The following is a 72,089-nucleotide window of genomic DNA, read 5'->3' on the forward strand; positions in this document are numbered from 1 at the left end:
TTATTTCCATTTTTTATGCAAGCATATTTAAATTTTTTGATATTAATGACAAGAAGTTTTATTTCTACCTGAACCCTGTGTTTATGTTTATATTTGTGTACCATTGCATTCCTACATAAGTCTGGATCATTGTAACATTCACTAGGAGTAAAGGCACTCCTCGCTAGGAGAACTACAAGAAGATGTCATAGTCTAAGATGCTAGCTAGTTGTATTGAGGGATTCTTTCTTCGAGAGTGCAATACTTAGAGTTTGTTTTGAATTAGGACATGTTGAGGAGAATTAAATCTTGGATCCTCTTTTAGAGAGCACAAAACCATGTCATGAGGAGTACTTGAAATGTGGATACTTAGCTTTAAGACCATGCCACATTTGAGGTGGCTTCCAATCACCACATGTCACTTGTACATCTTCACTAAACTACCGTGATCTGGATATACCCTAATAACTTATATTAGGTTGTTGTGCACTTGATCCATTTTAAATTATTTTCCTAATTGACCTATCTTATAAAAGGGGGAGAGCATCCTCATTCTCATAACTTAGTCACTACATCATCCATATCTTCTTGATGTAATCATATTGTAGCCCCTTTTTTTGTAATTCAAGAGTTAAACCTTGGGTGAATTATTGGGAAGTAGGGATTGTGTGAGATAAAATTAAGAGAAGTATCTCAACACAAGCATTAACATGTTGCATGACCTACGACTTGTGAGATGAAACCTTAGAAAATAATTGGAGCACATAATGCTAATGGAGCTTGTGTCATGCAAGTTTAAATAAATCTTGTTGATGCCCTTTTTTATGAGAGAAAAGATTCCAACTGTGATATTTTTTGTTTGACTCTAGCATATAGTGGAACCTTTGATGCATATAGGAGAGCTTGGTGAGATTCCTTGGTAGCCTACAATATTGTTGGCCAAAAATTTTAGATTTTTAGGAAACCAGATCACAAAAAGATAGAAAGAAAGATGAACGCCTTAGAATTCATCCTCTTTGAGGGGGAAACTTCCTTTAGATAACACAAATGAACAATTCTTGGATGATACAAATGATTAAACCTCCCTTTTATAAATAGGAGTCTAAGGGGTCACAATATAATCAAGCCGACATAACAGTAATAGCATAAGGACACAAAAATAACAATAGTGGGTCTCTATGGGGCATACTAATAACAATATGGGGACAATAGGGGCACAATAATAACAATAAGATATACAATGAAAATAGTAATGGTGGATTCACTAGTATTATAGGGGCCTACCATGCCCCTCTCCTTCCAAAAAGTGTTGTCCTCAATGCTTGAGTAGTTCTAGATGCTTCTGTATAAAATTCTCATCCTCCCATGTGGAATATTCAGTGGATAAGTTCTTCCACTTGATGAGATACTCTGAAGTTGATCGATTTTGTAGCTATCAAAGTTATTATTTCTGTGACTGCTTCCGGTTACAATATGATTTCTCCTTCCTCTTCAAGTTCTGGCAATATTGTTTCAACTGGGAGCTTGTCACCTATAACCTTCTATAAACATGAAACATGGAAAACTGGGTGCACTTGGGAAGCTGTAAGAAGCTCCAATTTGTATGCCATATTACCAATATTTTGCAACACCTTGTACAGACCATAATACTTTGGTGATAATTTATTATTATTCTTAGCTTCCTTGAGGGACACTTGTTTACATGGTTGTAGCCGTAGGAATATCCAGTCCCCTACATCAAAATTTCTTTCGCTGCGATGTTGATCTGCATGTTGTTTCATTCTATCCTGCACCAACATGAGGTTATCCTTTAAGAGTTGGAGAACTTGTTGTTGATGCTCGATGTGATGTTCCACTACTTGAACCTTATAATTTTCTCTCAAATATGATGTGATGGATGGTGGATAGTATCCATAAACTGCCATAAATGGGGTCATTTTGCTGTAGTATGGAAGGAAGTGTTGTACCACCATTCAGCCACAAGCAACCATTTGACCCATTGCGTTTGTTTATCATATACAAAGCAATGAAGGTATCCTTCCAAAAATTTGTTTACTATCTCAATTTTCCCATCAGATTGAGGATGATAAGATGAATTATGAGCTAACTGAGTACCAAGACAAGAAAACCATTATGTCCAAAAATTTCCAATGAATATGGGATCTCTGTCACTTACAATAATCTTTGGGTTTCAATGTAGCTTTTGACTTGTTTCCATAAATGCAGTAGAAATTGTACTAGATTTAAATGGATGTGGTGATGCACAAAATTGTGCATACTTGGTAAGTTTGTCAACTACCACCATGATGATACTCTTTCCTTCACACTTGGGTAAACCTGTGATAAAATCCATTGAAAGCTCCTCCCAACATTGGCTTGGAATGGATAGAGGTTGTAATAGACTTTTTTTTTTCCTACATAAGACTAAATATATTAACAAGGTAAAGGTACAATTATAGCATGACCAGAGTCATGAACTCTGCACTGAGAAGAGGAAGAACTATCAAAAAAACAGATGAAAAAACTGTCTGTTTTTAGGACCCACGCAGGGGACCGCACTGAGATTCACATGACAATACAAAATTAACCAAAAAACTAAGAAACACCAGAGAACCCCTAAGTTGTTTGCCTTACAATCATGCCCAATGGTGAAGGGCGCACTACAAGAAGAAGAGGCTTGGGCGAACGAGCTAGTCATCAGGAGGCTCTTCTATGATACGACACCATCCAAAATCTGGCAAATCCCCTGCTTGAGCCTCGTTCTGAACAGAGGGACCAGGGTCATCCATCATCACATCCTAAGCTCTGCAAATCTGATCATTCGCTTCCTACCAAGGAGCATTTCTGACATTCAACTGGAGGGAAGAAGGAGCCGAGATTGCCCCCGAGCCCCCAAGATGGGTACCGGTATCTTCTATTTGGTTGTCTTTATGGAAAACCACCGTGAAATGAGTAGTTATCCTGGGTCTATTCAGAGTGCTATTAAAGGTAAAGATGGTAGAACCAGAAGTGGATGCAGGCCCGTGGCGGGAACTGGTGGCTCAGAAACGCCCTCTCCCACTTCGGTTAAAGGGGTGGTGTCCTACTGATAGTTCACTAGAAAGGGAGGGCGAGTCAGAGGACGAACTAGTGGGAACTAGCCTCGGTTGGCCTCTACAGCAACCCATTCTTTGTCGTAAACGAGGCATCTGGGGTATAGCAACCGTGGAGGTCCAGGAATACGGCACAGTAGCATGAACCGCGGGGTGGCAGCAGCTTTGCCTGCAGAGCAAATAGCCTTTACGAAGCTGAAATCTTTTCTCGAGGAGAGCCAAGCTTATCTCAGAGAAATCCCTGCCTGTACCAGAAATGAGCAACCAGAAAAGGAGATGAATCACTAAGAAGATAAGGACATGAAAGCAACAGCATAAAATACCGGAAAGAAACGCGAAGAGGAATAGAGTTTGCTCCACCAAGAGGGCCGAGCCAAGCGACAAAGGAACCTGAATCCCCTCAGGAGACTAGAAGTCTGAAGTGAGACTAGAGGCAAGAGAGAAAAGCAAATAAAACAGCAATGTCGCGTTCACCGCCTCCCCAGGACCTCCCCTGGCGTTATCCTCCTTTGGCATGCCTCGGGAGGCACCTTCCATTACATTTGAATTGATGGACCTCGTCTTCTGATGTAGGCTGGAGCGTGCGGAGGGAGAAACCATAACGTTGAACCTGATGTGAGAGTTGGAACCTCTAGATTGAAATCTGATAGTCTGAACTCTGCGCTCATACCATGCACTAATGCCAATCCACTCTTTAACACCTTGTACTGAGCGAGCAGGTGGCGATCTACCTCACCCCAACCCTATCCTATGGAATTAATTGCCATGTCAAGCACCGGCATCCAGGAGAGGTTGTAATAGACTTGGGGTCTTAATTGTTTCAACTTTATTTTGTTGGCAATCTAAACATTCTCCCACAAACTTTTGAATATCTCATTTAAGGCCATCCCAAAAAAAATTCCTTTTTAACCCTGTGGTAAGTTTTTAAAAATCTTGAGTGCCCTCCTAAGGGAGAAGTGTGCAATTCCATGAGAATATTTTGTTTGAGTTGGGAATTCTTACATAGGTATAAGCGATCTTTGTACCATAACGAATCATTTATTCAACTAAATGTATCATATGTTCTAGGATTTTGTTGTATCTTTCGAATGAGTGCCCACACTTCTTCGCCATTCTTACATTCCTCCCTTTTATCATTTATCCAATCTGGTTGGATAATAGAAATGGTGCACAACAATGCTTCCACATCCTCATCCTTTCTTGAGAGTACATATGCCACAACATTTTTCTTCCCTTTTTTATAGATGATTTCAAAGTGATAACCCAACATCTTTGTGACCCATTTTTGTTGCTCTTTAGAGGATAATATTTGTTCTAAAAAGTATTTAAGACTATCATGATCCGCTTTTACCTTGAAGTGTCTTCCCATTAGGTAGGGTCGCCTTTTCTTAAGTGCATGTAGTATTTCCAACATTTCATTCTCATAAATAGCTTTGTGTAAATACTTTCCCTTGATTGGATGACTTTCGAAAGAAATGGTTCTTTGATATTTCATTAAAACAACACCAATTCCATTTCCTCAAGCATCACATTCCACAATAAAGGTTTTTGTGATGTCCGGTGTAGTTAAGACTAATGCTTGGCACATTGCCTCTTTAAGATGTTCGAAGGCCTTTGATGCTTCTGGAGTCCATGAAAATGCATCTTTTTTCAATAATGTTGTTAGAGGTGTTGTTGTTATCCCATAATTCTTAACAAACTTACAATAATACCCTATCAACCTCAGAAATACTTGCAGATGCTTTATGTATGTGGGGATTTTCCATTCCTTAATGGCTTTAATTTTTCTAGGGTCTACCTTAACACTTTCATGAGACACAATATTACCTAGATATTCTACCTCTTCTAGTCCAAAGAAACATTTGGAGTTTTTTGCAAATAATTGTTTCTCCTCCAATAGTTTGAGCACCCTGTCAACATGTTCAACATGATCCTTCCAAATCTTGTTGTAGATTAGTATATCATGGAAAAATACTAGCACAAATTTTATAAGGAAGGGTTTGAAAACGGAATTCATCAACCTTGAGATATAGAAGGTGCATTGGTAAGGCCAAAAGGCATGACCAAAAATTCATAATGACCCTCACGAGTTCTAAATGATTTCGGAATGTCTTCAGTCTTCATTATGAATTGATGATATCTTGAATGAAAATCCAACTTGGTGAAGTAAATTGATCCATGAAATTCATCCAATAACTCATCAATGACATGGATGGGAAATTTATCTTTAATAGTGAGATTTTTGAGCTCCCTATAATCCAGACACATGTGCCATGATCCATTCTTCTTGTGCGCCAATACTACTGGAGCAGAGAAAGAATTTTGACTATGTTGAATTACACCAGCCTTTAGCATTTCTGCAACCATACATTTAGTTTCACTCTTTTGGACATAGGGATATTGGTACGACCTGATGCTTGGAAGAACACTTAAAGGAATCAAATGAATAGCATGATCATGATCAAAAATAGGTGGGAGACCTTTGGGAGTCTCAAATACCTTGGAATGATTGTCCAAGGCTTTTTTGAGATCTAGAGAAATCAATGATTTCAATGTGGGAACCTCTAGGGAACATAATTGTGCAATTACACCTCGTTGTTCCTTTTTAGAAGCTTTGTCATACCATTAGAGCTGATCATCTTTCCTAGTTCCCTTGCAATACCCCTTAATTCAACTTCCTTTCCTTCCGCACAAAATTTCATGAAAAGTTCTTGAAAATTAAAAGTTATTTTACCCATGGATTGTAGCCATTGGACTCCTAGTACAACATCAGCACCACCCATTGGAATGGAAAACATTGAGCTATTCAATACATATTCTCCCATGGTTAATTATATATTATGACACTTTCGAGAGAAATTTATGGTTCCTCCACCTGAAACCATCACTTGACAGTCTGGTGGTGGATATAGGAAGAAATTCAATTCTTTTGCTATCTTACAATGAATAAAATTATGGGTACTTCCCGAATCAATCAACACTATTACCTTTCTCTTCTTGATATGTCCTTTTATATTGATAGTTTTAGGAGTGGTAATTCCAACCAATGCATTACAAGATATGGTCAGATTCATTTCTTCTTTATCTAGAGTTTTTCCCTGGAGTATATCCTCTTCTTTTGACATATCTTATTCCTTTTCTTCCTCCTCTTCACAATCTATGTAGAATAATTTCTTCTCAGCACACTTATGACCTTTAGTGTATTTTATATCAAAACTATAACAAAGCCCTTTTGTTCTTTCATCCAATTGTTGTGGTGTCAACCTTGTAGGTTGTGGAAGGCTAGGGGCAACAACAATTCCATCTTTATAGTTGTGAGTGGTAGGCTTCCTAGTTGCCATAATTCTGCTTTCCATTTTTCTTGCTAACATGAATGTTTTCTCCAATGAATTAGGTTCCCAAAGGTGAACCTCGTGTTGGATATTACCTTATAAATTCCCTATGAACACATCAATCCTATGATCCTCTAGAATATATTTTACCCTTCTGTTCAATTTTTGGAAGTCCTTAATGTGTTCCATCATTGAAACCTTTTGTTTAAAAATTATTAATGGCTAAAAAACACATTGGTTTTTGTATCCTCATAATGTGCTATCATTTCTTCCGTAAAAATTGCCCAAGTGACAATTTGTTTATGAGAGCAAAGCCATTGATACCATACAAACTTATTTGGTTCCAAATATAAAGTTGCAATACGTGCATTTTGTGTGTTTCACTCATTATGGAGATCGAAAAATTACTCCATCTGTAGTATGCATGCTCTGGGATCCTTTCCATCAAACTTCCTCATATCGATTTTTGGAACATGGTGCGTCATCAATACAATATTAGATTCTGTGAAATCATGATTAACATTTCTTTTGTTTTGATCATGAGTTTCCTTTACTACCCTTTCACCATTAGCGACCATTTCTTGTAGCAACTTCTTCAAATTTATCTTAGCTTCCATGCCATTCATCTTAGCTTCTACACCATCCATCTTAACTTTCATTCCATCCATATTAGCTTCTACACCATTCATCTTGGCTTCATTTACTTTTAGTGAGAGTGAAATTTGTTGTACATGGTCTTGTAATTTTGATATATCATGTTAGCCTAGCCTAGCCTTGTCTAACCTATCCTACCCTAACCTATCTTAGCTTAGCCTAGCCTAGTCTAACCTAGCCTATCAGATCATAACCTACCTAAGCCTAGCCTGGTCTGGCCTATCCTACCCCACCCATGCTTAGCCTAGCTGGCCCACCCTACGCTATGCTACCTTACACTACCATATCCTGGCCTGGCCTACCGTAGCCTAGCCTAGCCTAACCCACCCTAACATACACTAGCCTACCCTACCCTACCGTAGCATACCTGGCTTATACTAGCCTAGATTACCTATCTTACCTAGCCTACCCTAGCCTACCCTAGCATAACGTTGCCTACTCTAGTCTAATCTATGATACCTTATCCTAAGCCTAACCTAGCATACCTAAGCCAAGCCTATCCCATCCTAGCTTAGCCTAACCTACCTTAGTCTAGCCTAGCCTACCCTAGCCTATGTTAGCTTATCCTACCCTAGCCTAGCCTACCCTGCCCTATCCTAGACTATTCTACCCTAACCTAACCTAGCCTAACCTAGCCTAACCTATCCTAGTCTAATGTATCCTAACCAAACTAAGCCTAGTGTAGCCTTTCCTATCCTAACCTACCCAAGGTTTTCCTAACTAGCATACCCTAGCCTATCCTAGCCTACCCTAGCCTAGGGAACCCTGGCCTACCCTACCCTATCCTATCCTATGTAGCCTACAATAGCCTAGCCTACCCTAGCCCAACCTAGCCTAGCCTACCCTAGCATAGCCTACCCTAGCCTAACCTAACCTACGTTATCCTACCATAGCTTACCTAGCCTAGCCTAGCCTACCCCTACCGTACCTTACCCAACCTAGCCTAAGCTAGCTTAGCCTAACCTACCTAGCCTAGCCTACCATACCCTACACTAACCAAGCCCACCTAACCTAGCCTACTCTAGCCTACCCTAGTCTAGCTTAGCCTAGCGTACCTAGCCTACCCTAGCCTATCCTAAGCTAGCCTACCCTAGCCTAAGCTACCTAGCCTAGCTAAGCCCACCTAGCCTAGCCAAGCCTACCTAGCCTACTCTAGCCTACGCTACCCTACCCTACCCTACCCTACCCTACCTAGCCTAACTTAGCCTACCCTATGCTACCCTAGCCTAAGGTACCTAGCATATCCTAGCCTAGCCTACCCTTGCCTAGCTTAGCCTACCTAGCCTAACCTAACCTACCCTACCTAGCCTAGCATAACCTAGCCTACCCTAGCCTACCCTAGCCTACCCGAGCATACCCTATCCTAATCCTAGCCTTGCCTACCTAAGCCAAGCCTATCCCATCCTATCCTAGCATCGCCTACCTTAGCCTAGCCTATCCTAGCCTAACCTACCCTAGCCTGGCCTAGCCTAGCCTAGCCTATGCTAGCCTACCCTATCCTAGCATACCCTAGCCTACCCTATCCTAGCCTACGTTAGCCTATCTTACCCTACACTACCCTACCCTACCCTACCCTAGCCTATTCTACCTTAACCTGTCCTAGCCTAACCTAGTCTAACCTATCCTAGCCTAGTGTATGCAAACCTACCTAATTGTAGCATAGTCTTGCCTATCCTACCCTGCCCAAGTTTATCCTAACTAGCGTACCCTAGCCTTTCCTACCATAGCATAGCCTACCCTCCCATAGCCTACCCTGGCCTACCCTACCCTACCCTACGTGTCCTACACTGGCCTAGCCTACCCTAGCCTACCCTAACCTATGCAAGCCTACCCTAGCTTACCTAGCCCAACCTAGCATAGCCTAGTGTAGCCTACCCTAGCTTACCTTATGCTACCCTCCCCTACCCTACACTACCCTATCATAACCTACCCTATCCTACCCTACCCTACCCAACCTAGCCTAAGCTAGCCTAACCTAACCTACCTAGCCTACCCTAGCCTAGCCTAACCTACCATACCCTAGCCTAGCCAAGCCCACCTAGCCTAGCCTAGCCTACCTAGCCTAGCCTAGCCTAACATAGCCTAGCCTAGCTAGCCTAGTTAGCCTAGCCTATCCTAGCCTAGACTAGCCTAGCCTAGCCTACCTAGGCTAGCCCACCTATCCTAGTCAAGCATACCTAGCCTACACTAGTCTAGCTTAGCCTACCCTACCCTACCCTAGCCCAAGCTACCTAGCCTGGCTAGCCTACCTTAGCCTACCTTACCCTAGCCTAGCCTAGCCTACCTAGCCTAGACTATCATAGCCTAGCCTATCCTAACCTACCTAAGCTAGGCCTACCCTAGCCTACCTAGCCTATTCTAGCCTACCCTACACTAGCCTACCTACCCTAACCTACGCTAGCCTACCTAGCCTACCCTAGCCTAAGCTACCTAACCTAGCCAAGCCCACCTAACCTACTCTAGCCTACCCTAAGCTACCTAGCCTAGCTAGCCTACCTTACGCTACCCTATCCTAGCCTAGCCTAGCCTACCCTACCTAGCCTAGCATAGCCTAGCCTAAGCCTAGCCTAGCCTAACCTAGCCTAGCCTACCTAAGCTAAGCCTATCCTAGCCTACCCTAGCCTACCTTAGCCTAGCTTGCCCTTGCCTAACCTTTAGTAGCTTATACTAAACTAGCATAGCATAACCTATCCTAAACTAGATTATCCAACCTAGCCTAACACATGCCTAATCTAGGCTAAAGTAGTTGAGTGTGACCTAAGTAGCCTAGCTTCACCTAACCTATCTTATCTTAGCCCAGCCTAGCCTAGTCTAACTTAAACCAGCGTAGCCTAGTGTGACCTAAACGAGCTCAGCCTATCCTAAACTAGCTTGGCCTAACCTAGCCTAGCCTAGCTTAACCTAGCCTAGCCTATCCTAGTCTTGCCTATCCTACCCCACTCTAACCTAACCTAGATTAAGCTAGCCAAACCTATACCCTAAATCTCAATATATATTATAAATATACATCCCACATGAAAGTAAAAGAACTTCACATAAATAGTGAACATAAGTAATGGATTCTATATGAAAGTAACAAAACACAGATTGATGTTTATTGAAAAAATATTTTACATATAAATATTTGAATGAAAACATAATATAAATTATATAATAAAATAAATTTTCAATATGCAATAATAAACACAAACACACACACACACATGTATATATATAGATGTTCAATTAGGTAATTAAATAATAAATTTATAAAAATAAATAAACACTTTAAAAGATAAAATCAATAATATAAAATTTAGATATTATATCATTAAAATATATGAAAACTAAGAAGAATCATATAAAATATATGATTGCTTAAGAAATTATAAGAAGACAATTTACTTTATTGAAAGCACCCAATTTTTTTTTTCGTTTTCTAAAAGGGATAATTTTCCACTTAAAAACAAATTAATATAAAAAATAACTTTATATATCAATTAAGAAAAAAAAATCCTATTTCTTATTTCAGTAAATAAAACCATATAAATAAATTAAAAATACTTATAATAAAAAATAAGAAATATAAATTATTAAAATATAAATTTTATAAGATATTCAAAATATTTTCATTATGGAAATACAATAAATCACCTGTAACAAATTCAGACTCACCTAAATTATTGAAAAAGACATAGGATGAAATAAATTAAAACACTGTGTGTATATAAATATATATGACTATGAAAGCAATGGAATTAGAGGTGAAAAAAAACTTATCCACTTTTACTTTTAAAAAAACAATCTATGTATAATTCAAGCCAATAAAAAACTTATTGCAATGCCAGCAAAAAAGAGATTAATATACACTCACATTTAAATTCTGTCATCACACTATTAGTATTGAGAATTGCAATGGATTACATTTCTGAAATTACAGTATAATTAATTTTAAAAAGATAATGATAATAAAAATCAAGAATATATTATTTTTATGTTCTATTTTAAAAATCACTTAAAAAAACTAAATAAAATGAAATTGATAATTGATTTAAAAACTCTAAAATGTTCATAGATCTGAAAAAATCCGAACACTCGCTATAGTGATGACTCGCTGTTAATTAAACTCACATCGTGATAGTGATTCATTCGAAATTCAAGGGAGTGCTGAGCTTGGCTTGCGCCAGCAATGCCATCCTCGGCTTCTTGAAGCCAATTTCACCTAATTTCTTGGCTTATTTGATACTCTGTCTATTCTCTGACGGCATATTCGAAACAAGGGCGATGCCCATCTTCTCGGTTTGAATCCAATGGAAAACCGAGGAGCCGGGAAGTTGTGAGTAGCGTGAAGCTAGCGTGTTGCCTGGTGGGAATATTTGGTGCGGCGGGGATGTATAACTTGGTATAAGTTTACACCCAGGAATTAGGTGACATTTCCGTGGCGGAGAGATTGGACTCTTCTGGAGGGACCCATAGAAAAAGGACGATAAACATATCCCACATGTTATGCCCATCAATAGATAGAGTTTCAAATAAACTCAGAAATTTTCCATCAAGAAGCCGAGGATGGCGTTGCCGGCGCAAGCCAAGTTCAGCAAATAATTATAGTGATTCATTCAAATATTGTACGAAGAGAGTCAGTTAAATTACAAGCATATGCAGATTAGTAGCTCGATAATACAGGTGGGTTTAGATCGAATGGAGATCCATAAATTTCGTAAGGCCAGATGGATTCATTGAAATTAGCTAGAGGCACATTAAACCTCCGCAAATTAAAGAAATATTAATTAAATAACGAAATAATAAGCCTAGGTTAATTCGTAAAAATAGCCAAATGGGTTAATCTAACAATAAAACTAACACAGAATAGATGAATTAAATGATCCAAAAATGAATTAATTCAAACGAGCAAATACATGGAGCCGTGGCAAAACGAGCAAATACATGGAGCCGTGGCAAAACTATTGACGTCAAGGAAAGAGAAGCTACATCCAGAAATGATCCAAAAATGAATTAATTCAAACGAGCAAATACATGGAGCCGTGGCAAAACTATTGACATCAAGGAAAGAGAAGCTACATCCACACATACCTGTAACTCGATTTCATTTTCTAAAATAGCCATCGGCATTTCCTTATTTTCCATTCAGTTCTCCCAACATATGATTGTCTGCATCTAAAACATTTGTAATCAAAAGGTTATACACTAAATTTTAGATAAGCATGAAGAGATTAAAATTGCTGAACCATTTCCAAAAAAATCAAGGAACAAAAACAAGTGACCATCAACCATTGAACTTCTCCACCCAGCAATCTGGTTGATCATTAACCATCGAAAGTCCAGGGCTCTGTGTGTGATCGAAATCGTTTGGCAGTGTTTATGAAATAGTAGATTTATTGAAGGACCTTGAGCAACAACCACCTATTGTATAACTTGGCCAAATAAATACAAAGTACGAGTTGTCAATGCCATTACATCTAAAGACGTAGATTCATCAACATCTAAAGTCACAGATGCTATTAGAGTCACCTGTTTTCAGAATCCTTCCTCTCAAAACAATCCTTCCTCTCTTTGCTTTTCTCTTAGGGGTGCGCTTTCTTTAGTTTAAAATCATAGCTTTGTTATAACCGCAAAGCTTATTAGCTTTTGCTCTTTCTTGTGTATAAAATCTTTGCTTTCTCTTACCTTTTTTAATGAAATTCAAAATGAAAAAAATATTAAAACTTGGCTACCGTATTACATTCTAATTAGCTTGACTTTCTATTTAAATGGTGCCAAACTTGGCTTCATTCTAAACCATAAAAATGATGAAACATGGATGCATTCTTTTGAACCATATAGTAGTGGCTTACATTATATTTTTTGAAATGTGTTTACCTTTCAATTTAAATGGTGTCAAAGGTGGTGTTGGGCCTCCAAATTAAACTTAATTTTCACTCCATTTTCACCTTTTATCCTCATTTTGTCATCTCATTTCACCATATTATCATTACATAACCCTATATTTCCATTACCATATGAGTTTATATTCTCATTTTCCAAAGTTATTAATTTCATGTATTTAAAGTGAATTTATGATTAAAAGTTAGAAAAATAACATGTATTTGCTTATACCTAAAAGTGGCTTGAGTTTGATGACAAGTGTAGATCATTTGGAAGCTTCCAAGGCACCCTTATGTGGCCTCCCAAGATCAAATTCGAATTTCAACTCAAGAGGTGGACCATATTCCAAGGAGAAAGATCATGGAGATTTTGATGTGTCATGGGATTTGTTTCTAGTATTTAGGGATAAGTTGAGACAAGTGTGGGTCTAGTAGATATTTAAGGGATCTACATTTATTGAGTAGATATCCCTAATTCATGTATAAATAAGAGGAGAATCCTCCAAATCATGTAATGAAGGAGAGGAGGGAGAGAAGACAATTACCAGTTATCCATTAGCACCAAATTTATGATTGTTCATTCAACATGAATAATACCATTTTCTCCAAATCATGAGTTATGAGTGTTGTTTGATTCTTGAGGTGTGATAGTTTTTCATGTGTGCTCATTGAGGAATGGAAGGATCCCCATACTGAGATAAGTGCACTTTGTTGTAAAGTAATGTTGTGAATATACTAATCTTAATTATGATGTTCATCTTATTTCTTTCTTGTAAATACTTGTAGATAATTTTAGTATGAATTCATGTTGTGGCCATGTTTTGTTGTGTAAAGGTTGATCTCCTTTCAATAGCTAGTTTGATGTGAGAAGGAAAACCAGAAACTCCTAAGTTAGGAGTCCCTTCTTCATGAGCTAGATTAAATTGAAATAAGATTTACTTTCTCATATGCTTTTCCTAGATTACATTTATGTGAATACTGATTCCCTTTCAGTATCTAGAGATCAAGTCCTCCTAAGTTAGGAGACTCTTCTCCATAAGCTAAGAATTGAATTGGAAACAATATTTACTTGCTTGCATTTACATGCTTTCTTTCCTGCTTTCTTAGGTGTTTGGCAATGTTATTATAGAAAGATGGTAGAAGGACAACCAGGACTCTTGAACAAGAGACTCTTCTCTATCTTCTAAAGTAAAATAATTCCATTGATCAAACATTATTTTTATGCTTTCATAGAATAGATCTGATAGTTTAGATTTGTAATATGCATTTCCATTCTAAACAAACTTCTTACACCTGTTTCATCTAAGGTCCCATATATATTGGTTTGCTTCTAAGTTTACGATTCCCCAGATTGATAAATTAAATGACAGGGATTTAGCAGACAACTAAATCACCCAACATTTTGGCGCTGTTGCCGGGGAAGCAAACTTAGATGTAAGCTAGTTAGGAAGATTGTTTAGGAAGAATTTGTATTTAGGATCATTTAGGGTTAGTTGCATTTAGGAATTTTCATTTAAGTTTATTCTCATATAGAAAACATAGAAATAGAACGCAAATCAAAAACCCCCCATTAAAAAAAAAACAAAAACACAATAAAGATCCATATGTATATATGGAAAAACGATGAGTATAAGTTTGGAACAACTCGCTCAGATCCTAGCAAATGTTAGGATCTCCTCTTCTTGCAAAGAAGAGATCTTGACAGCAGCCAAAAGCTTAACTACTCCTCTAGAAGAAAACAATGAATTAACATTTGAAGAATCATCCTGTATATCTGACGATGAACCATTGTTTGAACAGGAGAATGAGGAGGACGAAGAGAAGTTGCAGCATGATCTGAATGAGAATGGAAATCACGCCTATGAAAGCCTTATCGACAAGTGGTTTCGATGGTTTCAAACAAGTACAAGGTTAGATCGATTTTGTTTTTATTTCATTAGATCATACTCACAAAAACTAGATTCGATCATCCTTGTATATTTTCATTTTAAAATTGCAAAATTGAAAATGAATATATTTTTACTACTATTGCATGAATGGTTACATTGGAAATTTAATTACACGTAATAGTTTGTAATTTTCAATTAGCATAGAATTGGTAGGATCATATTTTTTGTTTCAAATAAGTATGCTCTCCTCCTGGGTTTTCACATGATCTCGAGGATCATAAAGTAGAATGTTTATAAATGTTTTCAGGGTAGCAATATACTTGTCTCCATTTGCTTAAAAAAATCATCCTAAATTAATAAAAAAAATCCTAAGTTTTTTTTAGAGTTAGAATAAAATTTTAATTTAAAAAAAAATTTGATTTAAAAAAAAATCATTTCTTTTATTTAAAAAAGAATTGATTTTAATAAAAAAAAGAATAAAAATAGAATAGAATAAAATTCTTTAGAAATAAATTTAATTTTTTTTATAAAAATAAATTTAGAAAAATTTTTAGTTTTCATTTTTAATTTAAAAAAAAAAACAAAACAAAAATCAATTAAAAAATAAAAAAATAAAAAATAAAAAAAATTCACATAAAATTTCTTAGGAATAAATTTAATTTCTTTTTAATTTTTTATTTTGATAGTACCGAGGAATAGAATTGTTTTTTTTTTTGGTTTAAAAAAAAAACAACAATTTGATTTACTAACTAAAAAAAAAATCAACTTTTCGGATCTCATCCATCATCCCTGATCCATCTTTTTAGGCTCTAAAAAGTATTTTTAATATTATTAATTCAGATTTTATTTTGGTTGCAGGTGCGAAAATCTTGGCTAGGTGATATTGCGGGATCAAGATGCTTATGGAATGTCGATATTAGGGTCGATTGTCTGGGCTATAATTATTATTGATCATTCTCATTTCTTTCATTTCTCTAGCAATGGCTCTTCCTGGCCAGCAGGCAGATTGCCCGAGCTTCAAGCTTGTCATTGTTGGCGATGGAGGCACTGGGAAGACGACATTTGTGAAACGCCATCTTACAGGAGAATATTGATATGGCTGCACAACTGCAGTATGAGCCAGATCTTGCAGCTGCTGCAGCACTTCCTCTCCTGGACAACACTCTCTCCCGAAGGAGACTGGAACTTCAGCTCCTGCACAGACATCAATTAGCATATTATCATCATCGTCATATAAGCCATGGCCATCAACCTGACAGGAAATCACTTGCAAAATATAATTAGCTTTATGCTATTAGAGAGAGCTTGCTTTCAGTCAATAGTGAAAATGGTTCTACAAAAAGAACAGAAGTAAATCTGGGACAACCTCTTCGAATTGTTTATGAAAAGGAAATTTACTTGAAGGGAAGCAGTGGGTCATCACTTTCCTCATTGAGCTGGATGGAGAAAGCTGCTTCAGAAGCTGCCTGGTTGTTTGTGCTCTTCAGGGAGGTTTGATTTTCATGTTCAAGTTCCAGCTCGTGCAGCTATATTAAATCATGAAATATTAAAGCGTGGCCTGAAGTGTTCTGATCATGTTACTTCTGAAGCTGCATCAAAGTGTGTTCTGATCATGTTACTTCTGAAGCTGCATCAAAGTGTGATGGTTATGATACATCTGATCTGGAGCGCTCTGTTTGTAGAATGGTGAATGGACAGATTGCAATTGGTGCACTGGATCTAGATGGGTGTCTTCGGCAATACAAGGATACTGGAGAAAAATCTTGCCATCAACGGAAAATTTCTCTCTGCTTCAGAATCTACTCTGAAGGCTTTGGATGCAATTGAACTAGAAATTGCTGGTTTGGTTTCAATTAGTTTAAATTTACTTTTTCTTAGATTTAGAATTTTTACTAATGATTTTTGAATTTATAATTTTCATTTATTCCAATATGGATTTAGTTTTAGTTTATTGTTAATATTAATTTAATTTAGTTGGATCATTATAGATTTTCATTTTTTAGATTTAATTAATAAATAATTATTTTAGTAGAAAAAAAAACAAAAAATAAATTAATAAATAAAAATTCCAATAAAAAAAATTTAAAAAAAAATAATAATAAAAACAATAAAAAAAAAACAATACATCAACAAAAATTCAAAAAAAAAAAAAAAAAAAATTATGCAAAACATTTTTTTTGTTTTTTATTTTTATTAACAATCCAAAACAAATTAAAAAAAAATCAAAATAATAAAAAAAAATCAAAGCACTTAAAAATAAAAATTCAAACAATTCACCAAAAAAATAAAAAATAAAAAAAACATTTGTTTTTTTTTTACAATCCTACGTAATTTTTAATTAAAAAAAAATAAAAAAAAATCAAAGCCATTAAAAAATATTAGAACAATTCAAAAAAAAAAAAAATTAAAAAAAATTGCAAATGCAAATTTCTTAACAGCTGGAAACATTTTACGCTACTTGTCTTGTTGGAGTTAGGAACTAGCGCGCAAAGGCAACAGGTAAAAAAATCATTTCATTTTATTTTGTTGCTAGCATTTATACTTGTATTTTATGTTTTTCAAAAAGCTCTAACAATTTTTATGCAAGATTTGAACTGAGCTTTGACAGTTGCGCGATGATCCAAGTCCATGAAGATGTGATTTCGAGAAATCACATTCATTATTGAAGCTTGAAGGAGTTAATTACAAATGTCGTGACATTTGTGGCTACAGAGAATTTGTTTGCGTCATGATATGTTACCCACACTTCTCCTGCAAAGTCTCATCAGTCATCCATGTTAAAGTCCATTGATTCATTGACTTATCCATTATGACTTCATACATGTCTACTTTTCTGAGTCGCATACATTTTTACCTCCATTCAGTTCATCTTTTTCCCTCATGAATAAACCATCCATATCTCTACATTGCCTTGATTTCCTTGCCATAAAAATTGTTTGACCATAACATCTTGTATCTATAGTCCTACCAATCATTTGTACGAACTCGCGTTGACTGATGTGGGATTCCTTAAGGCCCACCTTTCAACAAGTCTTGACCCATCGACCTCAGCACCTTATCTGGGATAAAGACTAGAGTCATTATTAGTACCTTGAGGCTTGCATGCCCTAATGGCAAGTCTTCTCGCCAACGAACAATGGGAATACATTAATGTCCCTTGTTTGTTGGATCTTGCAAGTGGCTCGACATCAGCTCATTCATTCGCACTTCGCAAGATGTACTTGGGTACCTTGGCACTCATTGACATTAATGGTGAGTTTGCCTCGCATTGGTTAACGACATTCATCAATGGTCGGTAATCCAATGACTTCTTTCCATGTTCGACATCGAGACATTCATTCACATGGAAAGAATTGTGCCACGATATGGGACGAGATGAAGACTATATGACTCAAGAGCAGATTACTTTGGAACAGTTTCAGTAGCAGTAATAAAGGATCTACATTCTCGACTTCATCCATCATATATGCAACCAAGACACAGATCACATTCTTGTATTCTTCATTCCATGATTCAACAACAGGAGCTACACATTTCTACATATACACAGTTTGTCCACTCAGGTAAGTAAAGGTATGTTCTTTCCTAGTTTTTTATCATACAATTCCTTTAATACTAAAATTATAATTTTTGGAAAATGTTTCACCATGTTCATATTCACATCCATATTCCATTATCACCCTCCATATGTCATATATATCCATTCTACACATATCATTCTAACCAACATACTTTTTCCAACCAACTACTATTACATTATGATTCAAATGTTACATGTTTTGCAAATAATGATCAAAGAAAAAAAGGTTGATTAAATGTTTTCAAAGTCTTTTGATGCAAGACAAAAACTATGAAAGTATTGTTACACAAGAACCAATACTAAGCAAATTTTGGTTGTTATACAAGAACCGACCAAAATAATATGTTGCAATCGATTAAAAGTTTTCAAAGTCTTTTGATGCAACACAAAACAATGAAAGTATTGTTACACAAGAACCAATACTAAACAAATTTTGGTTGTCACACAAGAACCAACCAAAATAATATGTTGCAAGCAAATGTTTTTAAGAGAGAAGACTTTGCAAAAAGGAACAAAGTTGTTAAAAAGAAAATTACGTGAAGTTAAAAAAATCGACATCAGCCAGAGTTCATGTAAAAGCAAGACAATTCAAAAGATCAAATCACGGTCAATGCAATAGATTGCATGAGGACATGCAATAACTTAAGTTGGGGAGTATGTTGGGCCTCCAAATTAACCTTAATTTTCACTCCATTTTCACCTTTTATCCTCATTTTGTCATCTCATTTCACCATATTATCATTACATAACCCTATATTTCCATTACCATATGAGTTTATATTCTCATTTTCCAAAGTTATTAATTTCATGTATTTAGAGTGAATTTATGATTAAAAGTTAGAAAAATAACATGTATTTTCTTATACCTAAAAGTGGCTTGAGTTTGATGACAAGTGTAGATCATTTGGAAGCTTCCAAGGCACCCTTATGTGGCCTCCCAAGATCAAATTCGAATTTCAAGTCAAGAGGTGGACCATATTCCAAGGAGAAAGATCATGGAGATTTTGATGTGTCATGGGATTTGTTTCTAGTATTTAGGGATAAGTTGAGACAAGTGTGGGTCTAGTAGATATTTAAGGGATCTACATTTATTGAGTAGATATCCCTAATTCATGTATAAATAAGAGGAGCATCCTCCAAATCATGTAATGAAGGAGAGGAGGGAGAGAAGACAATTACCAGTTATTCATTAGCACCAAATTTATGATTGTTCATTCAACATGAATAATACCATTTTCTCCAAATCATGAGTTATGAGTGTTGTTTGATTCTTGAGGTGTGATAGTTTTTCATGTGTGCTCATTGAGGAATGGAAGGATCCCCATACTGAGATAAGTGCACTTTGTTGTAAAGTAATGTTGTGAATATACTAATCTTAATTATGATGTTCATCTTATTTCTTTCTTGTAAATACTTGTAGATAATTTTAGTATGAATTCATGTTGTGGCCATGTTTTGTTGTGTGAAGGTTGATCTCCATTCAATAGCTAGTTTGATGTGAGAAGGAAAACCAGAAACTCCTAAGTTAGGAGTCCCTTCTTCATGAGCTAGATTAAATTGAAATAAGATTTACTTTCTCATATGCTTTTCCTAAATTACATTTATGTGAATATTGATTCCCTTTCAGTATCTAGAGATCAAGTCCTCCTAAGTTAGGAGACTCTTCTCCATAAGCTAAGAATTGAATTGGAAACAATATTTACTTGCTTGCATTTACATGCTTTCTTTCCTGCTTTCTTAGGTGTTTGGCAATGTTATTATAGAAAGATGGTAGAAGGACAACCAGGACTCTTGAACAAGAGACTCTTCTCTATCTTCTAAAGTAAAATAATTCCATTGATCAAACATTATTTTTATGCTTTCATAGAATAGATCTAATAGTTTAGATTTGTAATATGCATTTCCATTCTAAACAAACTTCTTAAACCTGTTTCATCTAAGGTCCCATATATATTGGTTTGCTTCTAAGTTTACGATTCCCCGGATTGATAAATTAAATGACAGGGATTTAGCAGACAACTAAATCACCCAACAGGTGGTTGCATTTATTTTCAACCATATAGTAGTGGGTTAAATGTGTTTTTCGAACTTACAAATGAAATGGTGTGAAATGTGGCTTCATTCTCAACCAAAAAAATATTAAAAAAATGAAAATAAAAGCTATAGTAGTGGGATATATTACATTTTGAAACACGTTTGTTTAAAAAATTTGATTTTTTTTGTAAACACTAGGGGAAGTGACAAGAGTTTCTCATTGTTGTTATATTCATTGAACTCTTCTTTAGTCTTGGCTTCTTTATCCTTTTTACATCAACACTTTTTATTTTCTTTTCAATTCTGAAATGAGTGTTTTCCTTATGTAATTTTCATTTATCTTCCCGAATTTTTATTATGATAAAGGGTTTTTCTAGGTTTGGATCAAAGATTTTTATTTTCTTAAATGAGAGTTTTCCTTTTGTAATTGTCGTTTATATTTTCATTTTCTTATTATGATAAAGGGTTTTTGTACGTTCTACTAGTTTTGTCTCATTGTTGTTGCTTGCTTTATTATGGCGTGAATAGGAGTGTTATTTATTTTTTGTGAGGGTTTTAATGTTAACTTTCTATGTTTTAATGGCTCCTCGAAGGTTTTGGCTTTATAGATTAGGAATCCATAACATGTATTATAGCTTTACGAGTGTTATGAATCCATAAAATTTTGTGCATGGTTTTGTTTTGCATATTGAAGGTTGTTTATTGCAACTTAGGGATGTTTTACATAGTGAGGGATTCTCATGTGTCTTTGTAATTGTGGAGAGGGTCAATGGTCAGTCTTGGTCTTCGTAATTGTGCACTATGTGTTATCATCAATGATAAATATGATAAATATCAATGTATTTTGAGTTTTACTAGAATTTTTGCAAATATTGTTATACATTTCCAATTGTTGGTCTTAGTAATTGTGCATGATGTGTTATCATCAACAATAAATATGATAAATATAAATGTATTTTGTGATTTACTAGAATTTTGTAAATATTGGTATAAGTTACAGTTTTACCAGATGAACAGCTCGAAGTTGTTCTATGCAATTGCATTAAATCATTTATAGGTTAACATATATTTTTCAGTTTTTGTATTAAATACAATGTAGAACATATATATTGAATTGTGAGATAATTTTTTTTTCTTATCACATAAATTTTATTTTACAACTATACTTGTAGGTCATGGTGATGGATGCCCGTATTCCCAGGAGAATCAATAAAGGTAATGTAAGAATTTACATTGAATTAATTATTATCTTGTCCATTTTCTAAATTATGAGGGTGGGACATGGACATATGGATGACTAGATCCATGTGCATTTTCGATAGGAGCTGCTATTCTCTCTTTGTGTTTCATTAATTTTTTACATGATTGCCCATTATCTTCATTAGCTCGTGAGATTAACACTATAACTTGGTTAGATATAAAATTTTATGAAAGTGAAAGTTTATATATGTTAAGTTAATTAGATTGGCTTTTAATATTTTAAGATAATTTGGTTAATATATATTTTGAATGATTTGTTTTAACAATATTTTTTCGCCTCTATCTTTAATTTTTTCTGTAAGCTGAGGGAGAAATTCTATTACTTGAACATAGTAAAACATACAAACAAGCTATATACAAAGAGAGACAAGTCATTGCCCGCCCTTAAGGGAAACCGGGAACCTTCGATAGTTTTTAACCGCCATCCACAAAAAATACATATCCAGACTATCTATCCATACAAAATTTCCTACTCTATGTTTCACAAGCGAACTGTATCTTGTTTGAGACATTTCCATTGAGGATTACAAAAATTGACAAACTAAAAGAGTTCCAGGAAACCTGTTGACAGCATTGTCCATTCCTTAGTGAGTTGGGGTATCCAGCTTTGGTCCACCTTCTGTCTTGATCTCGAAACCATTTTCCTTGAACAGCTGTAGCATTTTGTCCAGCTTATGGTCCTGCATGTTCAGAGTCATCTGTATGTTCCTTAATTCCCTTTTAAAAGTAGGGAATCCCTGGGCTAATTCCACCATTTCAACTGCAACTTGCTCCATGGCCTTAGCCAGGAGTCGTTTCATGCCCCAGTAAGCATGCAGAGATTGTTTGTATAAAGACAACCTTCCTCTAGTGTGTCCAGGATCTGGTATGAAATTCTCCCAGTCCTCCATTTCCGGGTCTGAAGCTGCCTGCATAGCTTCCTCTTCCAAATGGTCAATAATTTTCCGAATATGTGGGCTAGTTCCCTGGTTATAAGCTTCCTCTACTTCAGTGAGTTTCCTCCTCATGTCCCGCTTGCCCCTGCCTTTAACCCTGTGCTCGGGCTGCCTACTCCCTCTACCGCCTTCTCCACTGCTCGTTCCCCGACCCAGTTGAGTCTCCCGAACCTTCGGTGGCCTTCCTCTTCCACGTCGGCCACCCCTAGCCTCCTCGGAGTCTTCCTGCTCCTCCCTCTAGTCTTCTGAGTCCTCGAGGTCCTCACTCCGACGTCTCCACTTCCCAACCTTCCCTCCTATCGCCCTTCGCTGTTCCTCATCAACCAAATACTCGTGTATATCAAAATCCTTATCAGATTCGTCAGTGATATCAAAATAGACACGAGGCAAGAAATCCGCTGAAACACCTTTGCTCGTTTGGTGATCACCATCGCCGCCCCTATGGTTATTGCTATCCATGCGCTGCATAAACCCCTGTCGATCATTAACTACCATGTCAGGTCGCCTCCCTTTCTGAATAGGGAAACAATTAATGATTTTCTTGTAATGCCATGGCCGCATCATAATCCATTTGTAATATATTGCGTAGTGCGCTCCATCGTGGATCCTCACGGTATGCATCCCAGCTCTCATCCATTATTCTTCCCGACGCCTCGCTACTCCAATTGGCTAAGAAATCTGCAGCTTGATTACCATTTCGTAGGACGTGAGTAACCATCATATACTCAATCCGATTGAGCAATTCTGCAATATCTTGTATGATCGCAGCTGTTCGCCAGCTCGTCGCCACTTGGTCCCACCGTTTGCCATTCCGCAATTTGCTTAGCATGTCAACTGTAATTTTGGAATCCCCTTCCACCTCAAGATTCCGGTAACCATTTCGAACTGCAATTCGAAGTCCGTTATAGAGGCCCCATAGTTCTGCTTCATTGTTGGTCATATCTCCACCCCATTCCGCATACACCCACCGTGTTCGCCCTGAATTATCTCTAAATAGGCCACCCCAGCCTGCGCTTCCCGGATTACCCTTTGACGCCCCATCAAATGTCAGTTTGATTCGCCTATCCCCTGGCAATCTGAAGTGATTTGGACTGTGTAGCTGATATCTATTTCCCCGGTCCAGGTTAGGGAAAATCATTGTATAATCTAGATTCAGCCTTACTAGAATTCGTTGCTCCTCTTGGGGCATTTTCCAATCATTCTCATCCCATGCTTCAGATAAAACTGTCTCCTTGATGGATCTACAGATTGTTTCCCAAACTCTTGCTTGTGGAGAAGCTTGTCCTCTAAAAATTCGCCGATTGCGCTCCTTCCAGACTTCCCATATTGCAAAGACAATCACCAGAGTCCACAATCTCCGAACAACTTTACTCTGAAAATTCCCTTTACCCCAATGAAATAAGGTAGCCCTGAGACTAGTTGGGTCCCTGTTTGTTTGACCAAATAGTACTCTGATTTCCTCCCATATACTCTGAGCATAGAGGCATCGATTTAGTAAATGCTCCAGATTTTCTACCTCTTGACAACACAAATAACATCGGGAGGGTCCATGCATACCACGTTTTTGAATATTCTCCCATGTTAAGATCCGGCCATTGCAAACCAGCCACACGAAAAACGTTATTTTAGGCCACCATTTGGCCGCCCAGATCTTGTTCCATTCCAGTTGATCGCCAGCCCTTTCCTCCCTCGACTTCCAGTGATATGCTTCTTTGACAGTGAACATGCCTTTCATTGTTTTACCCCACCTTAGGATGTCTTTACCACCTCTAATCTTAATTTTCCGTGAATCCATTTCCTGGGTATACCGATGTTCTGTCTCCATACTGATACCATCTGCCCATTCCCTAGGCTGCTTCCATAGTCGCCAAATACCATGTACGTCTCCTCGATGCCAATAATCTTTGACATGTATCATTCCTGCCCTTTGTCCTAGCACTTGAACATCATGAAGAGTTTGGATTCCATTTAACTTATGCCGCTACTACCACCCTCCATCCCAAAAACTTGCTGTACCACCCTCACAGATTTCCCAGAAAGCTAAATCCCTGACAATATCTTTATTGTTGCTTGCAAAGTTCCATATTTGTGACCCTCGGGGAGTTTCTACTAAACGTAAACGATCTTCAACTGTGCCTGGCATATTATATTTTAAATTCCAAATTCTTTTCCATAGATCAGTACCCCCCTGTACCCATCTCCACCACAACTTTGCTCCTAACACCTGGTTAATAATTTCAGGATCGCGAATTCCTAAACCGCCCTCTGCTTTGCTTTGGATAACCTTCTTCCATGAAACTAGGACCCATTTTCTCTGCTGTTGCGTACCACTCCACAAAAATTTTCCAAATATTTCCCTCAGTTTAGATAGAACACCTTTGGGCGCTGCCATGATAGATAATGAATATATGGGAATAGACAATAAAACAGATTTTAAAAGAACAATGCGACTAGCCAAATTCAATGTCCGAAATGACCAATTAGCCAGGCGTTTTCTAACCCTTTCCAACAAATTCTGCCAATTTTTTAAGCGGTGGGAGTTTATATCCAGTTGGACACCCAGATATTTAGTTGGTAATTCACCCATTCTGAAACCTAATACTCTAGTTAAATGCGCTTTGACAATTGCAGGAGTATTAAAAATAAAGGTGCAAGACTTGTCATTATTAATCGTCATACCTGAAGCCATCATAAAAACTGCTAGAACGGATTTGAAATTTCTAACCTCTCTGAGCGACGCTTCTCCGAATAGCATCAAGTCGTCAACAAATTGTTGGTGTGTGATAACTAAGTTAGGCCCCCACAATCTGAGACCTTTGATTCTACGTTCACTTACCTCCCTCTTGATCTCTCGACTTAACCCTTCCATAGCTAATATGAATAAAAAAGGGGAGATCGGATCCCCCTGCCGAATACCCCTGGTTACATTAAAGGAGGCTGATGGGATACCATTGACCAATATTGAAAAATTAGGAGTAGAAATCATACTGGTAATCCAATGTATCCATCTTTTGTCAAACCCAAAAGCTCCCAATACTTCTTGGAGATACTGCCAATTTAATCGGTCATAAGCCTTAGATAAATCTAGCTTCATAAGCATTCCTTGCTTTTTCCGCACCTTTAAAGAGTGTATCACCTCCTGAGATACCACTATACCATCTAATATTTGGCGTCCTTCCACAAAACCAGTTTGCTCCGGCGATATTAAATTGGGTAAAATATGCTTCAATCTTTTGACAATCACTGTAGAGATAATCTTGTAGATGACATTGCATAACGCAATGGGTCTAAATCCCTGAGGTTCATCCGAGGTGTTACTTTTAGGAATGAGAGTCAAAAAGGTTGAATTAATACCTGGCCATATATACTGTCTCATTCGTGATTCTTCCACCGCCTCCAATACTTCGTTTCCTATAAAGTGCCAGCTAGCCTGAAAAAATTCCGCCGTATACCCATCCGGACCTGGGGCCTTATTCTTACTCATATTCATAACCACTTCTTCTAATTCTTCCATAGTTACTATCCGCATGAGTGCCTTATTTTGATCCTGGGTAACTAATCTCGGTATCTCCCGACAGATTTGATGAATAGCCTGCCTTCGATCCTGTTGATCTTCCGTTAAAATTCCTTTAAAATAATCAAGTAAGAGCTTTTCAATATCTTTCTGTTCTAACACTCTTTCTCCTTCCTCATTCTTAAGTGAGAAAATCCAATTCCTCTGCCGATGTTGGATCGTGACTTGATGAAAGAATTTTGTATTGCGCTCCCCTTCCCTTAGCCAACGGACTCTTGATTTCTATTTCCACAAAATCTCCTCTTGTTTTCTTCGTTCCTCTAGCAAACTAAGAATTTGGCCTTCCTCCCGACTCTTTTCTTCATCTCGACCCTCCAAGATTATCCTCTGTTGGATGTTCTCCATTTCACCTTCTAGTTTATGCTTTGCCTCAAAAATGTTACCAAATTCTTTTCGATTCCAGTCCTTAATTTGCTGTTTGATTGCCTTGAGCTTCAGCTGAATAGTATGCATCTTACCTCTGCCAATAATGTTACTTTGTTTCCACCACTCTTCCAAATTTCTGACAAATTTCGGATCCCGCAACCAGAAAGATTCAAAACGGAAAGGTCTTCTCCCTTTGACCTGTTTCATGTCAATCTCTAACCGTATGGGCCAGTGATCGGACCCCAAGGTAGGTAGAATCTGCGCTTCAATAAACACATCACTGTTGAGAATTTGCTCTGATAGCAGAAATCGATCTAATCTGGATGCAATTTGGTTCTGACCCCCCCGTCGATTATTCCAGGTATATGTCCCATTAATTGTGGGAATATCGACTAACCGTAGATCTCTGATCATATCATTAAATTCCTCCATTGACCCATCCTCTCTCCGTAGCCCCCCTCTCTTTTCGTCTAAATTCCTTATCATATTAAAATCCCCACCTATTATCCACGGGGAGTTGGGAATGAAACTTCTCATCCTATGGAGGTTCCTAAGAAAATCTTTTCGATCCCTACAGGTATTAGGCCCATACACTCCAGTAAACAGAATCCGTTCCCTCATCCCTACCATTCGAAACAAACCGGAGAGTATCCTAGGCAGAGTATACCAGTGTTCAAAAATTACCTGCTCAGGGTTCCACAAAATGGCCAGACCTCCAGCTGTTGCAGTAGCATCTAAGGCCATAACCTCATAACCTATTTTCATTTTCCGAATAATGTCTATCAACATCTGACTATCCATTTTCGTTTCCTGTATTACCATAATACTCGGCTTACCTGTCTGGATTCGTTCCTTCAAATATCTCTGTTTACCACGACTATTTAACCCCCTTATATTCCAGGTAAGCACAATCATTTATAATTTTTGGAGGTTGGTAAAAAAACCTCTGATAGAGGTATCACCCGTCCTGAATTAACAAGAGTCTCTCCAACAGCTTGAATTGATTCATTCAAAGTTCTTCTACCTTTTTTCCTACCACTCTTACCTGGGCTTTCTCCTTCCAGATTCGGTAAATCCGGATTATCGACAGCAGCTACCCTCTTCTCTTTATAGCGCTGAAAAGTCTCCTTGTATAATTGCTTCTCTTGTTCTGGGATAAACCGTTCATCTAGTTTTTTCCAATCGGCAAGTAATTTCTTCAATATATGTTCTTCCTCGGTTCCTACTTCCTTTACAACCTCCTTTCCTTTTTTAGATTGATCAATAGCAACGTCATTTCTTACTTCTACCTCCCCGTCTGGTTCGCGGCTTGGACTTCTGCTTTTCCTCTTACCATCCTTTATAATCTCCATCGGAGCAACCACATTAACAGAGTCTTCCGGTTGTATTGGGTTGGATGCATTACCTTCCGTATCCTGGTTGTCCTGGTGTTCCTCTGCTGTCTGCTCCTTAGACTCATGGAGGATATTGAAGCGATTCATACTCTCAATTGGTGAATTCGCAACCTTAGTATTCTTGGCTGGAGCCCCCGGGTTTTGTTTCCGTTTCCTCTGAACCTCTTGGAATTCTTGTTCGACTCCTTCCTTACCTTCACGTGTTTGACTAACCTCCTTCAATTCCGGTTCAACTGTATCCGCATTTACTTGTGGACAATCTCTTACAAGATGACCGTACACATGACAACGCCTACAACGAAATGGTATATGCTCGTAATCAATGGGCTGTTGCCAGACTTCATCCTGATATTCAAGCTCGATAGACTCTGGAAGGGGGGCCGAAATGTTCATATATACACAAATTCGGGCATAAGAATTATATTTGCCCCGTTTCGTAGATTCCGCAACCTTCACAAAAGTGCCTATAGAATTTCCAATTCCTTCCAGTATTTCAGGGTTCCAGAATTCATCTGGTAGCCCAAATAGCCGCACCCATAGCGGGGCTGCCGTGATTTTTTCCTCATTAGGGTTATAGCGATCCTCCCAGTATCGTATAAACAAACCTGCATTGTTCATAAAGTAGGGGCCATCTTCAAAGACCCGTTCTTTATCCTGTAAGTTTGTGAAGATGACAGTAAAAAATCCCTTAGCTCCCAATTTCAGATCAATGTGCCCCATTGGCTTCCACCTCTGATGAATCCATCTCGTTAGGTCCCTTTCAGAGGGCCAGTAACCGATAAATTTACATATTAACGCGTGATCCCTCATATAACACCGATAATCTTCTAGCGTGTTATTTGGGATGACATACCTGGGTTTTTTCTGAGCTCGGGGGAGGCACTTGTTCACCAGCCTAGCCTGCCATTGAGATCCCATAACCGGAATACCCTGTGGCCGCTCCGTCGCTCCCCCAGATCCACTACTGGTTCCAGACGTTCCAGCTGTAATATTACTGAAGGAGGGGATCTCTCCCCTCCCCTGCCGCGCTGCCATTAGGTAGTCCCGATCCACCAAAAACTAACTGCAATACTACCTTGAAGCTGTTATCCAAAACCCCCGTGTTGATTATCACCAAAACCCTCGTGTGTATATTCGAACGTGTGTTTATTAGAATATATGCTCTTCCCGTTAATCATAAAGTGGTTCAAGAAAATTCACGAACTCACGCCTCTATCTTATATTAAATTAAATTTTATATTTAATTTAATTAATCGCCTCTATCTTTAATTAAATTAAATATAAAATTTAATAAAAACTAAAGTTTAGACAAATTAAATTAATTAATTTAAACTATAAAAAAATAAACCATACAAATCAAATCAAAATTTTAACCATTCATCAATATTTACAAAAGTGATTATAGTTTTCCCAAATTGCTGAACATTTTTATTACATTATATGGTTTGAACTTGTGAATGATTAAAGTTATATTATGTTTTAATTTAGTTATCACACAACATTCACAATTAACCTGGGTTCATATTTTTTTTTGAATATATAAATATGAATGTTGTATTTCTCAATCTTTATACAAATGTTATAAATTTTAGTTTAATATTAAAAATATATATTTTATACTATTATTAATATTAATGTATTTTTAATTACACAAATACAAATATTAAAACTACAAGAAAGTTTAAGTAAAGTTTATAAAACTATTATTTCTATTATTAATAAAATAAATTTCACATGGCGACTTACGCGGTTATATGCAAATTAATTGGAATATGGGCAACGAAGAAGGCTTTGTACACATGGATAAGAAATCACTGGAAACCAAAGGGAGAAGTAAATGTTCATCTTGGGTCCAAGGGTTTCATCATAGTGGTTTTCACAAACCTAGAGGATAAATATTGAGTGTTCGAACGAGGACCATATTTCTATACTGCTGCAGGGCTCTACATGTGACCATGGGTGATGAATTTTGTCCCAGAGTGAGAAACATTCACTTCGGTACTAGTATGGATTAGAATATACTCCCTACCTTTAGATTATTGGTAACATGAATCATTAAAATCCATAGGCAATAAATTAGGTCATTTTTTAAAAATATCAAAGGTGACTCTGCAAGGCAAATATACCTCCTTCACCTGCATATGTGTATAAATGGACCTATTAGGAGCACTTCTGGATGAAATTATTATAGAAGTATATGGTGAAGAATGGGTGCAGGTGGTGGACTATGAACATGTCCCATTTAGATGTTGTAAATGTCATGAACATGGGCACCTTTTCAAAAACTACCCACTGAACAATCTGGAGGATAATATCAAAACCAACATAGACAAAGATCTTGAAGGCTTTACCAGGGTGAGAGGCAAAGGGAAAGGAGGGGGGAAAAGCACCAAAGGAAACCTAGCGAGGTTAAGCAACCAAGTCATAATTGTTTCAGGATTTTAGAAGAAGAAGGTGGGAACAATGGAACAGACTAGGCACCAGAGGATAATCCTGTAGAGAAGGAAAAAGATGATAGCATGGAGGTTGTACATGAGAAAAAAAAACTAAAGGAGGACCTACAAAGCACTATGGAACTTGGCAAGGACCATGAGATGACCGCAAGTGAAGTTGGTACGGAGGACCAGGAACTTGTGGAGATTCTTGAGAGGGAGAATCTTGATCTATAAAAGTTCCTGGAGCAGGGAACCAACAAAGGTGTTGATTCTCTATCACAAGAGGAGTTTGACAGAGTACAACAACTCTTCCTCTGGAGATCTCAAGAAAAGGTTGCTGGAGTCAAAAGGAACCATGATAGCCAGGAAAATAGAGGGGTAAACCCAATGGAGGTAACATCACAACACTCTACCAAGAACCCAGCTAGGAAAGGAGGAAGGAAGAGATAGAATGACCTACTAACAGAGTGTGGGAAACTCATGATTAACTCAGGCAAGATGAAAGATATTACTAGTTACTTATTTACAAACCTTTCATAATGAAGCTCACAACCTAGAATATTAGGGGTATAGGAAGTAAAAGAAAACAAAGAAATCTTAGCAATAGAATAAAAGAAGAAAACCCAGATATGGTGTTCATATAGGAAACAAAATGTTCAATAGACAAAATCAGAGAGATACATAGAAAATGTCTTATTAAGTATGAGTATCTAGAAGTCAAAGAAAACAACACAGAAGGAGGAATTCTCACTCTTTGGAATCCCAAAAAAATTGAAATCCTGGATGCTGAAGCATCCAGGAACTACCTTTCAATGCTTATCCAACCTTTGGGTGACAAGGAACTCTATAGATTCACAAATGTCTATGGTCGTCAAAAACTTGAAGACAAACTCAAGCTTCTCACCTCAATAGAGGAGCTAAGAGTGAGACATCCTATTATGCCCTGGATTCTGGGAGGGGACTTCAACATGATCAAATCTCTTAAAGAGAAAAAAGGCAAGACCAGAATACTAGGCAGAGACTCCATTGCCTTCTAGAACTTCCTAAACAATATGAGGCTGGTGGATACGGAGACAATAAATGGCACCTTCACCTGGAACAATAAGAGGGTAGGGGCTTCTCAAGTTTCCTCTAAACTAGATGGATTCATAATCTCAGAGGATGTATTTCTCACTGGCCTTGACTTGACTATTTTAATTCTTCCTTTTGGAGGCTCGGGCCACTAGCCTATCCAGCTTGAAGCTGTTTTTATAGGCACTCTGAAGAATAGACCTTTCAGGTTTGAAAATGTCTGGTTCACTCACCCTGACTTCATCACCAATATTAGAAAATGGTGGGTGGAAGACATGCTCATTCAAGGCACGAAGATGTTCCTACTACAATAGAGACTGAAACAGATCAAAATTAGGCTTAAAGAATGGAACAAAAATGAGTTTGGCAATATTTTCAAAGCCAAAATAGAAGTTGAACAGAAACTTTAGGGAATTAACCAAATCCTAATCATTGATGGCTTTACTGAGGAAAGGAAAATGAAAGCTGACTCTCTTCAACAGGAATGGGAAAACAAATGCCAACAAGAGGAGACCTTCTAGGGACAAATCAAGAGTGAAATGGGTTAAAGAAGGGGAAAAAATACAAGGTTTTTTCACAAGTCAACCATGGATCATAGGGCACATAATAGGATTGTAAAACTCAAAGATCCTCAAGGGAAAGAGCTAACCACCCACAAAGAAATGAAATTTGTTCTGGTACAACATTTTCAAAATGTAGCCAAGGAGCCTCCCTCAGACAGATCACAATTTATTAATAGCTCCACACAGTACATTCCAAAACTAGTAACTAGGGAAGACAATTACAATCTCTACAGTCCAGTGACTTAAGAGGAGGTCAATGAAGTCATCAAAGAGATGCAAAATGGGAAATCTCCAGGATGGGATGGGTTCAATGTAGACTTCTTCAAAACATTCTGGGAAATATTCAAACAAGATATCCTTCATGTTGTGGAGGACACTAGAAAATCAAAAATAGTGCTAAGGGCGCTTAATGCATCTTTCATAGCCTTAATCCCAAAGCAGGAAAAAGCTATGACACCAGATAGATACAGACCCATAACTTTATGCAATTTGGTGTAAAAAATTATTTCTAAAGTAGTTGCAAACAGACTCAAGCTCCTTCTTCCAACTGTTGTGTCTGAGGAGCAAACTCGATATGTGGAAGGAAGGAAAATTCTCAATATCATCATTCAAGCTCACGAGGTGGTTCATTCTCTCAAGAGCAATAAGCAAGCAGGTATGATCATACAACTTGACCTAGGGAAATATTATGATAAGCTAAGCTGGTCGTAAATTAGGGAGGTACTAAAAGAATATGGCTTTGACCACAACTGGATAAGATGGGTAATGGCCCTTGTTACCATAACTAGTTTTTCAATCCTACTTAATGGCTCTCCATCCATAACATTCAGGCCTTCAGGAGGCCTCATACAAGGAGATCCGCTCTCCCCCTTCCTCTTTATTCTCATGATGGAAGGATTAGGCAATGCGATCAAGCCAACCAAGGTGGAAGGAAGAATCCAGGGTCTCAAACTAACCCTTAATGGGGACACATTGACTCATCAACAATTTGTGGATGACACCATGTTGCAGGGTACACCCACGATCAAGAAAGTGAAAGATTTCAAAGAAATCCTGAAGTAAGCCTCACAAAATAAAAAAAATTCTTTTTCAATATTGACATTGCCATTCAGAGAAAACTCTCTAGAATTCTCAGCTTTCAAAGAGATCAACTACCCTCCAAATATCTGGGAATACATCTTACCAACAAATCTCTGAGTAAGGATATTTGGTAGCCAATGACTAATAAACTACAGGACAAAATCAGAAAATTGACAAGCAGATTTTTAAACTTAGTAGGAAGGCTAGTGCTGACAAAGGGTGTCTTGCAAACCATACCCATCTACATATTTTCTTCTCTTCCTACCCCAAAAGGAGTTTTACAACACATCAGGAACATCCAAAGTGATTTTCTTTGGGGAAATGGGGAAGAGAAAAAGAAATGGGCACTGGCAGCTTGGGAAAAGCTTTGCAAACCCTAAACAAATTCTTGGTGGAAAAAATTTGGTGGAGATGGCTAAAGGAAATGAGAACCCCTTGGGCTAAGCTCTGGAAACAGAAGTATGCAAATTACTGGCAAGAAAGGGACAATATTCAAATGACAGGGTTCATCAAGGGCTCCCATATTCAGAACAATGATTGGGAGAATAGAGCTATTGTTCAGAAGCATAGTTTCTAGGAGATTAGAGATGGAAACCTAACCTAGTTTTGGGAGGATAACTGACAGCAGGAACCTAACCTATGCACAGAAGGGCTATACATTCTCAAAAATGACATTGACAATAAAGGGTTGCTCAGTGTTAGTGAGTTTTGGGATCAGACAAGGGACAATGGAAAATGGAGAACTTGGAGGTACCTAATATACAGTGAAGAAATCCCTTTGAAAGCCCAGGCTGAAGCTCTTGTGGTGATCCTGGAACAAAGAAATATTTTGACTTCAACATCGTCTGACCAACTAAGATGGGGAAGAAACATTGAAGGCAACTTCAACCTCAAAGAAGCCAAAAGAATTTCCACTGGACTTGACTTGATAAGATATGGAAGGACCTATGGCACAAAATGTATTGTATAATAATCAAACTATTCATATGGTCGGTACATAAAAAAAGGTTCTGACTTGGGAAAATCCAAGAAAAAGAGGTTTAGTTTGTCCATCTAGATGCTAGTTATGTGGCCTGCAAGGAGAAATGATGGATCACCTACCTAACCTCTGCACATTCACCTCTAGCTTATGGAATTGGGTAGCATCAATCTTTAGGCAAACTAGTAGGGATGAAAGCAGCATCACTAGCACTTTGAAGAATTGGAGGAAAGAGTTCTCAGAAAATGAAACAATCAACAAAGTTTGGACTCTGATTCTAGGTTTTTTGATCTAGGATGTATGGAAAGAACGCAACACCAGGATTTTCAAGAACAGTACTAGCTCAACCGAGAGCATCATAGCTCAAATTTTAAGAGAGCTCAAAGAAACTTCAAGCACCCTTACAAAGCAACCCCCAAGAATCCTCCTCGAAACCAGGATGCTCATATTCTTTTGCATTTACCTCTCTAGTCACCTCTCCCCCAGGGCATAAGCAAGGTAGTAGAAGATACAACAGTGGGGAAGGACTTCTCGCAACTGCCCGACCATGTATTTTTGAAATTTAATATAGATGGAGCCTCTAAGGGAAACCCTGGGGTTGCTGGTTATGGAGGTCTCATAAGAGATGAACAGGGAATCATAAAAGTCATCTTTCATAGTGATTTGGGGAATGCCACAAATAATATGGTGGAACTCATGGCCTTAGAGCAATGCCTAGAAATCTTAATTGAATACAATTTACACAATACCATCATAGAGGCTGACTCTGAATTGAAAATTAATTTGGTCAAAAATATAAGCAATGACACAACACTAGAAAAAGTATCAAACCACTCGCAGTTATTGCGGGTCTATCAACATATTCAATTCCACATGAGAGCCTTAAGAACACTCAGATTTGTTCATGTGCGCAGAACTGCTAATAGATTAGAAGATCATTTGTCAAATGAGGGTGAGCTCTATACAAGAGATAACAGGAGCTATGCGTGGGAGATGACACCCTCAGGGAAACTGCACGAGGACTGTCACAGGCAGGAGACCACAGATAGGGAGTATTTTCAATGCATGAAAGACAAGCAGTAAATTGACTAATTGAGATAGTAGAAGTTGTACCAATGATAGGGAAGAAGAAAGGGGTAAACAATGAGTAGGTTTAGAAGCAGCTGACCTGCGATGGTAGTGCGTGCCAGCATCTGACAGATTTCAGGCGGATAGTTGCATGGAAGATAGGCCATAAAACAAACACGAAAAACTATATAGCCGTAGATTAGGCCACCCATCAGGTTCGATTGGAATGTTAAAGGGTGTGCTTGTTGCAGGCCCAAAATCGAATCAGAAATGTCGGATCGGTGATGACTGGATCACACAGGAGTCGGGTTATATAACTAATCGAGGGTTAATTCAGAAAACGAACCAGAAATTTCTTAGAAAGAGGTGTTGATTTCTCATCGGGTCCGAATGGTAATTAAGAAGTGGGCTTGTTGGTTCATCCGAAATTGATCTTGGCCGTCGGATCTTCGAGTGCTGGATCGCTCGTTCTTCATGCTAACAAGTCACTCTCTGCTGATCTGTGGGCCATTGGTTTTTGTGGGCCGTAGGTTTTTGTGGGCCCTCCTCACTAACGAGTGATGGGATCTTTATTTTGCGGGACTTCTGAAGTTTACCAGACCCGATAGTGCATTAGCACTTTTCTTTTTATCTTTAAGGTTAAGAAGGAAATAAGGTTTTCTAATGGGAAGCTTGAAGTTTGAGCAGTACATTTGTGGTGTATGCACTAGTTTTGTAGTTCTCTTTGAATCAGGTGTTGCTATTCTTGGCACCGTCTTGCAAAGTGTACATTATGTAATTATTTTTGTGGATTAATGAAAGGCCCACTCTTACTGGATCAAAAAAAAAAGAGGACATGTAACAATAGTCTAATTTTTTATGAGAATTTAGCTAATATACACTACAACTCTTTTTCTAAAATTATAAAGCAATAGAATTGCAATGTAGTACACTTGTTAAAGAATAACTCACATAGTGGAGGAATGAGTTTGAAATCTAGGTTTTGAATTTTAGATTGACATGAAGTTTCCTATGAGATTTTTTCAAATGTATGCTATAATTCTTCTTGCAAAATTGTAATGTAATAGAATTGCAATGCAATACACTTATTAAAGAATGACTAACATAGTGCACCAATAATTGAGGTTTTGAGTTTTAAATTAAGGTTTAATTAAAAATAACAAAATTAGTTTCAAATTTAGGTTTTGAGTTTTAGTTTAAAGTTTAATTAAACATAACCAGCGTACGTACTTATATTATAAGACTGGAATTAAACATGTAACTATTAGTATTACAATAATAATACATTAATAATAAAATTAATAAATTTTATATTAAAATTACAAATATTAAAAGAATAATTAATTAAAATAATAAGGATTAAGAATCAATATTTTTAAATAAAAATTAACATATTAAAACATAACTCAACCATACAATATTAACTAATATATTAAATCATAATCAATAAATATATTACAGTAAAATTAATAAATATACTCTATAAAATTAATTTTGTTATTAATATATTATTATCTATAAATTCAAATATTACACATATATTAATATATGAAATTATACATAATTACAAATTCTTCTAATATTAATAACAATTAAGCTATAGTATTAACATTCATAAAATTTATGTATTATCATTAATATTCATAAATAATGTTCATAATAGTTACATTTTAGACATTAAAAATAATAATAATAAAATATAATTTTGACAATACAAATATTAACATTAATGTATTAATAATAAAGTTAATATATTGTTAATAATTTCATACAATAATTATTTATGTAATAATATTATTTAATGTAATAATTTAATATATTTTGTTAACTAGCTCAAATTGTTAATGTGACTAACATAATCATTAATGGTTATCTTTAATTAATTATAATTTCTCATTTTCAATCTTATTAAAGACTAAAAATTATAGAAGGTTGTAATTAATCATTTATTAATGTATTAACTCACATAAAGTATTAATAGTTTGATTATTATCTAATATATAAAACCATAATTTATGAATATCAATACTATTGATTACTTATTAATATTATTGTGTTAAAGTCTTAATATAAGTATTATAAATAACATCTATATTTTTATGTTAATCAATATAATATATATTTATATTATTGTTAATATATTAATATTAGTATTATCATTAATGTTAATATTACTATTAACATTGATATTAATGTGTGCCTCTTATTGTAAAATATGTGTTACAATTTAAACATCCATGCCCATTAAAACATGTCTCACAATTTACACTATGCCCATGAACTTTAGCGGTTGAACTTTTGAAGCCATAGCTATACCACACCCTAAAAATCATTTAGGTTTACATTTTAGTCTTAATATAATATGACATAGTTTTGATGTTTATGTCATCTAATGAAACCTCGTGTGTGTGTGTGTATAAATATATATGCAATGAAATTTTGGAAGCATAGTTATAGAATGATTGTTGGAGCTTTGGAGGCATAACTGTAACACTTAACTTTTTAGTTGATGACATGTTTCAAATGACAAGTTTCAAATTTTAAATATAAAATTACATGTTTTAATATAATATAATATGACACATCGTGTATATATAGTATGAAAAGCATTATATATTATAGATACGAAATGATTTTAGAATAATATGACAATGAAGGTTTTATTTTTTTAGTGTAATATGAGATTACCAAATAATGCAAATCGTGGTAAACTATAATGGTTTTGTATTTAGTAAAAGGCCTACTACATTAGACTATTTTAATTCCATGATATTTTTTATGTTTTCAAAGTTTTGATATGTAAGTGGGTAGGTTTTATAAAAAAATAGGTTTGGTTTTAATATACTATAATATAATATAATATGTTTCAATATTAATATTCATAGTCAGTCATGATCAAACCATGTTCAACCATTGTCAAACTATGTCTGAATATGTTTGACAATAAACACTCTTCAACTTTGGTAAAATATAACTGCATACTATTATTAGTTAGTATTAATAGTTCAACACAGTCAACTACATTAGATAAATGTAGTCAAAACTTGATAAACAATTTTTAAATAATTGACCATGATCAAATTGGTCAACCCTATGTTGACCATATTTAGCAATATTCAACTTGATGACATACTCAAACATAGTCAACCTTTCAAAGGTCAACATAAAATTATTTAGGCTTAAATTTTAGCGTTAATATAATATGACATAGTTTTGATGTTTATGTCATCTAATAAGGCCTTATGTGTGTGTGTGGGTGTGTGTGTAACTTTTGCAACTATAGTTGTAACCCATCCTAAAATGGTTACCATGTATATATATTGTAGAACGATTGTTGGAGATTTGGAGGTATAACTATAACACTTAACTTTTCATTTGATGACATGGTTTAAATAACAAGTTTTAACCTTTAAATATAAAATCACATGTTTTCATACAATATAATATGGCACATCGTATATATATATTATAAAGATCCTTATATATCATACATAAGAAATGATTTTAAAATAATATGACAATGAAGGTCTTAATTTTTTAGTGTAATGTGAGATTATCAAATAATGTAAATTATGGTAAACCATACTCGTTTTGAATTTATTAAAGTTCCTACTATATTAGATTGTTTTAATTTCATGATATTTTTATGTTTTCAAAGTTTTAGTATATAAGTGGGTAGGTTTTATAAAAAAAATAGGTTTGGTTTTAATATAATATAATAAAATATGTTTTAATATTAATGTTAATAGTCAATCATTGTGAAACCATGTTCAACAATTGCCAAACTATGTCTAAATATGTTTGAGAATCAACACTCTTCAACTTTGGTAAAATATAATTACATACTATTATTGATTAATATTAATAGTTCAACACAGTCAACCAAATTAGATAAATGTAGTCAAAACTTCATAGACAATGTTTAAATAATTCACCATGATCAAACTTGGTTAGCCCTATGTTGACCATATTTATCAATATTCAACTTGATGACATAGTCAAACATAGTCAACCTTTCAAAGGTCAACATAAACAACCATAGTCAACCATGTTCAACTGGAGTCAAGCAATCATTAACCATAGTAAAAAAATAGTTGGCGATGTTTAACAATAATCACACATTGTCAACAATAGTCTAACCATGCGGATCACTATGGTTTACTATGATTGACCATAGTTATCTAAAGTTACCATGGTCAACCATTGTCAACCATAGTTTACTATATTTAGCATGGTTGATGACCAAGGTGGACATTAGTGGCCACCTACCTATTCCACTTGGATGCCAACACTATCTCTTTCAGTTTTTTACTTTCCTTAATTGTAGTACAATTTACTATTTTTGGCAGTTTTTTAGGTCCCAAACTTGTGGAGCCATTTTGAGGCACTAAACGACGTTTTTGGGGAAAATACAAAGGCCATTTTGCTCCCAACTGGCCCTACTATTTTGTGTTTGGCCTCATCTTAAAGATCTTCTAAATGAGGTATTATGTTGGCCAAACAAAGATCATATAACAAAGTTATGACCCCGGGAAGTTCATGTACCAATTTACCCTAATAGGCCCAATAGTCTTGGCGCTTCATCTCCTCGAGTTAGGTTTTTGGATGTTTAGGGTTTTCCATTGTTTCTCAATAATAAATAGGTCTTCGAGCCTCATTTTAACATAGTTCAGAGGCATGTAGCCACCACATCTCTTCTTAGAGATAAACTCCCATTGCTCGAGCTAGTTTATTTCGATTTTGTATGCAATCATATTTCAATTATTTGATATTTATGACAAGAAGTTTTGTTTCTACCTCAACCTTCTGTTTATGTTTAGATTTCTATTATTTTGTGTTCCTGCATAAGTCCAGATCATCATACATGCACTAGGAGTAAAGGCACTCCTACTAGGACCACTACAAAAGATGTCATAGTCTAATATGTTGGCTAGTTGTATTGAGGGATTCTTGCTTCAAGAGTGCAATACTTGGAGTTTGTTTTGAATTAGTATATGTTGAGGAGAATTAAATCTTGGATCCTATTTTAGAGAGACAAAACCATGTCATGAGGAGTGCTTGGAATGTGGATCCAAAGCTTAAAGACTAGGCCACGTTGGAGGTGGCTTCCAATCACCACATGACACTTGTACATATTCACTAAACTACCCTCATGTGGATATAACCTAATAACTTATATTAGGTTGTACACTTGAGCCATTTTCTATTATTTTCCTAACTGACCTATCTTATAAAAGGGGGAGAGTGTCCTCATTCCCACAACTCAGTCACTAGATCACCCATATCTTCTTGATGTAATCGTATTGTAGCCCTTTTTTGTAATGCAAGGGTTAAAGCTTGGGTGAATTATTGGGAACTAGGGTTTGTGTGGGATAAAATTAAGAGAAGTATCTCAATACGAACATTAACATGTTGCATGACCTAAGGCTTATGAGATGAAACCTCACAAAATAAATGGATCACTTAACACTAATGGAGCTTGTGTCATGCAAGTTTAAATAAATCTCATTGAGGACTTTTTTTATGAGAGAGAGGATTCTAATTGTGATATTGTTGGTTTTATTCTAGCTTGTAGTGGAACCTTTGATGCATATAGGAGAGCTTAGTGAGATGCCTTGATAGCCTACAATATTGTTGGCCAAAAATTGTAGATGGTAAATGCTCTAGCTAGGGTTTAGAAAGAGCTATATTATTTTTGCTAGGACGCACTAGAAAAAATGATGTATAACATAGAATGTTTAAGGAATTGTATTTTATCCTCATTTATGTTGTAATATGAACTATACCCTTGTTTTCTAAAATTGTGTGGCATATTTCTAAGGATTTCATTTACATTTTCATTTATAATAGACAAATTAGGTATTTGGGAATTGAGAGTGATGTGAGTTGGGGGAGAGTTGGTTGAAGTCAACATATGAGCCTCCACAATCACATGGAATCTCAATATTCCTTGTATTAACCATGGAAAATGCATTAGCATGTTCAACAACAATTCTCCCAAGATCACATTCATTCATTTGTAGCTTCTACCATTTGACATCCAACAAAATTATTTTGAAGGATTTAAAGTCACATTCAATTATATCTCCCAAATATCGGTATTGATTTTTACAGACTTTTGGATGTCTATCACTTCAAGAGGAAATATTAATGACTCGAAATAATTCAGAAATACTACTATTAGAAGTTTTCATCTTTTCATCCATCTTTTTGATGTGAAAAATTCATTCTCAATTGATAATAATATTTATATCTACAAATTATTCAGATTAAGAAAAAGACGCGACATATAAATGAATATATTATAAAAACAAAAAAAAAGTATTGCGGAATATACTTACTTGTTTACCTTCTAAACCATCTTCTAAATAATTTTTCCTCTTTGTATTATTGGTATCTCTCTTATGTTCAACTGTATTATTACATTTTGTGAATTACATTTTGAAACTTGTTTGTTTAAAATATTTGAATTCCTTTGGCAAACAATAGGGGAAGTGACAAGAGTTTCTCATTGTTGTTAAATTCATTGAACCCTTATTTAGTCTAGGCTTATGTTTATCCTTTTTGCATCAACGCTCTTATGTTTATCCTTTGTGCATCATCGCTTTTTATTTTCTTTTCAATTTTAAAATAAGAATTTTCCTTTCGTAATTTTCATTTATCTTTTCCAATTCTTATTATGATAAAGGGTTTTTCTAGGTTCTATTAGTTTTGTCTGGTCATTATTTCTTGGTTTATTATGGTATCAAGAGGGGTGGTATTTATTTGTTGTGAGGGTTTTAATGTTAGTTTTCTAGGTTTTAATGGCTCTTTGAAGGTTTTGGCTTTATAGATTAGGAATCCATAACATGTATCATAGCTTTAAGAGTGTTATGAATCCATAAGATTTTGTGCATGTGTTTATTTTTCATATTGAATATTGTTCATTGCAACTTAGGTATTTTTGACATAGTGAGGGATTCTCATGTGTCTTTGTAATTGTGTAGATTGCCAATGGTTCACATTCATAATTGTGCACGATGTGTTATCATCAATGATAAATATGATAAATTCTGTATTATTTGGTACTCTACTGGATTTTTGCAAATATTGGGTATAGATTACAGTTTTACAAGATGAACAACTTGTTCTATAAAACTGCATTAAACCATTTATAGGTTAATATAGATTTTTCAGATTTTGTATTAAATATAACACAAAATATATATATTGAATTTTGAGACAATATTTTTTTCTTATCACATAGATTGTATTTTGTGACTATACTTGCAGGTAGATGGCGATGGATGCCCATATTCCCAGGAGAATTGATAAAGGTAATGTAATTATTTGTATTGAACTAATTATTATCTTGGCCATTTTCTGAATTATGAGGGTGGGGCATGGACATATGAATGACTGGATCCATGTGCATTTTCAATAGGAGCTGATATTCTCTCTTTGTGTTTCATTAATTTTTTACATGATTACAAATTCTCTTCATTGAGATTAACACTTTAATTTGGTTAAATATAAATTTTAATAAAATTTGAAGTTTAGATAAGTTAAGATAGTTAGATTGGCTTTTAAGCTTTTAAGAGAATTTGGTTAATATATATTTTGAATCATTTTTTTTACAACTCTTTTTCTACTCTATCTTTAATTAAATTAAATATAATATTTAATAAAAATTAAAGTTTACATGAATCAAATTAATTAATTTAAACTATCACAAAAAATAAACCATATAAATCAAATCAAATTTTTAACCATTCATCAATATTTACAAAGGTGCTTATAGTTTGCCCAAAATGATGAACATTTGCTATTATATTATATGGCTTGAACTTATGAATAATTAAAGTTCTATTATGTTTTAATTTAATTATCACACAAAATTCACAATTAACCTTGGTTCATCCTTTTTTTTTTAATATATAAATAAGTATCAACGAATGTTGTATTTCTCAAACTTTTTTTATAAAATTTAGTTTAATATTAAAAATATATATTTATACTATTGTTAATATTAATGTATTTCTACACAAGTACAAATATGAAAACTACAATAAGCTTTACATAAACTTTATAAAACTATTATTTCTATTATTAATAAAATAAATTTTAAATAATCTTAATAAAAGAAAGTTTAATATGATTATGACGACATGTAACAATGGTCTATTTTGTTATGAGAATTTAGCTAATGTACATGACAACTCTTTTTGAAAAAATGTAATGAAATAGAATTGCAATGCACTACAATTGTTAAAGAATACCTGGCACAGTGCAGGAACTAGTTTCAAATCTAGGTTTTGAGTTCTAGATTGAGGTGAAGTTTCCTGTGAGAATTTAGCCAATGTACACTACAACTCTTCTTCCGAAATTGTAATGTAATAGAATTGAAATGCAATACAATTGTTAAAGAATAATTGACATAGTGCACGAATCAGTTTCAAAATGAGGTTTTGAGTTTTAAATTGAAGTTTAATTAAAAATAACCAGGGTACATACTTATATTATAAAGATAGAAGTAAACAACTCTTTGTTCTGATTGATTGAATATTTTTTATAAAGAAATGCTCATTTCTTTGAATATTACAATAAAAATACATTAATAATAAAATTAGTAAATTTTATATTAAGAATACAAATATTAAAAAAAGAGTTAATTAAAATAATAAGGATTAAGATTCTATATTTTTAAATAAAAATTAACATATTAAAGCATAACTCAACCATATAATATTAACTAATATATTAAATCACAACTAATAAACATAGTACAATAAACTTAATAAAATAAGCTTAATAAATATACTCTATAAAATTAGGTTTATTATTAATATATTATTATCTATAAATACAATTATTAGACATATATTATTAACCTAAAAATTAAAAGTAATACACCCTATCCTATTCTCCTTATAGAAGGAGGTATTTCCCCTATTGAGAGCCTAGCTATGATTAGGTTTCTGCTCTACAAGCACAAACTCAATAACATAGCCAATCATAGACTTCCTAAGCTAGCTTTAAATTCCAGCCAAAACCACCTAAGGCTCAATCAGGGGTGGTGTAAAGGCACAAGGGCCTGGTTAAACTATTGGGAGATCAACGAGAACGATGCATTGCAAAACATTAATAATATTAAATATATTGTTAATTCTAAGTTCAAAGAAAAATGGGGTGTGAGAAAGATTTAGCCACTAAAAGAAAATTAAGTTATTATAAGAAGGTCATAAAGCCCACCTTAGAAGAACAAATTATCTCTCTATTTTAACTAGCTCAAAGAAGAAAATTAATATAGCAAAGATTAGAACGAATTCTCATGAGCTCCATAGTGAAACAGGTTGTTGGGCTATTCCTAAAACACCATGGATGGAAAGGATCTACCATATATGTGGGAATAGGAACATCAAGAATGAAAACCACTTCCTCTTAAAGTGCACCACGTACAACCACATTAGATCTCAGTTTCACAACCTTTGTTACAATACTGACCTTCCTAGTGTTTTACAATGTCAAAATTATAGTGAGCTCGGGAGGCTCCTCTCCAAGCTTTTTGAGCATTGGAATAAAATCTTAAGTCAAAATAAATAATTTGTTTCTTTAGGTGTGATAGACCAATGGTCTTAGTAGACGTTAACCACCATCATCATCATAAAAAATTATACATAATTGGAAATGCTTCTAATATTAATAACAATTAAGCTATAATATTAACACTAATAAAATTGATGTATTATCATTAATATTCATAAATAATGTTCATAATAGTTACATCTTAAACATTAACAATAACAATATGAAATATAGTATTCACAATACAAATATTAACATTAATGTTATTAATAATAAGGTTCATATATTGTTAATAATTTCATATAATAATTATTTATGTAATAATGTTATTAAATGTAATAATTTAATATATCTTGTTAACTAGCTCAAATTGTTAATGTTACTAACATAATCATTAATGGTTAACTTTAATTAATTATAATTGATCATTTTCAATCTTATTAAAAACTAGCAATTATAATAGGTAGTAATTAATCATTTATTAATTGTTATAATCCATGTGAACTATTAATAGTTTGATTATTAAATAATACATAAAACCATAATTTATGAATATTAATACTATTGTTATTTATTAATATTATTGCGCTAAAGCATTAATATAAGTAATATAAATAACATATATATTTTTATATTAATCAATATAATATATATTAATATTAATGTTAATATATTAATACTAGTATAATATATGTTAATATTATTGTTAATATATTAATATTAGTATTATTAATAATGTTAATATTCCCATTAACATTGTTACTCATGTGTGCCCTTTACTCTAAAATATGTATTACAATTTAAGTAGACATGCCCTGTAAAACAAGTGTCTTACAATTTAGACTAGGCCCATGATCTTTGGTGGTTGAACTTTTGAACCCATAGCTATACCGCACCATAAAAATTATTTAGGTTTAAATTTTAATGTTAAAATAATATGACATAGTTTTGATGATTATGTCATCTAATAAAACCTTGTGTCTATATATATATTGAAATTTTGCAACCATAGTTGTAACCCACTCTAATATGGTTACTATATACATATATCGTAGATATATTTGAGAACGGTTGTTTGAATTTTAGATGCATAACTGTAGCACTTAACTTTTCATTTGATGACATGTCTTAGTTGACAAGTTCTAACTTTTAAACACAAAATTATAGGTTTTAATATATTACACATATATATTTATTTTATCATAATCATTATATATTATAGCTATGAAATAATTTTATAAGAATATGACAATGAACGTTTTAGTTTTAGAGTGCAATATGAGATTATAAAATCATGTAAATCATGTTAAACCATAATGGTTTTGCATTTAGTAAATGGTCTACTATATTATATTGTTTGAATTTCATGCTATTTTTTACATTTTCAAAGTTTTAATATGTAAGCGGGTAGGTTTTACAAAAAAAATAGGTTTGGTTTTAATATAATATAATATGTTTTGTTATTAAATTTATATTTAATTTTGTCATTAAGTTTAAGTTTTTAGGTTATTATTATTACTAGGTTTAGGTTTAATATGTTTGACAATCAAGACTCTTCAACTTTGGTAAAATATAATTGCATATTATTATTGCTTAATATTAATAGTTGAACATAGTCAACCACATTAGATAAATGTAGTCAAACAATGTTTAAATAATTGACCATGATCAAACTTGGTCAACCCTATGTTGACCATATCTAGCAATATTCAACTTGATGACAGTCAAACATAGTCAACATTTCAAAGGTCCACATAAACAACCATAGTCAACCATGTTCAACTGCAGTCAAACAATCATTAACCATAGTAAAAAAATAGTTGGTGATGTTTAACAATAGTCACACATTGTCAGTTGTAGTCTAACCATGGTGATCACTGTGGTTTACTATGATTGACCATAGTTATCTAAGTTTACCATGGTCAATCATTGTCAACCATAGTCTACTGTATTTAGCATGGTTGATGGTCCAAGTGGATATTAGTGGCCACCTTCCTATTCCACTTCGACCCCAACACTATCTCGTTCAGTTTTTTGGTTTCCTTAAGTGTCAAAAAATTTACTATTTTCCTCATTTTTTCAGGTCCTAAACTTAAGGAGTAGGTTTCAGGCCCTAAATGACATTTTTTTGGAAAACAAAGAGGCCAATATTACCCCAAAACAACTTGCTGATTTGTTTTTGGTCTCATCTTAAAGATCTTTGAAAATGAGGTAGTATGATAGCCAAATAGAGATCGTATGACAAAATTATGACCCCGGGAAGTTGATGTACCAATTTACCCCAATGGGGCACAGAGTTTTGGCACTTCATCTCTTGGGGTTAGGTTTTTGGATGTTTAGGGTTGTTTATTGTCTCTCAATAATAAATAAGTCTTCGAGGCTCATTGTAACATGGTTCAGAGGAATGTAGCCACCACATCTCTTCATATAGATAAGCTATCATTACCCGAGCTAGTCTATTTCCATTTTGTATGCAAGCATATTTCAATTCTTTGATATTAATGACATGAAGTTTTATTCCTGCTTGAAATCTATGTTTATGTTTAGATTTCTATTTTGTTGCATTCATGCATAATTCCAGATATTGTAACATGCACTAGGAGTAAAGGCACTCCTCCCTAAGACCACTACAAGAAGATGTCATAGTCTAAGATGCTGACTAGTTGTATTGAGAGATTCTTTCTTTGAGAGTGAAATACGTGGAGTTTTTTTCGAATTAGGACATGGTGAGGAGAATTAAAGCTTGGATACACTTTTAGAGAGCACAAAACCATGCCACGAGGAGTGCTTGAAATGTGGATCCTTATCTTAAAGACCATGCCACTTTGGAGGTGGCTTCCAATCACCACATGACACTTGAACATCTTCACTAAAGTACCCTAATGTGGATATACCCTAATAAATTTTATTAGGTTGTTGTGCACTTGATCCATTTTCTATTATTTGTCTAACTAACCTATCTTAAAAAATGGCAAGAGTTTCCTCATTCTCACAACTTAGTCACTAGATCATCCATATCTTCTTGATGTAATCATATTGCAACCCTTCTTTTTATAATGCAAAGGTTAAGCATTAGGTAGATTATTGGGAACTAGGGCTTGTGTGAGATAAAATTAAGAGAAGTATTTGAGCATAAGAATTAACATGTTGCATGAGGTAAGGCTTGTGAGATGAAACGTTAGAAAATAACTGGAGCACTTAATCCTAATGGAGTTTGTGTCAAGCAAGTTTAGATAAATCTCATTGAGGACTTTTTTGTTGAGAGAAAAGATTCCAATTGTGATATTCTTGGTTTGGTTCTAGCTTGTAGTGGAATCTTTGATGCATCTAGGAGGGATTAGTGAGATGCCTAGATAGACTAAAATATTGTTGCCCAAAAATTGTAGATGCTAAATGCTCTAGCTAAGATTTAGAAGGAGGTATATTCTCTTTGCTAGGGCACACTAGAAAGAAATGTTGTATAACATAGAATGTCTAAGGCATTGTATTTTATCTTCATTTATGTTGTAACATGAACCATACCCTTGGTTTCTAAAATTGTGTGATGTATTTCTAAGGATTCCACCTACATTTTGATTTATAATAGACAAATTAGGTATTTGGGAATTGAGAGTGATGCGAGCCGGGGGAGAGTTGGTTGAAGCCACCATATGAGCCTCCATAATCACATGGAATCTCAATATTACTTGTATTAACCACGTAAATGCATTAGCATGTTCAACAACAGTTCTCCCAAGATCACATTCATTCATTTGTAGCTTTTACCATTCGACATCCAACAAAATTGTTTTGAAGGATTTAAAGTCACACTCAATTATATCTTCCAAATACCTGTATCTATTTTTAGGGATTTTTGGGTGTCTCACACTTCTAGAGGAAACATTAATGACTTGAAATAGTTCGAAAATCCTACTATTATAAGTTTTCATCTTTTAATCCATCTTTTTTATGTGAAATTTGTTGCCATTACACCACATAGCCTCGTAGTGTTTCAATTGTGTAATATCACACACATAAAAAATGCATTCTCAATTGATAATAATAGTTATACATAGAAATTATTGAAATTAAGAAAAAGATATGGCATATAAATCAATATATTATTAAAAATAAATAAATATTATTAGGGGATATGCTTAGCTGTTTATCTTTTAAACCATTTCCTAAATTAATTTTCCTCTTTGTATTATTGGTATCTCTCTCACATTCAACTTCATTGACCAATGTAACCACACCATGCCATGATAAGTTACCACCAATTGATTTTTTCCATCGTTCAATCTATAAAATCATCCAACCAATGTTGTTTGCAATGTATAAATGTAATGCATCCCAATCTCTTCCAAATATATTAAAAGAAAAATATTCACATATGATCAGTTACCAAAGTATACCTTCATAATAAAGGATTATGTTGGAAGCTTGAAAATTCAATAAGTACGATGTAGATAAAAATATGTGAAATGTGTTAAATCTCTACCATCTTCTTACATGCCACATTCCTCATTCTAACTTTCCCCAATACGGGCTCTCCTTAACATGGTGTAAATTTAAATCAATAATTAAGATACAAATAGACATTCATGTAATAAGCATTTATAACCTACAATTGGGGCTGAAAAAACTTCATGAAGTGAAACTCTGGGAGGTTCCTTGCCCCCATTTGACCTTAATTATAGTTAACGTTGGCTGGAATGGCACACTCCAACCATGAAAGCACATAGAAATTTATTCTTATTAATGAGAGGAATTTTTATTACTTGCAATAGGATGATGGGGATGGTAGTAGCAATGTTTGTTCAAGCATGGTGCCTATCGCTTTACATGCTTGAACTAGGTATCAGCTAAGCATTAATATGGGAAATATTACCTACTGTAACAACTTCAAGGAGGTTTTACAATGGTAAAGTTTCCATGGTACAAGGTGAGTCTAGGATAATTCTAAGATTTTCCAGTAAAAGTACCCCTTCAACACTTTTACAAGAAATTTCCTTGTGGATTTAAAGCACTAGGTGGTAGAAAAAATAGTTCTCCTGGTCAATTGATACACATTAGAGAAACAATGAAATGTGTTAGGGTGACTTTTTCATAGATGAGTATGTCGTTGCTTTATACATCACTAAGCTAAGTTCACTATTTATGTATTGTTGTCATCAACTCTCTGTTATTCTTTATGGGGACTAGGAACTACCATAGTTCACCAGTCTTGGGATTATTCTTAATTATCCATGGTCATTGGCTCTTTCATTTTCTTGATCAACATTCTAGTTATTTAAAGTGTTTTGTTTTTAGTCCTATGTATGTTTTCTGGTGAGGGGGCCAATTTTGTTAGTTCGTGGACTAGAATGCATAGGTTTGTCTAGCGACATTGGGTTCTCCTTGTCCTCGAAGGACCTCCAGTTTTTGGTGGTTTGATAGAGGGTTGGGTGTGCCTCTGTAGGGAGAGAGGGCATGATTAACCTCTCAGCTTCTGAATGTTAGCCCCCACCCCCTGTATATGTCTAGGAGGTACATATTTTCATTCTGGGGGTATTCTATCTAGGTGTATTGATGTTTATTGTTATGGAAATAGTTTTTCAGTTTCAAGGAAGTATTTTAATATAGTTTCGAGTGAAGTCACTCATAAACAAGGTATATCTCGAAGTACACACCATGTGGGAGATTCAAGCCATGATGAGGCCCTAGACCTCAATCTAACCCATACACTTGGAATCGAGGACTTAGTTCCTCCCAAGGAAATTGGCTATATTTTTTGGTAATTACCTAGTGGCAAGAAAATATGGTATGAATGAGGAAGGTAGAATTTTTGAAAATTTTATAAATGGATGTAATATTATGATATAATCGAACTTCTTAAATTCACAAAAACAAAGAAAAAAGAAATATATAACCATGCAAGAGAGATCACTAGTTTATAAAGAATGATACATATGGAAAATTTTAATGACTAAGCATTTCAATGAAATGATAGAAATAGGGGGCTAAATTTGTTACAGACATTTATCAGATAAGAGAATTATAAAAAAATAAATGATGAAACTTTTTCTATCATATTTTACTTGAAATTTGCATTAGTATAAAGAAAAAAACATCAGTATTTAAAATAATATATATGTGTGTGTGTGTGTGTGTGTGTGTGGAATGACTGATTATATGTAACTGAGAGTTAGATTGGTATAACATATTTGAAGAAAGATGCATTCTCAATATATAGTTTATATTTGCAAAAATAATTTGGATTCATATGCATATTTTTATAAAGGTAATCGATACAATTGGATTAAAATTTTTAAATAAATTATAGTGAATACACGCTAATTTAAACACAATTTCCACAATTACATTAAAGTTACGATAAAATTTATAAATTAAATTTATGCTTTTAATTTTTTTTTATTTAAATAATGCTTGATAGTAAACATGTTTTTTTGGAAGCTTAGAAAAATGGCACAAAAAAAAAAGAAAAAAAATCTCTTGCACTTTAAAGAAACCAAGATATAGACTAACAAACATCTATGATATATAAGAACCGACCAATTTCTAGTTTAATTTATGACATTACTAATAACCGAAATATGGATAAATGAAACAATAAGAACATATGAGATTAACAACCTTTCAATTGTTTTTCATAAAATCATCCCAAAAGGTAATATCAATAAATGGAATTAGATATTAAATCTTTATTTAAATAATGCTTGAGACTAAACATGTTTTTTGGAAGATTAGAAAATTACGATACTAAAAAGAATAAAAAAATTCTCTTTCACATTAAAGAAACCAAGATATAGACTAACAAACATCTATCATATATAAGAACCGACCAATTTCTAGTTTAATTTATGACATTATTAATGACTGAAGTATGGATAAATGAAACAATAAGAACATATGAGATTAAAAACCTTTCAATTGTTTTTTATAAAAACATTCCAAAAGGTAATATCAATAAATGGAATTAGATATTAAATTGCATTGATTGTATGAATGATGCTCTAAATCCCTGTATAAGGGAGATATGTCGGTATTATGATGGTTTATGTGCTTGTCTGAAACATATTTTGGTCTAGCCTTTAGCTACATCTGTGATGATTTCACTCCATGAATTGTAACACTAATATGTACAGTTTCATATTCATATAGCTATGGATAGAAGAAGATATACCATCATTGAAAATTTAGAAGATTGTTGTTGAGATATAGAGAGGTTATTAAAAATTATTTGGTGTGCTAGTAACCTATTAACTGGTGCTTTCATGTCTACTAATATGCTTGATTCCACTAGGAATAATGAAAAACATAATTTTATGAGTGGTTTCAAACTTCTAGGAAACTATATATCTTTGAACTCAGTGGCCACTAATTATGCGTTGTCACAATATGTCCACCCACTAGAAACAAAAGTTTAAAGGGAGAGAATATACCAAACATATATCTATCTATATTAGATAAAAATGTAGAGGGATGACTAGAGAGGAAAACATGCATATTTCCCTAGATTGTGCAATGTAGGGATTCTTTGAGGTAAATAAAATTTAATTATTACTATGTTATTTTAAGCTCGCCATAAATCTAGTGTAGTCAAAATATCGACATAAAAATTAAATTACGACACTCTTTTTAAAGGAAGAATTTTGTTGAAATATATTTATATTACTACAAAATAAATAATACCAACCAAAACCTTTTATTTTATGCCTCTTCTGTGAAACAATTAACATCTACGTTTTCGATGAATTTTAGGTAAATAAAATATTTTATTAATTGTTTAAGTTGTTATTTGAACTATAATTTTGATTATTTAATTTAATCCAGAAGTCATAAATATTGAAGGAATTATAATTTTAAAATAATAAAATTTAAATTTAAAAATTTATAAAGGTTATTGAAAACTAAACAATATTATCTAAAATTTCGTATTAGTTGTTGCATTTTTTTCACCATTTAATGCGGGAGGCAAATAAAATATGATAAACATTTCTTTCTATGTATCGGGATTATTGATATTATTTATATGAGTTTATGTTATTTACAATTATATTCAACACCTTTAACATTATCATAGTTATATAAATTAATTTTAAATGTTAGGAGACATCAATTCATTCTTTAGAAACATCCATACTTTCCTTATAATGCATCTTCTATAAAAACTATCCTAGATCCATCTTAAATTCAAACCTATTAAGTAGATAGAGTGATAAGATCTTTCAAGTTGCAAAACTTTCTTTGAGTTTTTCACCGACAAAAGAGGATTTCACATTGAAATATTTGATCCCTCTTAGTACTTGATAGATCTAAATTAATGATAGATCTATGTTGGTTCACCTCCACAATAAATTACCTTGTGTTTTCTATAAATTTAAGGTGGAAATAAAGCACAACAAAACTATTCAAAAAAATGAATTCAAAAACCAATGTTAAATTTCAACAATGAACTCTCTCTTACTCTTTGTAACTCTTGCTCTATCTCACTCATGCTATCTCTCTCTCTCACAATGTCTCTCAATCTTTCTCTCTACGAATCATACTATGTGTCTCTCGCACTCTCTCTATGATATTGTATCATTCTCCATCTCTCTCTCTCTGTGTCAATCTCTCACCCTCTCATTCTTTGTCTCTCTCTCTCTCTTCCCCCCCTCTCTCTCTCTTACTCACTCCCTTTCTACTTCCTCCTTCCTTCCCCTTCTCTCCTTCTCTCTCTTTCCCTCCCTCTCTTTGCCTATATCTCAATTTCTTTCTCTAACTTGCTCTCCCTCTCTATTGATATCTCCCTCTCTCACTGTCTCACAATAATTCTCTTTCTCACCCTTAGAATGGATCTCTCACATTCTCCCTCTCTCTCTAAATCTCTTCCCCTCTCTCCCTCCTCCTCTCACTCTCACTCTCATTCTAACTGCCTCTGTCTATCTCCCATCTCCCTTTCAATCTTTCTTTCCCTCTCTCTCCTATGCATCTCTATCTCCCTCCTCCTCGTTCACTCTCCCTATCTCTCATGCCCTCTCCCTCTGTCTCTCACTCTTCCTCCCTGTCATTCTCCATGTCCCTCTCTGTCTCTCTCTATCTCTCTCTCTCTCTCGATTTCCACCCCTGCCTCCACTCTCTCTCTCCCTTTCTCTATGGCTCTTTCACTCCTTCCCTCTCTCCCTTTCTTACTCTTTCTCTCTACCCCTTCCCCTCCCCCGAATCTCTCTCTCCCTTAAATATATTTCAATCTCTTAGACTCTCTCTCAATCATCTCTTACCCATTCACCACTACCCCTCCTTATCTCTATCTCACCATCGCTCCCTCCCTCTCTCCCCCTTAAGCCTAAAACTTAAATCTTAAATCTAATTTTGAGACGTGACTTCACTTAACATTACATATCATTTCCCGGATGCGGGTGATTGACAGATATAGAGGTACGATGGAGGTGCGCAAGGTGGGCAAGTGGCAGCCCATTTGCGTCAGGTGTATGAGTCATGTCCTAGAAAGCTGACCTCGCACAAATACATTAATGGCAGCATTAACTCCGTCGTCCCTGCTTCTGGTTATAGGCACGATGGCACTCAGTTTAATTCTCATTGTTGTTGTTCTATCATATGCATTCGGCTCCATCAAGGTTGCAGTCCTGGGCGACTCTCCGAGCGATAGCTCACCCACCTGCTTCCCATCGACACTGGTGCATGCTGAAAGTTCTTCCCTGTTGGTCTGGCTCTGCAGGGCTATATGTGCCTTTACCATCTCCGGCCTCCATTCAGCTCCGGTTCCTGACGCTTACCACTTTTCACGGGCTCAGTCTTCGGCTGTCTCGGTGCATACGCCCCTCAGTCATTTATCCGCCTTCCCTCCTCAGTTTAACAGTCCCCATCCCATAAAAATGCCGAAACAAAGGCTAAGAATGGTAAGTAGGTGCGACGGTTCATGTGGTCGAGCCACCAACCAACACTCCTCCACCACTCTGGACCCCTCTGAAGATGCGTCGGTCTTTCCAGCTGCCAGAAGTGGCAGGGGCAGGGGAAGAGGGCAAGATAGAGGCGAAGCCTGTATGCATCACGTGCATCCCACTGCCCGCTTCCGCATTCCTTGTTCACTGGAAAATTCCTCCTTCATCCACTCTGTGACTATCGAAAGATGTGAGCATAACACGGGTTCGGGAGAAGTTCAACAGAGGGCTATGGTGGAACAGAGGTTGGCAAGTCAAATTGCCACCCCGCCCCATGTCACCAGAGGCATGCCTACTACACACTCTGAAGCCAATGTCAGCCCAAGCGAACCCACGAGAGGAGAGCCTTCAAGCTCTACAGTCCATTCTTCTGACTCCACGTACTCTAGTCAATTTGAGTGCCGAATTTTAGAGGAACAACCGTCTACCTCAGATGAAGGTTGAACCAGTCAGTGCCTCTGGTTTTTTGGTTTTGCCTCCGAAGACGAAGCTCACCTCCTTTTTGATTCATAGGGTTCATGCCTGTCTCAGGCTTTTGTCTATGATACAGGTCGAGGTCTTTTTATGTTTCTGTTTATGTAAAAATCGGTCCTTGAAACAACATTGTTTTACTCAGTCCGGTATCGCTGTTTGGGTCAGTTTTTCTGAGTCTTTCTGGAATGTTCAATGTTCCTTGAAATTATTCTCTCTGATGTAAGTCATTTTGCCGGTTCCACGATGAGGAGGTCATGTTTTTCTGCTCTATGCCAACTTCATGGCATGAATTCTCGAGGCCAGCCTCGCTGTAACTTTTTTGTATGAATATAGGAGTAGACTAATTGAGAAAAAAAAAACATTACATATCGTTAAGAGAAACTAATTCTTTCAACAAAAATATATGGTGACAATATACATTTTTATATACATCATAAACATGAAGGTTTTACAGTATTAATCAAAGAATCACAACCCATTGTGTCATTTAAAGTGCAATTTAAAAAATTATAAATAGAAACATGCATTCTAACAATTATTATAAAAAATACATATTTCACTTAACATTAGTTAGCATTAACTCAAACTAATTCTTTCAACAAAAATACATGGTGACAATATACAATTTTATATACATTATAAACATGAAATCGATTTTATAATATTAATAAAAGAATCACAACCCATTATGCTATTTAAAGTGCAATTTTAAAACATAAAAATAAACGCATAAATTCTAGCAATTTTTATAAAAAATACATTGTAACATTAGTATTTTTGATAAAGTAATAATAACCCTAAGATATTTAAATGCATGTTAAATAATAATACATTTCCATATTTAAAAAGAGAAATATTTATATAAAAATAATAACCAACATAAATTAAATAATAGACTCATATAACCTTAGACCAAAAATATATATTTTATTATAAACACAACTTAATGCAGTTTTATAATGAAAACATATAAAAAATATATCATTATCAAAAATACAAATTTATAACATATCTATATATAAAAAAAATCAAGAATATATATAATGACAAGTAAATGCATTTTTTTCCTTTATATAAAAGAGACCATAAAAGAATCCAAGAATTTTTTTCGTTAATTTTTTTAATTAAAAAACATAATAATAATAGTTTAATGGAAAGACCAAAACTACCGGAGCATCTCATCTAGCCATAATAAAATTGACCGGGTTGAACAGAACGAAACTGGAAAAACATAATAATAATTTAGTGGAAAAAAAACGAATAAAGAATCTCGATATATTAAAATAGATGGAGTTAAACAATAACTAAACTCAAACTAATAAAAAATAACAATAGAGAAAATATTTAATCCTGTAAATAAGTACTCTATTTGTAAAAACAATTTAATAAAGCGTAGGGAGGGTATGTGCCGGAGCGTGATCTCATTTGGTCTGGTTTCAGACTTTTGGTTTGAGACATAGAAGATGATGGAGGGAACGAGATTTTCAACGATGGAAAACATTGGAGTAAAATGTGTGAGGGTTCTGAGTACCAACAATTTGAGATGACAATTTCCCATACCAGTATTTCTTGAACACCGATTTTTTTGTTCATTCCTGTTGATAATAGAGGGTGAGATCAGACAGAAACGAAATCCTTCGTGAAATGCTGAACATTGTAGAAATGAAAGGACAAGTAATTTGATAGAGTCAGAGAGTAATAATAAAATGTACCTTGAACAGGGCGTGTTAAAATATAATAACTTAGATAAAATATAATAATATAGATAAACGCTGAACAGTTAAGATATAAAAATACAGATAAACGCTGAACTGAAATCAAGAATGACTCGACGAAATATAATCAATATAAATAAAAAATCGTTTCGTGGGATAACTAAAGGTGACCTAAAATTAGAAATCTAGATAAGACAAAAATGCGAATTAAACAACTCAGGAATCTCTATATAATAAAATGAGATAGGGTTAAACAAAACTACACTGAAAATAATAATATACAAATTTCATTTAACTTTGTAAAAGCTGATTTTTATTGAATTTGTAAAAACAATTTGCATACCTTTGACTGGATATCACAACAACCTGATTCCTTCGGCCATTACTTCCACCATCCGTTTTGGGCTATAAGAGGATGGTGGAAGGAATTGAGGAATTTGATCGAAATCGTTGGGCAGTGTCGTTTGACATTGTTTATGAATTCGCTTGCCGGTGTGTTTGAAATAGTAGATTTCTTGAAGCACCTTGAGCAACAACGGCCAATTGTAACATAGGAGGCCCAGATCACCGAATATTCTATCGCCTGCCGAAATAAACACCGCTATACAGAATGGATGAAGAACGAGTTGTCAACGCCATTACAGTAGATTCGTGAACATCTAAAGACACAGATGAATATGCGCTAAGGCCTTTACGGTTGCGTTTGATTGTATGAGGTGTGCACAACTTGTTGTGACTATTATAGTCTACTATTTTCAAAATCCTTCTTCTCTTTGCTTTTCTCTCAATGATGCAATTTCTTCTTCTTAAAATCATAGCTTTGTTATAAGACAAGCTCATTAGTTTTTGCACTTTATTATTTCTTTGTGATTAGAATCCTTCCTCCTTGCTTTTTATGAGGTTTTTTTTGTAATTTTTTGATTGTGTGTTTAGAATCGTTTTTAGTGAGCTTTTTTGATTTTTTTTTTTTTTTTTTCTTTCTTGATTTTCTGATAGATCTATTTTTTTTCCTTATTTTCCGTGGTGTTTCTTTTTGTGGTGGTTATTTGTTTTTTCCTTTGGACTGTGGCTTTTGTTTTTATTTATTTATTTACTTATGATATAAATATAATCAATATAATTTTCATTTATTTAAATATATATTTGGAACTATAATATATATAAATTTTATTGATTAAATAATTTAGTATTTTTTTTATGTCTTTTTTTTTTCAATTTATCAAAAACCAAGAAAATAAATAAAATATATTTTCAAATATGTATTAAAAAAAAAAGTTTGGATAGAAGTATTCTTATTTTTTTAACTAGTATACTACATTATTATTATTTAATTTATGTTATTCTATATTAATAATTTTAATTTTTTATTCAAATCTGAAATTTTTAACTTTTATAGCAATAGGCCTCTCCTTATTGGAATTGGCCATTTAAATCATTTTTTAATTAATAATTTGGAGATTATGTTTTAAATTCAAAGATACCAACATATTCTCATCATCCCCACTACATCAACTAATGGAATTGTAACCGCTAAATTTCTTGTATATGTGTTTAAACTTTGTTTAAAATAGTTTTTTACCAAATGATGGTTAAAAATTTAATGTGTCTATTACTTACCACCACTTATAAGAAATAGGGAAAAATGAAAACCCTTATCAAAATTAGAGAAAAATGAACTTAAAAATGAAAAAAAACATTAGAACTTGGCTACCCCATTACATTCTAATTAGCTTGACTTTCGATTTAAATGGTGCCAAACCTGGCTTCATTCTAAACCAGAAAAATGATGAACCGTGGCTGTATTCTTTTTTAACAATATAGTAGTGGCTTACATTATATTTTTTGAAATGTGTTTGCCTTTCAATTTAAATGGTGCCAAAGGTGGCTGCATTTTTTTTGAACCATATAGTAGTGGGTTACATTATATTTTTTGAAATGGGTTTTTTTGGAACTTCCAAATGAAATGGTGTCAAATGTGGCTTCATTATCCACAAAAAAATATTAAAAAAAAATGAAAAGTGACTGCTTTATTTAAAAAATATAGAGTAGTGGGCTATATTACATTTTGAAACATGTTTTTTTAAAGAATTTGAAATTTTATGCAGACAGTAGGGGAAGTGACAAGAGTTTCTCATTGTTGTTATATTCATCTAACTCTTCTTTAGTCTAGGCTTCAGTTTATCCTTTTTGCATCAATGCTTTTTATTTTCCTTTCAAGTCTGAAATGAGAGTTTTCCTTATGTAATTTTCAATTATCTTTTCAAATTCCTATTATGATAAAGGGTTTTTCTAGGTTTGCATGAACACATTTTATTTTCTTTTCAATTTTGAAATGAGAGTTTTCCTTTTGTAATTTTCATTTATCTTTTCCAATTCTTATTATGACAAAGGGTTTTTCTAGGCTCTACTAGTTTTGTCTAGTTGTTGTTGCTTGGTTTATTATGGTTTGAAGAGGAGTGTTATTTATTTTTGTGCAGGTTTTAATGTTAACTTTATAGGTTTTAATGGCTCCCCGAAGGTTTTGACTTTACAGATTAGGAATCATAGCTTTAGGAGTGTTATGAATCCATAAGATTTTGTGCATGGTTTTGTATTCCATATCGAAGGTTGTTCATTACAACTTATGGATGTTTTACATACTCAGGGATTCTCATGTGTCTTTGTAATTGTGCAATGGCCAATGGTTGGTCTTTGTAATTATGCACGATGTGTTATCATCAATGATAAATATGATAAATATCAATCATAAATATTGTATTATTTTTTATTTTACTAGAGTTTTACAAATATTGGTATACATTACAGTTTTACCAGATGAACAATTCGAAGTTGTTCTATGCAATTTCATTAAATCATTTATAGGTTAATATAAATTTTTCAGTTTTGGTATTAAATACAATATAGAATATATATATTGAATTGTGAGACAATTTTTTTTCTTATCACATAGATTGTACTTTGTGACTATACTTGCAGGTCAATGGTGATGGATGCCCATACTCCCAAGAGAATCCATAAAGGTAATGTAAGCATTTGAATTGAAGTAATTATTATCTTGTCCATTTTCTAAATTATGAGGTTGGGACATGGTCATATGGATGACTCGATCCATGTGCATTTTCAATAGGACCTCTTATTCTCTTTGTGTTTCATTATTTTTTTACATGATTGCCCATTCTCTTCACAATTTGACAATCTTCATTGGCTTCTGAGATTAACACTGTAACTTGGTTAAATATGAAATATAATAAAAGTGAAAGTTTAGATAAGCTAAGTTAAATAGATTAGCTTTTAATCTTTTAAGAAAATTTGGTTAATATATATTGTGAATCAATTTATTTTTTAACAATATTTTTTTCTCCTCTATATTTAATTAAGTTAAATATAAACTTTAATAAAAAATAAAGTCTAGACAAATTAAATTAATTAATTTAAACTATCACAAAAAATAAGCCATATAAATGAAATGAATTTTTGTAACCATTATCAATATTTACAAAAGTGCTTATAGTTTGCCAAAAATGCTAAACATTTGTTATTAGATTATATGGATTGAACATGTGAATAATTAAATTTCTATTATGTTTTAATTTAATTATCGCACAACATTCACAATTAACCTGGTTTCGTCTTTTTTTTTTAATATATGAACATGAATGTTGCATTTCTCAATCTTTATACCGATTTTTTAAATTTTAGTGTAATGTTAAAAATATATTTTTTATACTATTACAAAAATTAATGTATTTTTAGTTACACAAATACAAATATTAAAACTACCATAAAGTTTAAAAAACTATTATTTCAATTATTAATAAAATAAATTTAAAATAGTCCTATTAAAATAAAGTTTAATATGCTTATGAGGACATGTAACAATGGTATAATTTGTTATGAGAATTTAGCTAATGTACACTACAACTCTTATTTTAAAATTGTAATGCAATAAAATTGCAATGCAGTACACTTGTTAAAGAATAGCTCACATAGTGGAGGAACGAGTTTGAAATCTAGGTTTTGAATTTTAGATTGAGGTGAAGTTTCCTATTAGAATTTAGGTTTTGAGTTTTAAATTAAAGTTTAATTAAACATAACCACCATACATACTTATATTATAAGACTGGAAGTAAACAACTCTTTGTTGTCAGTGATTGAAGATTTTTTATAAATAAAGTTTTGCTTCTTTTAGTATTACAATAATAATACATTAATAATAAAATTAATAAATTTTATATTAAGATTACAAATATTAAAAAAATAATTAATTTAAATAATAAGGATAAAGAATCTATATTTTTAAATAAAAGTTAACCTATTAAAACATAACTCAACCATACAATATTAACTAATATATTAAATCACAATCAATAAATATAGTACAATAAACATAATAAAATAAGCTTAATAAATATACTCTATAAAATTAGGTTTGTTATTAATATATTATTATCCATAAATACAAATATTACACATATATTAATATATAAAAAATTATACATAATTATAAATTCTTCTAATATTAATAAAAATTAAGCTATAATATTAACATTAATAAAATATTATTGATAAAATTTGTGTACTATCATTAATATTAATAAATAATGTTCATAATAGTTACATTTTATACATTAAAAATAATAATAATAAAATATATTATTGACAATACAAATATTAACATTAATGCTATTAATAATAGGGTTAATATATTGTTAATTATTTAGTATAATGATTATTTATCTAATAATTTAATATATTTTGTTAATTAATTCAAATTGTTAATGTGACTAACATAATCATTAATGGTAAACTTTAATTAATTATAATTTCTCATTTTCAATCTTATTAAACACTAACATTATAGTAGGTCGTAATTAATCAATTATTATTGTATTAAGGCACATAAAGTATTAATAGTTTGATTATTAACTAATATATAAAACCATAATTTATGAATATCAATACTATTGATTCTTTATTAATATTGTTGCATTAAAGCCTTAATATAAGTAATATAAATAACATCTATATTTTTATATTAATCAATATAATATATATTAATATTAATGTTAATATATTAATGCTAGTATAATATATATTAATATTTTTGTTAATATATTAATATTAGTATTATCATTAATTTTAATATTACTATTAACATTGATATTAATGTGTGTCTCTTACTCTAAAATATGTGTTACAATTCAAACAACCATGCCCATTAAAACATGCCTTACAATTTACACTAAGCCCATGAACTTTGGCGGTTGAACTTTTGAAGCCATAACTATACCACACCCTAAAAATTATTTAGGTTTAAATTTTAGTGTTAATATAATATGACATAGTTTTGATGATTATGTCATCTAATAAAACCTCCTCCGTGTGTGTGTCTGTCTATATATATATATATATATATATATATATATATATATATATATATATATATATATATATATATATTTTGCAACCATAGTTGTAACCCATCCTAAAATTGTTACTATGCACATATATTGTAGATATATTCTAGAACGATTGTTGGAAATTTGGAGGCATAAATGTAACACTTAACTTTTCATTTGAATACATGTTTTAAATGACAAGTTCTAACTTTTAAATATAATATTACATGTTTTAATATATTATAATATGACACATCATGTGTGTGTGTGTCTATATATATATATATATATATATATATATATATATATATATATATATATATATAGATATATATATAATAAAAATACTTTTATATTATACATACGAAATAATTTTAGAATAATATGACAATGAAGATTTTAGTTCTTTAGTGTAATATGAGATTATCAACTGATGTAAATCATGGTAAACCATAATGGTTGTGTATTTAGTAAAAGGCCTACTATATTAGACTATTTTAATTTCATGATACTTTTTATGTTTTCAAAGTTTTAATATGTAATTGGCTAGGTTTTATAAAAAAAATAGGTTTGGTTTTAGTATGTCTGAATATGTTTGACAATTAATATTAATTGCATACTATTATTGATTAATATTAATAGTTCAAGACAGTCAACCACATTAGGTAAATTTAGTCAAAACTTGATAGACAATGTTTAAATAATTGACCATGATCAAACTTGGTCAACCCTATGTTAACCATATTTAGCAATATTCAACTTGATGACATCATTAAACATAGTCTACCTTTCAAAGGTCAACATAAACAACCATAGTCAACAATGTTCAATTCAAGTCAAAAAATCATTAAGCATAGTAAAAAAATAGTTGGCGATGTTAAACAATAATCACACATTGTCAGCGATTGTTTAACCATTGTGATCACTGTGGTTTACTATGATTGACCATAGTTATCTAACGTTACAATGGTCAACCATAGTTTACTATATTTAGCATGGTTAATGATCCAGGTGGATATTAGTGGCCACTTTCCTATTCCACTTCGATGCCAACACTTTCTCTTTCAATTTTTTGGTTTCCATAATTGTAGCACAATTTATGATTTTTGGCATTTTTTTGGGTCCTAAACATCTGGATCCATTTTGAAGCCCTAAATGACATTTTTGGGGAAAACACAAAACCCAATTCGTTCCCAAATAGGCCTCATCTTAAACATGTTCGAAATGAGGTATTATGATGGCCAAACAAAGATCAAATTCCAAAGTTACGACCCCCGAAAGTTGATATACCAATTTACCCCAATGGGCCCCATAGTTTTGGCACTTCATCTCCTAGGGTTAGGTTTTTGGATGTTTAGCATTCTCCATGGCTTTTCAATAATAAATAGGTCTTCAAACCTCATTGTAACACAGTTTAGAGGCATGTAGCCACCACATCGCTTCTTAGAGATAAGATACCATAGCCCAAGCTAGTTTATTTCCATTTTTATGAAAGCATATTTGTATACTGTTGCATTCCTGCATAAGTCTGGATCATTGTAACATGCACTACGAGTAAAGGCACTCCTCCCTAGGACCACTACAAGAAGATGTCATAGTCTAAGATATTGGCTAGTTGTATTGGGGGATTCCTGCTTCAGGAGTGCAATACTTGGAGTTTATTTTGAATTAGGACATGTTGAGGAGAATTAAAGCTTGGATCCTCTTCTAGAGAGCACAAAACCATGTCATGAGGAGTGCTTGAAATGTGGATCCTTAGCTTAAAGACCATGCCACATTGGAGGTGGCTTGCAATCACCACATGACACTTTTACATCTTCACTAAACTATTGTGATGTGGATATACCAAAATAACATATATTAGGTTGTTTTGCACTTGATCCATTTTCTATTATTTTCCTAATTGACCTATCTTATAAAAGGGTGAGAGAGTTCTCATTCTCACAACATAGTCACTAGATCATCCATATCTTCTTGATGTAATCATATTGTAGCCCTTTTTTTGGTAATGCAAGAGTTAAAGCTTGGGTGAATTATTGGGAAGTAGGGTTTGTGTGAGATAAAATTAAGAGAAGTATCTCAACATAGGCATTAACATGTTGCATGACCTAAAGCTTGTGAGATGAAACCTTAGAAAATAATTGGAGCAGATAATGCTAGCTTGTGTCATGCAAGTTTAAAAAAGTCTTGTTGATGACTTTTTTAGTGAGAGAGAAGAGTCCAACTGTGATATTTTTGGTTTGATTATAGATTGTAGTGGAACCTTTGATGCATATAGGAGAGCTTGGTGAGATTCCTTGATAGCCTACGATATTGTTGGCCAAAAATTGTAGATTATTAGGAAACCAACTCACAAAAAGATAGAAATAAAGATCAATGCCTTAGAATTCATCCTCTTCGAGGGGGTAACCTCCTTTAGATTTCACAAATGAACAATTGTTGGATGATACAAATGAATAAGCCTCCCTTTTATAAATAGGAGTCTAAGGGGTCACAATATAATTAAGTCGACATAACAGTAATAACATAAGGGCACAAAAATAACAATAGTTGGTTTTTATGGGGCATACTAATAACAATATGGGGACAATAGGGGCACAATAATAAAAATAAGTGATACAATGACAATAGTAATGGTGGAATCACTAGTATTATAGGGGCTGAACATGCCCCTCTCCTTTCGAAAATTGTTGTCCTCCATGCTTGAGTAGTTTTAGATTCTTCTATATAAAATTCTCATCCTCCCATGTGGAATATTCAGTGGATAGGTTCTTCCACTTGATGAGATACTCCAAAATTGATCGATTTTGTAGCTATAAAAGTTCTTATTTCTGTGGCTGCTTCTGGTTCCAATATGATTTTTCCTTCCCTGTCAAGTTCTGGCAATATTGTTTAAACTAGGAGCTTATCACCTATACCCTCTTCTTTAAACATGAAACATGGAAAACTGGGTGCACTTGGGAAGCTGTAGGAAGCTCCAATTGGTATGCCATAGTACCAATCTCTTGCAACACCTTGTACAAACCATAATACTTTTCTGATCATTTATTATTATTCTTAGCTTGCTTGAGGGACACTTGTTTATATGGTTGTAGCTGTAGGAATACCCAGTTGCCTACATCAAAACTTCTTTCGCTGCGATGTTGATCTGCCTGTTGTTTCATTCTATTCTATGCCAACGTGAGGTTATCCTTTAAGAGTTGGAGAACTTGTTGTTGATGCTCGATGTGATGTTCCACTACTTGAACCTTATAATTTTCTCTTAAACATGATGTGATGGATGGTGGACGATATCCATAAACTGCCATAAATGTGGTCATTTTTGTTGTAGTATGGAAGGAAGTGTTATACCACCATCCAGCCACAGGCAACCATTTGACGCATTTTGTTTGTTTATCATATACAAAGGAACGAAGATATCCTTCCAAAAAATTGTTTACTATCTTAGTTTGCCCATCAAATTGAGGATGATAAGATGAATTATGAGCTAACTGAGTACTGAGACAAGTAAATAATTATCTATAAAAATTTCCTCTGAATATGGGATCTCTGTCACTTACAATAATCTTTGGGTTTCCATGTAGCCTTTGACATGTTTCCATAAATGCAGTAGAAACTATACTGGATTTAAATGGATGTGATAATGCACAAAAGTGTGCATACTTGGTAAGTCTGTCAACTACCACCATCATGAAACTCTTTCCTTTGGACTTGGGTAAATTTACATGTATAATAAATGGGCGAATCTCCATGGTATATAGGAAAAATGTAAGGCGATTTTATCAATAATATGATATGTATATATAATTTTTTGGCAAATCTCTCACCAGGCATGGCGAATATTTTACTCAATTATAAAATCTTGTGTTTATTGAATACACAAATGAAATCATTGCATTTCTTTAAAATATATTTTGAAATCAAAATTACTGAAACTACATATCGATAACCTAGTGGGTGTAGGATAAAATTCACCTGTGCCATTCACAGAAAGCATGAGAAAAAACCCAATACTATATATAAAACCAAGAAAAATTCAAATTCATCACTTCTAGGGACCTCGTAACCACCCTGCCAATACACAAGTATGTTCCTGTTTGCAATTAGAAAAATTACCCAAATTACAATCTGTTTACTCCTGCATATGTTGGAAAGTTATAGAGGGATGACTAGTGCAATCAATCCATTCCTTTTAGCCCTGGATTTGTTTCAGTTTAAAACAAAAGTATACAAATATACTTGTCCAATGTCTATGCTTTAACCATTCACCTTAAGATGTTTTTACAATGAAATTTCTTAATTCTATTTAATATCTTCATTATCATAAAAACCAACCTATATCCATCTTAACTCCACATCTACCACTCTTAGGGGGATGAAATCTATTTATCCCTCTGAGCACTTGGTAGACCCAGAATTAAGATGGATCTAAGATGATAGAATTTCCCCTTTAAATAGTCTATGCTCACATGAATACCATGGTATTACCATGGGTCAATACCATGGGTTATCATAAACCTAGAGCTTAAAAGTTACTATTAGTAATTTATAAAAATTAATAAAATTAATAGTTGTTTTTTATTTTAACCAAGCTAAAATGTTTAACATACATTAAATTACAACATCCATTTTTACTCTTGATCGGATCAAATATTTGTTCAGTCTATCCTAGTTTGCATATCACGATATTTGATACCTCTTGGGGGTTAGTAGATCCAGAGTAAAGATGGATCTATGCTGGTTTAATTCCCCCATTTAAATAGGCTACATTCCAGGTCAATACCATGTGCCATTTTGGTGAAAACCATGGGTCAATACCATGTGCCATTTTTATTTTTATTAATACTAATATTAGGGTTAATAATGTTTTTTTGCATGGTATTTAATAACAATCTATTCCATGGTATTTGTCCCATAGTATTTTGCCCATAGGTTTCACCTAAATATAATGCATTTTTTGAGTGTTCGTAAATATAAGGTGACTTATGGAGTAAATATAAAAAAATGTTTTATTTGTTTACCTACCTCTCATTTATTTATATTTTTATTAATTTACCATACCTCTTTTACAAATATGGTATTTGGCCCATAGGATTCACTTAAATAAAACCTCTTTCTTAAGCCTTCATAAATAGAATGAGGGTTATGGACTAAATATAAAAAGAGGTTTTATTTATTTACCATGCGTCTAGTTTATTTATATTTTTATTTATTTACCATACCTTTTGAGTAAGTATAAAAAGACGTTTTATTTATTTACTATACCTCCACTTTACTTATATTTTTATTTGTTTACACCCTTGCATGTATATAAGGTGACTTATGGAGTAAATATAAAAAATGTTTTATTTATTTACCATACCTCTCATTTATTTATATTTTTATTAATTTACCATACCTCTTTTATAAATATGGTATTTGGGCCTTTGGCCCATAGGATTCACTTAAATAAAACCATTCTTGAAAATGGGTGAATGGATTCGCTTAAATAAAACCTATTCTTGAAAAAGGTTGTAACTCCTATTTTCAAGGGCTAAATTTACCTTTTTTACCCTCTCCCTTAAAATAAGGTGGGATATTTGAGGTGATTTGTAAAAATGTACTATGATACAAAATATTCGCCCACTAAAAATTTAAAACCCCTTAATTTTGCCAAAGGGCGAACATTCGCCCCTAAAATTTTCTATGATTCCATAACTATTACTAGTCCAATTCCAAGTTTTCCTAACTGATCTACAAGGAAATAATATGGTAATTGTTATGCCAATTAAATTATACCCAAAAATAAATAAAGTAATTTAGATTATGAGAATAAATTTGTCTTAATTACATTAGAAGAACAAGAGACAATACGAAATCCAAAACTATATATCCCATAAGCTACAAGAATCATGAAATGTTATGTGCATCAAACATATCTATGAGTAGGGAAAATTAATAAGATAAAATATTCCCTAGAATGTCATAAAAGGCATCGTAAAATTATCATGTTCATGGATTTTTTTGTTCCCCATTAGTGAGTACACGAAGCGCAACCATTTTTTTCAACTTTAAAAGTATCAATTATTTAATAAAATATAAAAAACATAGAAGTATTTCCTAGATCTCTAAAAAAAATTAATAAAATTATTTTCAATTTAAACATAAAATTTAACTTTGTAAGTCAATTGCATACTCATGTCAAATTATAAAAAGTAGTAAGGAGGAATGAACATACTATATTAGACTAAATTGTTTCCATCCATTCTTTCATGTCCTAGCTTCCACGAAACAAGAGACAAATTCTCATGCCATTTCCTTCCATAATTATATTGTTTTTTAACTAATTCGAAGAAAATCGATCTCAAAGGAAGTTTGAATGGCATACTATTATATTGTGGTACTTCCAAAGAATCTAACTAGAATCACTAAATTAGGAAATGGAATTAATACCAACTAACCTCTCATTCCACCGCCTAAATTCACAACGAACAATATGCACTGCTCACTTTGGCTATTGTTCAATCCCCCTTAGGAGAAATATACAATGCCACTCATTAATTTCCTTAACTCTCATTTGTAAATTGGGGAGGGAATCTCATATCCAAGAACCCTTCTTAATGGTAGTTTTTTTTGTTATTATTTTTATTATATAATTTTTTTAATTACGATTATCCCATCTACTTTTCAGGTATTAGTCTTTTATTTAAGGGAAATGGAAAAAGACATGTGTTGAATTATTGTTTTATTTTTAACATAAAGAAAAGTGATAATTAATGAGAATTTATGATAGAATAATTAACTCTCTCGTAAATATGTTAAAGGCTAACATGAGATATTAACCTCTATCTGTAAGGGGAAATTATTGAAGTAGTTATGCCTAAGGAGGTAGGAAAAGAAAACAGGAAGAAAAAAACTTTCTTTTGTCTTTCTGGAAAAACAAAAAAACTTAAAGTTTTCTGCGAAAAGAAAAGAGAAGAGGTTAGATAGAAAATACATAACACCTTGATAATACAAGGTAGGCGAGAAACACCCTATGGTGGAATTTGAATAAGATACTTTGGAATATAAATATAGTATTTGGTTAACCCTTACCAGTGAGAGAGAAAGACTGGTAAACCCAAGAAAGGGTTTGTAGGATGTTGCATAGGGTGTGCAATATACAATTCCAAAGATCTCCCTTGATTTACTTGATAGTTAGAGGCATAGCTTGGGGCTACTGCCTATATAAGATTGTTCAATACTAGGAGGAACATGGATGCCTCCGGTCTATTTTTGAAAGAATTTCATATAAGTATGTCTACTTTAGGTTAGTAGAGTGTTGAGATTAAATAAATATTCAACACAACATACTATAAAAATATATGATTCTACCGAAATTATGGTTGGAGAATGTCAATAGATAGGAACAAATAATAAATTAGGGAAAAAACTATGTAACAGGTGAGAGAAGAAGAAAACAAGAACTGGTGTGGTGTGCAAATGTGTGCGATTTTTCCTATTTTCATGTATAATTTGGGTGGAGTGTTGAAACTATTCTTCCATCCTCTCAAGGAATTTTTGTTCAGTGTTTAGGCATTACTAACATGTTTCCTTTTCTTTCAGTGTTTAGGAATTAGTGACATGTTAAAATGTTTAGACCATTTGTCATTTTCCATTCATTGTCTTAAATCTATAATCAACTGCAAACCATTTTTTCCTAAAGTCTTGCCATTGTGTTGAACAAAAGGTACCATAGACGTGTCGTAGTACTGAAGACAAGAAAGTGTAAGGAAGTACATTCATTATTTTATCTGTATATATTGTTTTATTGATCTCAAAATGCTATATAATGCAATTATTGACCCTTCATGTGGAGGTGCAAGTGTGAGCGTTATGAAGCTTCCTATAAAATTGTAATAGTTACCCACAAAAATATCACATAGATAATGATGTTCTCTTTCCATGTACCTGAATAGTTGTTGGAAGCCTCTCTTTATATGTCACCATTTTTTTGCCTTTTGAAAGCTCCATTAGAAACATTGATTGGGGGTTAGCTTAACAATGAACCAGTAACTCAAGAACTATGCATCATTCTATTTTATGTGCATTCATATTTACCCTCACTAAAAATCCTTTTTGAAAGTTCATTTTTTTTCAAGAAACAAATCCTCCAATTTTTATAATGTAACTATTCAGCTTTGCTTTCCCTACTTCAAAGGTATGCTAGTAATTATTTATCATCATAGCGTGGTACGAACTCCAAGACATTTTTGTTATATTTTCTAGGACAATATTGGAGTATGCTTTAAGGGCCTATCAAAAGGCGAGTGAAGAAAACAACATCTGTTTGGCCCAGGGTAAGAAATGGATCACTATAATATTTCATACCATCCTCTAACTTTTAATATATAATTGTTTTTTTCATTGGGGGTAGAAATTAGTAAATTTTGGTATATTTTATGTCTTAATTTTTGAGCATCAACTTTTGGGAGTGAGTTTGTAAATAAGATAGCTAAATTAATTTAAAGATATTGATTATAGTATTTAGTGACTGTTTATTTAATGAAGGTTGTTTTTTATTTTTATTTAACAATTAGTTATGTTAAAGTTTTAGATCAGTTACTAATTACAATATTTAATGATAGTTTGTTTAATGATGATTGTTTTTTTCTTTGTTCGATAATCAGTAATCTCTAAGTTTTAGACAACCCACTAATTATGACATTTAATGACAATTATATGTAAATTTTCTAAAAAAATAAATTACTTAATTGAAAGGAGCTTAAGATAAGTGGCACTCACATGCTGTTAAGTCTTTTTAGTAAAATTAGTTGAAAATTCCGAGGTAATTTTGATAGAAACTTTGCCCATAGACCCTAATGCTTAGTGTTTTTCACAAATTTGAAGATTCCTTGGATCATAAAAGTGACTATCACTTGGAATTTCAATGGACCAAAAGTATGGTGACTACCCAGTAGTTTTATATAAGAATGAATTAATAACTTTAAATTTTATTAGTTTTTAGGTGGTATTAATAGACCACATTAAATATTTTATTTTGCATTTTGTAAGATAATTATTACTCAAATTTAATTGTCTAAATGTAATATTTTGATTAGGGGGTAGGAGGTGGGTCCCTTGTCCCACAAACAAGGGGGTCTCATACATCAATTTGGTGTGTGGCTTGGGTGTGACCTTAAAATTGGATAGTAATAACAATAATAATAATAATATATGATTTTTTTTAAATAAAATAAAAATACACATAACTATTTTAATAAAAACGTTTTCACCAAATTCATTAACCACATAATCTAATTTGAATTATCATGAGAATTTCAAAAGGAGTTTTTGGACTTTCGGGTATATACGGAGTTTGCACCCTAAAAACCCCTAGGGCATCAAGATTGTGATTGCAATAAAACTCTACAAGATTTTAGAGAAATCTCACTATTCGATTTAAAATGTGTAATTAGTTTTGAAAATCCTTTTTTAAATTACTCTATAATTATTTTTACAGAAAATTAAATATATGAAAATTAATGTATAAAGAAATTAAGAACATATTAAGCTTCCGAATGCAAACCCTATTGGACATGATTTGAGAATGAACTTTTATATGAAAGGAAGTGGATTCAAAGTCCAAGGTGGTACCTACTAATGGAACTGATGCAAGGATCTCAATCTTTGAAATCTTGTAACGTGCAATGGCAAACTGTTCAGAGAATAGTCAAATAGATAGGCTGAACTAAGTGTGCCATGAAGATGGATGACGATGCAATTTGCAGACAAAAGAAATTATATATTTGATATAAATTTTTATAATTTTTAATTATAAATAGTGTTTTATTTCATAATTTATTTATAAGAATAAGTATTATTTATCAATAAACAAAAGAATTAA

The 72,089-nt window shown here is 33.5% G+C and overlaps 1 protein-coding gene across 1 annotated transcript; it reads right to left on the reverse strand.

Annotated features, from left to right (window-relative positions):
- Nucleotides 1-26,412: 26,412 nt before the first annotated feature.
- On the reverse strand, nucleotides 26,413-28,985 carry LOC149264602 (uncharacterized). Its single transcript, XM_089399833.1, has 2 exons — nucleotides 27,519-28,985; nucleotides 26,413-27,366 (listed from the first exon to the last, which is right to left on the reverse strand). The coding sequence occupies exons 1-2, from the start codon at nucleotides 28,983-28,985 to the stop codon at nucleotides 26,413-26,415; spliced, it is 2,421 nt and encodes an 806-aa protein (XP_089255959.1).
- Nucleotides 28,986-72,089: the final 43,104 nt, after the last annotated feature.

Source organism: Pinus tabuliformis, chromosome 6 (genome assembly GCF_031772625.1).
Source record: "Pinus tabuliformis cultivar Carrire ecotype Pingquan chromosome 6, CPIR1, whole genome shotgun sequence".
Classification (NCBI taxonomy): domain Eukaryota; kingdom Viridiplantae; phylum Streptophyta; class Pinopsida; order Pinales; family Pinaceae; genus Pinus; species Pinus tabuliformis.

Bases quoted from the DNA above. Each gene is read 5' to 3' on its own strand.
- LOC149264602 (XM_089399833.1), bottom strand. From the start codon at position 28,985: ATGGCAGCGCGGCAGGGGAGGGGAGAGATCCCCTCCTTCAGTAATATT. The intron at 27,367-27,518 runs GTGATACCTCTA...ATGGTAATACAG, and splicing joins CTCTTGTTAATTCAGGACGG to GAAACGAAAATGGATAGTCA.